The sequence below is a fragment of the Glycine soja genome, chromosome 19 (genome assembly GCF_004193775.1).
Source record: "Glycine soja cultivar W05 chromosome 19, ASM419377v2, whole genome shotgun sequence".
NCBI lineage: Eukaryota > Viridiplantae > Streptophyta > Magnoliopsida > Fabales > Fabaceae > Glycine > Glycine soja.
This window is the reverse complement of record NC_041020.1, coordinates 17,857,710-17,929,798: the sequence shown is the minus strand read 5'-3', so window position 1 is coordinate 17,929,798 and position 72,089 is coordinate 17,857,710. Positions and strand designations below refer to the sequence as shown.

The window sequence follows — 72,089 nt, the reverse complement described above, 5'->3', positions numbered from 1 at the left end:
ACCCTAGCCTGGCTGTGAAAGGTATACATTGATTGTCTGGAGAGACCAATACTGCTCCAATGCCATGGCCTAGAACGTTTGACGCTCCGTCAAACCACACGGTCCACTTGTCCCGAACCTCGTCTAGTTTTTCCTCAAACAAGGCCATGATATCCTCGTCCGGGAATTCGGGATGCATGGGCTAATAGTCGTTGAGAGGCTGCTGAGCCAAATAATCTGCTAAGGCGTTTCCTTTTATCGCCTTTTGGGTGACGTAAACTATATCAAACTCGGATAGCAAGACTTTCCACCGGGCGATCCGTCCTGTGAGAGTAGGCTTTTCAAAGATGTACTTAACCGGTCCCATCTTGGACATCAACCAGGTGGTATGGCTCAACATGTATTGTCTTAGACGGTGGGACGCCCAGACTAAAGCACAACACGTTCTTTCGAGTAGGGAGTAATTCATTTCACAGGCCGTGAACTTCTTACTCAAGTAATAGACAATGCGCTCTCTCTTCCCGGACTCGTCATGTTGCCCCAGCATACATCCCATCGACTCATCCAAAATCGTCATATACAAGATGAGAGGCCTTCCAGGTACCGACAACATATGCACAGGAGGGTTCATGAGACACTATTTGATCCTTCCAAACGCCTCTTGACAATCCTCGTTCCAGTGGACGGTTTGGTTTTTGTGTAAGAGTTTGAACAACGGCTCACAAATAGCAGTGAGCTGTGATATGAATCTGGCAATATAATTCAAACGTCCCAGGAAACCTTGAACTTGCCTCTCAGTATGGGGTTCCGGCATCTCAAGGATGGCCTTCACCTTTTTAGGGTCCACTTCTATCCTTTTCTGGCTTACGATGAAACCTAGCAATTTCCCTGATTTGACCCCGAAAGTGCACTTAGCGGGGTTTAACCTCAATTGATACTTCCTAAGCCTTTCGAACAACTTCCACAGGTTGACAAGGTGTTCCTCCTCAGTCTTAGATTTGGCAATTATGTCATCCACATAGACCTCGATTTCTTGGTGCATCATATCGTGGAACAAAGCTACCATAGCCCGTTGATAAGTTGCCCCGACATTCTTGAGTCCAAAGGACATCACCTTATAACAGAACGTTCCCCACAGGGTGACGAAGGTAGTCTTTTCCATATCCTCCGGCGCCATTTTTATCTGATTGTAACCGGAGAAACCATCCATGAAGGAAAACAAAGCGAAATTGGTCGTATTATCCATGAGGATATCGATGTGCGGCAAAGGAAAATTGTCTTTGGGACTGGCTCGATTCAGGTCCCGATAATCCACACACATTCGCACCTTTCCATCCTTCTTAGGGACTGGTACAATGTTGGCAACCCATTCTGGGTACCGAGCGACAGCCAAAAAACCAGCGTCAAATTGCTTCTTTACCTCTTCTTTTATTTTCAAGGATGTCTCGGGCTTCATCCTCCTCAGTTTTTGTTTTACCGGGGAACACTCAGGATTTAGAGGTAATCGGTGCTGTACAATGTCAGAACTCAAACCGGGCCTATCTTGGTATGACCAAGCAAAGATGTCTTGGTTGTCTTTTAGCAGGGCTGTCAATTCTTCACGGATGGGTGTGGTCATACCCGTGCCTATCTTTACTTCTTTTTTCCCATTGCCGGTTCCTAAGTCCACTAGTTCTGTCTCTTCTTGATGAGGCCCCATCTCTTGGTCCTCATGGGCGACTATCTTCTCCAACTCCGGGGGAAGTCCCACATCCTCGTCCTCTTCATCCTCCGTCTGATTCGTTTCTTGCTCAAAATCGATGGTCGGGTCCCAGGTATTAGTACCTTCGAGGGACTCGTTGTCGGATCTGGCATTTTAAACGTAAAGAAATAAACATGCAAATGGATGAGAATGGGTAGAGATGTAGGAACCGATGAAGAAAGATCTTTGTATTATAAATTTAGGAACAAAAGACATAAAGCCTTAACAAAAGGAAACTTTAAAGCCTAGGCCCAACTGTAGAGTTTAAAATCCACAAAGGGTTACATTATGCTTGTTGCGTAAATGTCCGAGCGCTCCTCCACTCGCCAATTTCCTAGTCGGAAACCAGGAGGGCATGGTTGTACCAAATCCGATCCACTCAGAGAATCATCTTCGCATATTGCAACGACTTGGCCTTCGTGTCCTAGACTCGCGCTTATAAAGCTCCTACTTATGTGGCAGGGCGGGCCCCCTTCATCTTCTTGTCTTAATCGCGAGCCTTGATTTCTACTCTTCCTTCCCACAACGCTTTTCCTTATGTCCGCTTGTGTGGGTTTATAGCCTAACCCAAACTTCCCACGGTTTCCTCTGGCGCTTATCAGGCTGGTTCTGCCACCATTGTCTTTGCCTAAACCCATTCCGGGCTCGTAACCATTCCCCAACATCTCTCGGGCCACCATTACTGCCGTATCGGATAGGCAAGGTTGCCCAGGGAAGGAATCTACAGAGGCAATGCTTACCACCTCAAAAGACTGGAAGGCTGTTTCTAATGACTCCTCCGCGGCTTCCACATATGGCATAAAGGACGGGAAACTCACCAAGATGTCTTCCTCGCCCGGTACGATAACCAAATGCCCCTCTACTACGAATTTCAATTTCTGGTGGAGTGTAGAGGGAACGACTCCCACCGAGTGGATCCACGGGCACCCCAAAAGGCAACTGTAATCGAGGTTAATGTCCATTATTTGGAAGGTAACCTGACACGTATGGGGGCCTATCTGTACAGGGAGGTCGATCTCTCCCCTAACCTCTCGGCGGGTGCCGTCGAAGGCATAAACTACCATGGAACTTGGCTTTAGATGGGAAGCATTAAATGGTAATTTCTCTAAAGTGCTTTTGGGCATTACGTTTAAACTAGAACCATTATTGATAAGCACCTTGGCTATGACGTGGTCCATGCACTTGACTGATACATGCAAAGCCCTGTTATGCCCTCTCCCCTCGGTAGGGATTTCTTCTTCGGTGAAGGCGAGATAGTTGTTGGCGGTGATATTATTGACGAGTTCTCCAAAGCCCTCTACAGAAATATCTTGGGCCACATGAGCTTTGTTCAAGACCTTTACTAGCAAAGCCCGATGAGGCTCAGAGCTCATGAGTAATTCCAAAAGAGAGACTCTGGCCGAGGTTTTGTTGAGCTGCTCAATCACTTTGAACTCACTCTGCTGAATAATGCGGAGAAACTCGCTTGCCTCCTCTAGCGACACTTCCTTCTTGCCACAACCATCCCTTTTCTCTGGAAGACCTTTCACTGGAATATCCTCGTTTGGAGTGAGGGTCGTTTTGTCATTTTGTTCTTCCACCATCTTTGCCTTCCCTTTAACGTTTGCGGGCTGTGTCGGCAGGTCGGGGGGGTGTAAACATGCGACCGCTGCAGGTCACGCCGCTCAGCCCCGTGATATTGGTCACCTTGGCTGACAACGAGCTGATGTCGGTGGCCTCTTCTTTCCTTTCACTTGGAGGTGCATACCTCCATGGGACCACGTGGCTGTTTCGGTATGGGAAAGGAACAGGTTTAGCTACTGAGGGGTGTCGGGGCTTTTGTGAAGCTGCGTCCTTGGTGAAATATATCACCAAAGGTTTAGGCCTCCCAAAACTTCTCTCATATGCGGACTGCATACATATATGTTGCTCTTCCCTCCCCTCATTGCCGACTTCCAGTCGGCCTTGATCTATCATCTGTTGCAAAAGGTCCTCCACTGCTAAACATGTTTCCATGCTTTGTAGCTCACTGGGATGCAACAAACAAGAATCCTTTTCATGCCCACCGTGGGGAATTACAACCCCCTTTTGTAGGGCCTCATAGATAAACCTCCTAGGGGTCACCACGTCCTTTAAAGGCTTAGACCTGTGCGGCCTATCTGACTCAATGGCATTAACTGCTCCCCCTCCATGATTGGCGAGCGGGTTTGTTTTCACATTGGGCCGATCCTCTTGAAACGTCAGCCATCCGACGTCTATCAAATGTTGGACCTTGTATTTAAGGGCCAGGAATTTTTCGGTGGAGTGGCCCGGGGTTTTCCCATGGTACGTGCAAGTTGCGTCAAGGTCATACCACTTTGGGAAAGGATGTTGGTAGATCTTCCTGGGAGTTATTATGGCCATTTGGTTGGCGACGAGAGATGGAAAGAGGTCTTTGTACGTCATTGGGATCAGGGTGAATTCTGGAATCGGCCTCGGGGGAAAGTTCCTCATCATGTTGGAACCGACACCAAAGTGGGCATTGTCGGCCGGGCGAGTTGTGGTTGGAGCCGAAGCTTGGGGGGCCTCCCTCTGGATGGGGGTGGGCACTCTAGGCTGTACGGGTGCTGAATTGGAGGAGTTCCCGACGCGAGCTGAGAAGCTCAGATGATGTTGCACGTACTGATGGGTACCATGAGAGGTCTGCGGGGGCTTGACCCATGCGGGCACCGAAGTGACGACATGGGTATCTCCTTCCTTCCTTTTTGCCCCAGTTGCTATGATTCTCCTAGCATTGGTACTTGTGGAGGAGACGTAATCGAACTTCCCTCTCTTCAACCCTACTTCGATTCTTTCCCCGGCGAATACCAAGTCCGCGAACCTGGAAGGCATGTAGCCTACCAACTTCTCATTGTAAAACACTGGCAAGGTGTCTACCATCATGGTAATCATCTCCCTTTCGACCATGGAAGGGGCCACTTGTGTTGCCAAGTCTCTCCACCGTTGTGCATATTCTTTAAAGGTCTCACTTTCCTTCTTAACCATGTTCTGTAGCTGAGTGCAATCGGGAGCCATATCGGAGTTATACTGATATTGCCTCAGGAAGGCAGTAATCAGATCCTTCCAAGTACGGATGCGGGAAGCTTCTAGATTAGTGTACCAAATAACCGCGGTTCCAGCCAAGCTATCTTGGAAAAGGTGCATTAACAACTTTTCATCCCTAGAATGCGGCCCTATCTTGCGACAATAAATCTTGAGATGGTTCTTAGGACAAGTCGTCCCTTTGTACTTGTTGAAATCAGGTACCGGGAATTTTGGGGGGATGACGACATCCGGTACCAAGCAAAGATCTGTCATATCCACGAACGGGTAGTCACCAAAGCCTTCAACAACTCTCAATCTCTCCTCGAGGAGATCGAGTTTCCTTCTTTCTTCCGCCGCCGGGGGTGGTCCTTCTATGGACAAGAATATTGGCTGTGCTGTGAGGTCGTGCTGAGGCAATGTGTTGGGTGTCGGCCCCTCGACAGGGATCGGGGGGTAGAAATCGACATCCCCTTGGGCATACTCTCGATGATCTTCATGGACCTCGTCGGGCTATCGAGGAGGCTCCCCTTCAGGGATGGGGGAAGAGACATGACCCGCGTCATCATGCATGACTGTTAGCGTGTAATTAGGCGACAATCCATAAGGGTAAGCCTCCCGGTTGTATCCCAAATGGGGGTTGCTGCTGTGCCCCAGTGTGCTCTTTTCTCGTCCTACCGCGTTTGGGGGAGGATGGTGCGCGGTAGCTAGGAGAGTTGGATCTGCTTCGGCAGCCAAACTAACAACGGCAGTAGTGGCCACGTTTTTCTGCATGAGTTGCCTCATTCCTAACATGGCCTCCATCCTGGAAGCCATTTGCTCTCATGTCGGCTTTCATCTGTTCCTGTGGCTCCTCTTGATCACCCATCGTTCTAGATTTGGATCTGGTGCGATAGGGATGCTTGGGACGTGTTTAGTTATGGTGCTTTTTCCTAAAAAACCAAACGTGAGGAGTAGGTAAAGAAAAATGAATGCATGCTAGAGATAAAATGCAGGAGTGATTTGATTCGCACCGATCTTTGGAGTAAAAACATGGGATAAACTCATTTTATTCAGGAAGTTTATAACTAGTCAAGATCTGAGTGACAATACAAGCTTCCTAGCGGTTTCTAATTATATGGGCCATTAAATCTATCATATGCTGACAATAGCCGAGAAGTCCGTGGATTTCCTCGGGGGCGGAGTAGGTGTCCGCCATCACTTTGGCCTTGGCTAGCAATCAGGGAAGTTCTTGACTCTCGTTCAAGGTAAGAGCAAATCGGTCCATCCACATCGTTGCCTCTTGATGTAACGAGTCGATCACCCTTCCTCTAGCCTCCTTTTCCGCATACACATGGGCATACTCGTCTGCCACTCTATGCTCATGGGCCGTGGCAAGATTTAGTTCTTCTTGGCACTTGCTGATGATGGCTAACATGTTGGTCTCTGTCTCGCATAACTGCTGAGACAGGTTTCTTTTAGACCTCAAGCAAACCTTCAACTCATCTTTCAAGATCAAACTGTCTACTCGTGATTGGTCCCTTTCCTCTCTCCGGAGCTTAAGCTCGCTGTTGCTGCCCCACAGAGCCCCTCGGAACTTGTTCCGGCCATGCTCTTCCCTACAAGCCCTCTTAGTTTCTTGTTCCAAGGCTTTGGTGGTAGCTACATTTATATCTCTCAGTTTGGCATTCTCCTTTCGGATCATCAGAGTTGTTGATTTGAATCTTTCTTTGACTGTTTGGGCTTGCTCGAGTTCTGCCCTAAGGGCCTGCACCTCTTCGTCTTCCTCCGGTGCCTCCACTTCCTCCCTTTTAGCGGTTCTCAATCTCGGGAGCCAATCCAAACCTTGCACGTGGGCTTTCAACCACTTACGGTAGCCACCGATGGGCCCATTGTTACTGCCCCTGAGTTTTTTGTCCTTCTTTTGCAACACCTCCCATGCCTTGCGGACCTTCTGAAATGTCTCCACGTTGGTCTTATTGAAACCTCGTGAAATGACAGGCGCGAGCTCTTCCTCTAGTGGTGCCCCTCTCATAGGGTAGCCAAGTTTCCTTATAGCAAGAACGGGATTGTAACTGATGCAATCCCTTGTCCCCATCAAGGGAACATTCGGAAATCCTCCGCACGAAATAAGAACCCCGGTTCTTCCTTTTTTCCCTTGAGGGAACCAGTTGACAGACGCTCCTTCTTTGTTTGCTAAGAGTCGGTCCCAATTTGCCCCTCCTTTCTCTGTGCATGAATGGTGGCTTTCTAACGGGCAAGCATGCCTCACCTCTTGGTGAAAAAGGTGTGAAACCAACCATACATAAAGAGTTGGAGTACAGCAAACAATCCTCGTACTGCTCTTCACACATCTTCGATCAAAGGTGTCATATAGGTCGGCTAGCATAGCGACAATTGGGCTTTCCTTGTGGTCATGATAGGCGAGAAAAGCGTCAATCGCTGCTAGATCCACCAACCCATCCACATTTGGAAAGAGGACTCCTCTGAAGATCAACAGTGCGAGAATGTCTATGAACGGGGCCCATTCGCCTCTACTTGCCAAGATTCTTGCTTTTGCCTCCAAACATTTTCTCGGTATTCCAACCACCCCATTTTTTACTTGCTTTCCATGGTCTAATTCCTGCGTCGAGATTTGGACTATCTTTGAAATTCTAGCTAATGAGGGATAGAACCCTGAGAAGAGGTATGGTCTCCTTCCCCCTAGAGGACATCCTAGGATCTCTTCAAATTCTTCCACCATGGGTGACAGCTGGAAGTCCCCAAAGGTAAAGCACCTCAACGGCTGATCATAATACTGGGCGAGGGAGGCAATGGCCTCTATGGAGACTTCTACCATGGCTAGGTCCCAGATTTTACCGTAAGCTTTGCAAAAAGCTTGCCGCTAGAGCTGACCCATCAACTGCCCTAACTCTTTTAGACTGGTGATCCCTAGGCTCTTGACCTTGACTTGATAGAACCTCTTTTTAAGCGAAGGTTTTTGACTTGATCCCATGTTTTACTAAAGTGAAACAAAATCTAGTGCGAATCAAAACTCCAACATCTATCATGGGTGGAATGGATGAATGCATGAAGAAATGCATATGATACCGATGCAATTTATGAATATGGGAGCCTGGGAAATTGTCTCCTTCTTAGATACAACGTCTTGGGGTAGCACAGTGCCCGACGTATGTATTTAAGAAGGTGACACGAACCTTCCGTTGGTTTGCCAAAGAGAGGGGGATCAAGACAGAACCTGTGCATGATGCATGTGCGAAAGGCACAATACGTGGATGTACATAGTACAACAATATTCACAAACAAATATAAGAAAAAGGGTACATGACACTTATGCATGGCAATGTGAAAAATGGAATGTAGCATGTTTGCTCCGTGCCCCTATTTAAGGAACCTATATGGGAGGGAGCTAAAAGGGCTTTTAGTGATAATTCCCAAGATGGTCATATCTCTCTTGATGGTCTCTAGAGGTATCATCCCCTTCGAAGAACATATTGCAGCAGTAGGGACTACTAGCAACAATATGTTATCAAAGAGAAAAACTCTAGATGAGGGTTCACTGTAATCAAGCAAGTCGGAGACCTAGCATGATCAAAGATTCACCTCCACTCCTTATGTTCCCACGAATCCAGGTATAGGGCCCTTTTTCAACTCACCGTGTGTGCAAATAGTGTTGGTGTTTGTGTGCATAAAAAAAAATATTTACCTCATGCATACATTTTAAAACACACTAAAAGCGTCAAAGAGTTATATACAAAGAACATAAGAAAAATAAAGGGAAACCAACAAAGGAGAAAGTCAAGATAGAACATTGCACAAGATTAAATGACCTAACTTTCTAAAACAATCCCCAGTGGAGTCGCCAACTGTTGCAACCTACCCTTCGGCGGGAGGGCGACGCGTGACTCGTGGGTGCGTCTTTCAAGAAAGGAATACGCGCGGAGTCGCCACCAATGTATATTTGACGAAAACGTCGGAAAAATCGGAAAAGACGTCATCTACGAACTTTAAGTGAAAGGTTTGGGAGTTGTATTTACGCACGAGGAAGGTATTAGCACCCCACACGTCTGTCACAAGAGACGGCAACCTTTAATCAAATATGCAAATATGACTTCAATTTATGTTATTTCCCCTTTTTACGTTCTTATGTCTTTTTATGCCTTTTTATATTTTTGTCTTTTTGGGGTTGATCGAGGCCGTACCCGAATCAAATAAACATGAAAATGCAGTAACTAGGAAGTGATCCTAGGTCGTTTCCCAACGAGCAGTGACAAGCCAAATGTTCATAATATACTTGCAGTAACAGTAACGATGAGGGGGGGGGGGGGGTTGGTTGTTTGGTAATTAAAGAGCAGAACAAATAAAATGGAATACGAAACTACTAATATTAAAAACGGGTTGTTTCCTCTGATTCAGAAGCCACTCTCTTATCCTGGGTTATGGAGAATTCGTCCGTAACAGTCAACCACTTAATCCAACCCTATTTCAATTTACTAAGCGAAAATCAACTTAGGGTTTTCAATACGTGATTAGGCACCACATACACCAGTTAGCCCTTCGTCCATTAAGCATGAACACAAGTTAGGCTCAGAGGCAATTAATCGAACACGAAGCGTGCACTGATTAATATTCACGAAATTGGGATAACTGGTGAAGGGAAAACTGCCAGGAAACCACATTACAAACGAAACCTCAAAGAGAGTTGGGCTTCGTCCTCAAAAGGAAACAACACCAGAAAATCTAGCCTTCCATGGATTCAAACAGAAAACGCAAATGAAACATAAAGCAGAAACGTAAATGAACAAGAACGTAAATGAAAGTAGAAGAAGAAGCAAGAATGAACTCGTAATTTGAAGCAGAAAACGGAAATTTGCATTAAGAACGAAAACTGTAACAAGGGAACAGAAAAATGTGAAAACCTAAAACCAAAGCTCTGAATAATGAAAATAGCATAACAGAATGCCTTCACAAATCCCAAGGCAGCTATTTAAAAAGAGTCACTCAAAGTCACTGGGCCCTATTACAATACTCTGGCCCAAAACGAAATAAACACTGAACAACATAAAATAAAATTGCGAAATTTCCTAATTAGAAATTAACTAAGGTAAGCGCTGCTTTATTTGCCCTCTTCAAGTCCACAACCAAAATCCGGATTAAGCCCAATGTTTCATTAATTCCTGAAATTAGATTAAAAACATCAAATTAGCTAAATGAGCCCAAATAATAAAACTGCCTAATTAATTGATAATTAAGATCAATCAATGATTAAAATGGTGCAAAAAGGGTTTAGAAAATAGAAGAAAATGATGGCACATCAAAACCCCCCATACTTAGCCTTTTGCACTCCTGGGCAAAATGAAACAAAGAACAAAATCCAATGATATCAAAGAGAGACAAACAAAAACATTCATATATTTCTCAATGAACATCAAGGAATGAAAGGAATGGGTAACATCTAACATAAGGAGATCCAAAAAGTCAAGACATTCATGAAAATCATCCAAGCAACCCAATCATGGCAAAATAGTTAATCAGCTCAAGAATGAAAAGTGATAAAGCCTCACAAGATATACACTCTATCTCGCAAGTGTCTAGGCTACTATTTACCCTCAAAGCACCCATGAAAGCAAACACCACATAGACTTGGCAAGATTCTAAAATTGACAATCAACCCACAAACACAAGCACATGAGGATCAAAAGGTCTTTTAAGATTGTAATGGGGCCAAGGACAAGGTATGGAGAAATATGGAATAAGTGGCTAAATCCCAAAGGAATAGAGGAGCAATGGGGAATAAGTGCATATTAAGAAAAAAATAAGAAAATAAAAAGAAGTAAAGATAAAATTTAAACATGAAGAGTAGAACCAAGAGTTTCATCATTCTTGTGCCATTTAAGATCTTATTCACTCAACTTTATTGCTTTTCTTTTTCTTTTTTCGATTTTTTTTTTTCGAAATTTTTTTTATTTTTAGAACCCTATAGCCTTTGAGAAACAACATTTCATTCAGCATGTCCAACATTTAACCAATATACAATGTACATCAAGTATGGCCCAGAATACATCATGAAGCATAGCCAACAAAACAAGTTGTCCAATGAAACAAAAACCCCCCACACTTATTCCCAAAACAATTCCAAAGCTCCAAAATTCCTTAAGGATATGGTGATATCATGGTTTTTCACTTAAGGCTAGTAGTGAGCTTCAAAACAAGGAAAGGGAAACAAGGCTCAAAAAGGGCTATCAAAGGAATTAATTCAAGGTAAGTCCATTTGGCTAGAAGCTTATAAGAACAAAATTGCCTCAATCATTTCCAAATATGCATGTGAATTAGGACGCATCAACAAGAATCAAGCCAAGGATATTGTGCAAGCAATCAATGGGGCAAAACACACCAAATGATTATGATGATGGATGGCTCAAATTCTCACAAAGGTAAACTCATCACTTTCAAATTGAGCTTTCAAAACTATTATGACATGTAGAGAAGAACATTAGTAACATAAGGAAAAACATTAGTAACAACAAAAGGACCAATCCACTTAGATCTCAACTTACCACTCATGAGTCCAAGCCTAGAATTATACAATAACACTTTTTGCCCAACCACGAAGTCTTTTTTAACTATCATGCTATCATGGAACTTCTTGGTCTTTTCTTTGTAGAACTTGGCATTCTCGTAGGCTTCTAGGCGGATTTCATCTAACACACTCAGTTGCAACTTTCTTTCCTCACCAGCTTGATCCATAGAGAAGTTGCAAATCTTCACTGCCCAGTAAGCTTTGTGCTCAATTTCTACTGGAAGATGACATGCCTTTCCAAAGACAACCCGAGAAGGAGACATTCCTATGGGTGCTTTGTAGGCAGTCCGATGTGCCCAGAGAGCATCATCAAGCCTGGTACTCCAATCTTTCCTGCTTGGCTGCACAATCTTCTCTAAAAATCGCTTGATTTCTCGGTTAGAAATTTCTGCCTGACCATTGGTCTGGGGGTGGTATAGTGTGGATACCCTGTGTACCACCCCGTACTTTTTAAGCAGGGAATGCATTGTCCTGTTGCAAAAATGGGTTCCTTGATCACTAACAATTGCTTTAGGTACTCCAAACCTGCAAAACAGATTAGACCTGACAAAGTCTGCGACAACTTTAGCATCATTAGTTCTAGTGGGCTTGGCTTCCACCCATTTTGAAACATAGTCAACTGCAAGGAGAATGTAAACATAACCAAAAGAGACAGGAAAAGGACCCATGAAATCTATACCCCAGACATCAAACACCTCACAGAACAGCATAGGTTGCTGAGGCATTTGTTGTCGCCATGTAAGTGTATTTCCTGCTCTCTGACACTGCTCACAAGTGTTGCAGATCTTCCACGCATCTTTAAAGATGGTGGGCCAATAAAAACCACAATCAAGCACTTTGCGAGCTGTCCTTTAAACACCCAGATGACCTCCCGGTGCGGAAGAATGACATAACTGCAGGACTGAGTCAGTCTCATGATCTAGAATGCACCGTCTAATGACCTGATCACTGCACAATTTCCACAAGTAGGGGTCATCCCAGATAAAATGCTTAACATCACTTTTAATTTTATCTTTTTGGGCCTTAGATGCTAAGGGAGGAAAAACAGAGGCAACTAAATAATTGACAATGTTAGCAAACCAGGGAGTAGAAAGAGAGTCAGAAATACTATACAATATATACAAATGATCATCCGGGAAATCATCCCGAATAGGTGAATCTGCATCAGATACACGTTCGATCCGACTCAAATGATCAGCAACTAGATTTTGTGCTACGCTCCTATCTCGGATCTCCAAGTCAAACTCTTGGAGCCAGAGCATCCATCGGATCAACCTAGGCTTAGAATCAGCCTTCTTCAACAAGTACTTTAAAGATGCGTGGTCAGTATAAACAATAATGCGGGTACCAAGAAAATAAGATCGAAATTTTTCAAGAGCAAAAACTATGGCTAGAAGCTCCTTCTCAGTAGTAGTATAATTTGCTTGGGCAGCATCTAAAGTCCTAGAAGCATAGTATATCACCCTGGGCAATTTATCAATTTTTTGAGCAAGGACAACCCCCAATGCATAATTTGATGCATCACACATAAGCTCAAAAGGGGTTGTCCAGTCGGGTGCCTGGATGATGGGGGTGGTAGTCAGCGCTCTTTTGAGGCAATCAAAAGCCTCTTTGCATCTGTCATTAAAGTCAAACTCCACCTCCTTTTGCAACAAATTGGACAATGGAAGGGCTACTTTGCTAAAATCCCTTATAAAGCGCCTGTAGAATCCTGCATGACCAAGAAAAGATCGCACCTCTCGCACACAAGAGGGGTAAGGCAATTGTGAAATAACAGAAATTTTTGCAGGATCTACTTCAATACCCTTATTGGAAATAATGTGGCCTAAAACTATACCTTGCTCAACCATAAAATGACATTTTTCAAAATTTAGAACAAGGTTAGTTTCAATGCATCTATTCAAAACTTTTTCCAAACTATTCAAACAACCATCAAAAGAGGATCCATATACAGTGAAATCATCCATAAACACCTCTATGCAATTTTCTAAAAAATCACTAAAAATACTAATCATGCACCGCTGGAAGGTACCAGGGGCATTGCACAGGCTGAAAGGCATCCTCCTATAGGCAAAAGTGCCGAAGGGGCAGGTGAATGTGGTCTTTTCCTGATCCTCAGGAGCAATAGTAATTTGCATATAACCAGAAAAACCTTCAAGGAAACATTAGTGGGATTTACCTGCCAGGCGTTCAAGCATCTAGTCAATGAATGGCAGGGGAAAATGGTCCTTTTTGGTAACCTGGTTCAGCCTCCTATAGTCAATGCAGACTCTCCAACTGTTCTGCACCCGAGTAGGAATTAGCTCCTCCTTCTCATTTTTTATCACTGTGAGGCCGGTCTTCTTCGGGACTACCTGGACGGGACTCACCCATTGGCTGTCGGAGATAGGATAAATGATTCCAGCTTGCAAAAGCTTGGTTATCTCTTTCTTCACTACATCAATAATCACCGGGTTGAGTCTTCTCTGTGGCTGTCTTACTGGTTTAGCTCCATCCTCTAAATTTATTCGATGCATACATGTGGATGGGCTAATACCAGGAATGTCCGCCAGGGTCCAGCCTATAGCCTTCTTATGCTTCTTGAGAACTGACAACAACTTCTCCTCTTGCTCATCAGCAAGGGAGGCAGATATAATCACTGGAAAACTCTTGCTATCATCCAAGTAAGCGTATTTTAAATTTGATGGCAGAGGCTTCAATTCTGGTGTGGTCGGCTGGACAGTGGTAGAAGGAGATGGTTTCTCAGCCTTTACCTCATAAAGAAAATCAGAGGTATGTGTACTTCCTGAAACATGGTTAGTCCTATCTGACTCTATAAAATCAATCTCAAGAGGTAAAACACCACCACCAGACATGCAATCAATATCACTCTCAAATTCACTCTCAGCATCAAATTCAGACATATGATCAAGTACAATTTCAGACTCAATGCATGAAGAGTGAGAGGCATGCAGATTAGAATAAAGATCAGTCATGTATTCATCAACAACATGGTCAATTATTTCAGCATGAAATACAGAAAGATCATCAGATGGGTATTTCATAGCATCCAGAATATTAAAATGAACAGTTATATCACCAAACTCCATGGATAGTGTGCCTGCATAAACATCTATCTTAGTTCTAGCAATTTTCATAAAGGGTCTGCCTAGAATGATGGGAACTGATCCTTGAGAGAATCCATCTTCCATATTCAAAATATAAAAATCAACAGGGAAAATCAGTTCACCAACTCTAACTAAGACATCTTCTATGAAACCAATAGGGTAGGCAACACTTCTATTAGCTAAATGAATTACCACATCAGTTGACTGCAAGGGACCTAGAGATAGAGAATTAAAAATAGACAAAGGCATAACACTAACAGAAGCTCCTAAATCTAGCATGGCATTGTCAAACTTACTATTCCCTATAATACAAGGTATGCTGAATGTACCTGGATCTTTGCATTTTTCAGGAATTTGAGGAACAGATTTACCAATCAATGCGAAGACATTTCTGCCCATGCTAATCCGTTCACTTCCTTTAAGCTTCCGCTTATTTGTGCACAACTCCTTCAAGAATTTGGCATATCTTGGAATTTGCTTTATTGCATCCAACACAGGTATGTTTACCTCTACTTTTCTAAACGTTTCCAAGATCTCTTTCTCTGCCTCTTCCATTTTTTTGTTGGAAACTGCTCTTGGAGGGAATGGAAGAGGGGGAATGTGCTGCTTCTGCAAATCAGAATTACCTGTGAAAGAAGATTCACCTGCACAGAAATTGTTAGGTAAATTTTTGTCATCACCTTTTTCTAAAGTAGAGTGAAGTTTGGCAGGTTCATTTGCAGATGAGGAAGGTGCTACAGGTTGAGGTCCTTGACACTGCTTTCCCGACCTCAATGAAATGGCACTGACATTTTTGGGATTTTGGACAGCTTGAGAAGGCAGCTTGTCAGAATTCTGGGACTGTTGTTGATTCAATTGGGTAGCCAATTGTCCCATCTGATTGGTTAAGCTCTGAATGGAGGCTTTGGTCTCTTGCTGAAACTGCATGTTTTGCATAGTCATTTGCCTCACAAGTTCTTCGAGGGAAGGTTGTGGAGGGCCTCAACTGTTGGTTGTTTCTGGGGTTGTTGCTGTTGTTGGATTGGTGGAGGAATGTATGGTCTGCTTGGGCCAGCAGCATTTTGGAAGGAAGGAGCAGGCTACTGTTGTTGTTGTTGAGGGCTGGACCATCTGAGGTTAGGGTGATTCCTCCATCCAGGGTTGTATCTGTTGCTGGAGAGGTCATAATTGTTCTGCTGTGGTTGATTTTGCTGCTGAGGTTGAGGAGGTCTATTGTAAATATTTGCAGCATAAGCTTCAGGCTGCTCGATTGCTCCAGGTTGCTGCATGGAAGGGCAAAGGTCTGTATGGTGGTCAGCAGAGGAGCACAAACCACAAACCCTTGCAACAGGTACAGATTTCTGATTCAAGGCCAGCTGGGTTACCAAGTTAACCAATGCATCCAGTTTGCCTTCAAGCTTCTTAGTCTCAGATGATGCAGCTGAGTTTGTAGCTACCTCATGCACTCCTCTAATGACTATGACATCATTTCTGGCGCTAAACTGCTGAGAGTTGGAAGCCATCTTCTCAATTAAATTTCTGGCTTCAGCAGGAGTCATGTCTCCAAGGGCTCCACCACTGGCAGCATCTATCATACTTCTGTCCATATTACTGAGTCCTTCATAAAAATATTGGAGAAGAAGTTGTTCTGAAATATGATGGTGGGGGCAACTGGCACATAGTTTCTTAAATCTCTCCCAGTACTCATACAGGCTCTCTCCACTGAGTTGTCTAATACCTGAGATATCCTTCCTGATGGCTGTGGTCTTGGAAGCAGGGAAATGTTTTTCTAAGAATACTCTCTTAAGGTCATCCCAACTCGTGATGGACCTTGGAGCAAGGTAATACAGCCAGTCCTTTGCCACTCCCTCTAATGAATGAGGAAAAGCCTTCAGAAATATGTGATCCTCTTGGACATCTGGGGGTTTCATGGTGGAGCAGACAATGTGAAATTCTTTCAAATGTTTGTGCGGGTCTTCACCTGCAAGGCCATGAAACTTTGGAAGCAAATGAATCAGTCCAGTTTTAAGAACATATGGGACATCCTCATCAGGGTATTGGATGCACAAGCTTTCGTAGGTGAAATCAGGTGCAGCCATTTCCCTTAGAGTCCTCTCACGGGGTGGAGGTTGTGCCATGTTCTCAGAATGTGCAAAATCAGAATGCTCAGAATCAGAATGCTCAAAATTATAATGCTCAAGATCAGGATGTTCAAAATCACCAATAACAGAATGCACAGATTCACCAGTAATGGAATGCTCAGAATGATCAAAAGGTATAAAATGATGCCTAACTAATCTATGAAATAGTCAGATGGATTGTCTCTAGTCATACACTACATTCAGCATGCACACAACTAGTTGCCTTGTCATGTAAATAAAGGTGTAGGTTTGAACTACAGCTACCCTCAAATGATATCCAAATGACTTGAAATTTTGTGAGCAACCTTATAAAATGATGAGAAGATAGCACAAAAATTTTCAGACAAAAATTCAAAGTCTAACTATGAAAGCTAAAATTGGTAGGTTAAGAAAAATAAGTGAATAAAACTTGAAAAATAAAAAACTTTTGACAGAATCGCTTTTTTTTTTACGATGGAGACCTCAGCCGGCCTACGGTGGGCTGCCACGGCGTAGGAAATTTTTTTCTACCCCAAATGCATATATAATAATTGCGATTCTGATAACCGGAGCAAAAGTTATGACCGTTTGAAGTTTTGACAAACACAAAATTTGCTAGTTTTTTGGAACTTTCAAATCTGACCAAACTAAAGGCTCTAGCTATTTTTCCCACAAAATATGGATTAAAAGAAGTTACCACAAAAAAATTCAGCCAAAAATAACAACCCTAGCTACTAAAACAAAAAATCCCAAATAATTCAGCATGGGTGGTCGCTAAAATCCGTCTCTAATTGATTTCTACTACTACTCTGTTTTTCCGCAAGCTGATTTCTACTACTACTCTGTTTTCAAGCACAATCTTCACAGCAAAACACCCAAGACTGAAACAGGGGAAACGCTTTATGGGAAAACTGAAACAGAACACACATTAAACAAAATACCGAGACACTAAACACTAACACACATACTAACACAATACTAACAATTAAACATAAAACACGAAAGGATTAAACACACAACACTAGCTAGCTATTATGAACCTTTGGACACTGCTCCCCGGCAACGGCGCCAAATTTGATCGAGGCCGTACCCGAATCAAATAAACATGAAAATGCAGTAACTAGGAAGTGATCCTAGGTCGTTTCCCAACGAGCAGTGACAAGCCAAATGTTCATAATATACTTGCAGTAACAGTAACAATGGGGGGGGGGGTTGGTTGTTTGGTAATTAAAGAGCAGAACAAATAAAATGGAATACGAAACTACTAATATTAAAAACGGGTTGTTTCCTCTGATTTAGAAGCCACTCTCTTATCCTGGGTTATGGAGAATTCGTCCCTAACAGTCAACCACTTAATCCAACCCTATTTCAATTTACTAAGCGAAAATCAACTTAGGGTTTTCAATACGTGATTAGGCACCACATGCACCAGTTAGCCCTTCGTCCATTAAGCATGAACGCAAGTTAGGCTCAGAGGCAATTAATCGAACACGAAGCGTGCACTGATTAATATTCACAAAATTGGGATAACTGGTGAAGGGAAAACTGCCAGGAAACCACATTACAAACGAAACCTAAAAGAGAGTTGGGCTTCGTCCTCAAAAGGAAACAACACCAGAAAATCTAGCCTTCCATGGATTCAAACAGAAAACGCAAATGAAACATGAAGCAGAAACGTAAATGAACAAGAACGTAAATGAACAGAAACGTAAATGAACAGAAACGTAAATGAAAGTAGAAGAAGAAGCAAGAATGAACTCGTAATTAGAAGCAGAAAACGGAAATTTGCATTAAGAACGAAAACTGTAACAAGGGAACAGAAAAATGTGAAAACCTAAAACCAAAGCTCTGAATAATGAAAATAGCATAACAGAATGCCTTCACGAATCCCAAGGCAGCTATTTAAAAAGAGTCACTCAAAGTCACTGGGCCCTATTACAATACTCTGGCCCAAAACGAAATAAACACTGAACAACATAAAATAAAATTGCGAAATTTCCTAATTAGAAATTAACTAAGGTAAGCGCTGCTTTATTTGCCCTCTTCAAGTCCACAACCAAAATCCGGATTAAGCCCAATGTTTCATTAATTCCTGAAATTAGATTAAAAACATCAAATTAGCTAAATGAGCCCAAATAATAAAACTGCCTAATTAATTGACAATTAAGATCAATCAATGATTAAAATGGTGCAAAAAGGGTTTAGAAAATAGAAGAAAATGATGGCACATCAGTGGTCGACAAGGGTGTTTCCCATTGCTCCTACGTATTCCTCAATTTTGATAAGGAAATCAGACCTACGTAGTTCTTCAAGAGCTAAGCATTGGTTAAGTTGTTTTTTTTCCCTTTTTTTGCAAGATATATTTTTATTGAATGAAAGGTCATTTAAGGTGTTGGACCATTAAATAATCTTTCGATTCTTTTAAAAGGAGAGAAAACATTAAGGCATTGGACCATTAATGATCTCTTATTATTTTTTGCAAGAGGTAATAAAGCTACGTATTGATTTTAGGCCTTTAGAAAATCTATGTTTAACTAGTAAAAGCGGAAAAGACCATTTCAAGGCGTTGGACCTTAAAAAATGGCTTTTTTAGGTGATGACAAAAGTTTGATTTATGAATTGATTTTAGCCTTAGTTTCACTTTGGTTATTAGTCAATTCGACTAAGAAAGAAAAATCCTAAAGAAAAACGTCCGATTGATTTTTTTTTATTATTTTACTAAAAGATATTTTTTGATTATTATATTACTATTTTGCCTCTTTTTGGTTTTAAACGTGGTTACGCCATGACCGAACGGTCAGATTTCATTTTAACAGAAATTAAAGGATGTTATAATACGAATGATCGGTGGAAACTTATTTTATTTTTTATTAGGCGAGAAAATGAAATGAAAATAAAAGCACGCGAAACAAATGAGGACCACTAAGGGTACATAGAATGAATTGAAAAGTTCGATTTCGGGAACTTACCTGTTGAAGACCGAAGAACGACGAAGAACGAACGAAGAACGACGAAGAACGGTTGAAAATCTTCGCGAAATCATCCACGAAAACGTCACAAAAGTGTTACGGAAGCGCCTTGGCTTGGATTTTCTTCAGATAAACAATTTTTCTCACTAATTTTAAGTGATCCTTAGATACCAGGAGGGTTGAACATTTTTGTTCTTCCCTCCTTCCCCTATTTATAGGGAAAAGAAGGAGAAGCTTGCCACCCAGCTCGTCCAAGCGAGCTAGGTTGCTTCCCCCAGAAGGCACCGCCTTCTGGAGAACTTCCTAGAAGGCCCAAGTGGGCCTGGTTGCTATTTGCACCCCATGTTTACTGAATACACCCCTTGCTTTTTTTTGTTGATTCTTTTTCCGTAACGTTACAGAATCTTACGAATTACGTAACGATACTTGTTTTCTTTTCGTATTGTTATGAAACCTTACGGATCACGTAATCATCCCTTTTTTGGCTTCCGGGATGTTACGGAACTTTACGGATTGCGCACTAACACTTCCTTTTGACTTTCGGCATGTCTCGGAACTTCACGAATTGCCTAACAATGGGTGCCAAGTACCTCGAAGTGGTCAAACGAGGGTCGCATCCCAACAACGGATGGTCCTCGAACGAAATTAGGGTATGACAGTCACATTTTAAGACATGGTGATGGGCGTCTTTAAAAAGTGTTGGCCAGAAAAATCCTAACTGTAAGACCTTAGCTGCTGTTTTGTCTCTGCCATAATGCCCGCCACATGGTGAATTGTGACAATGCCACAATATGCCCTTGGCATCCTCACTTGTCACACATCTTCGAAGAAGATTATCTGCACCTACTTTGAACAAGTGTGGATCATTCCAAACATAATGTCGGGCATCATGGAAGAATTTCTTTCTCTGCTGCCAATTGAGGTCTTTAGGAATGACACGTGCTGCCTTGAAATTAGCCATATCAGCAAACCAGGGTTTTCCTGCAATCAAAAATAAAGATTCATTAGGAATTTGATCTTTTATTTCTGCCTCCTTTGAAGTGACATCTTTATTCACCAATCTGGATAGGTGGTTTGCTACCACATTTTTAGAACCTTTCTTGTCCTTAATGACCAAATCAAACTCTTGAAGCAACAGTATCCATCTGATCAATCGTGGCTTGGAATTAGCTTTGCGTAACAGATATTTAATTGCTGCATGATCAATGTAAATCACTATTTTTGATCCCACCAGATAAGATCAAAATTTCTCAAGTGCAAAAACAATTGCCATCAATTCTTTCTTAGTGGTGGCATAGTTAATCTGAGCATCATTAAAAAATTTGCTAGCATAATAGATGGTATGAAACATTCTGCCCTTCCACTGCCCCAGCACAGCACCTACTGCATAATCAGTTGCATCACACATCAATTCAAATTCTTGTCCCCAGTCTGGTGCTGTAATCACAGGAGCAAAAACCTACTTTGCTTTGAGAGTGTTAAAGGCTTCTAAACATTCTTCATTAAACACAAACACAACATCCTTATTTAGCAGATTGCTTAAGGGTTTAGCAATTTTGGAGAAGTCTTTAATGAATCGCAGATAGAATCTAGCATGACCTAAAAAACTCTGTTTGCCTTTCACATTAACTGGGGGTGGAAGTTTATCAATAACATCTAATTTTGCTTTATCCACCTAAATTCCTCTTTTAGAGATCTTGTGTCCCAGCACAATACCTTCTTGGACCATAAAGTGACATTTTGCCCAGTTAAGCACCAAATTAGATTCTTCACAGCGTTGTAACACTTTCTCTAAATTTGCTAGGCAATTTCCAAAAGATGCACCAAAGACCAAAAAATCGTCCATAAAGACTTCAATACATTTCTCTACCATGTCAGCAAAAATTGCCATCATACATCTCTGGAAAGTAGCTGGGGCTTTACATAAACTGAACGACATGCGGCAATAAGCAAATACACCGAAGGGGCATGTGAAAGCTGTCTTTTCTTGGTCTTGAGGATCTACTGCAATCTGATTGTAGCCTAAGTATCCGTCCAAGAAATAGTAGAAAGATTGCCCTGCAAGTCTCTCAAGGATTTGATCCATGAAGGGAAGCGGGTAATGGTCTTTCCTTGTGGCTTCATTGAGCTTCCTATAATCAATACACATTCTCCATCTGGTGACTGTTCTTGTAGGAATTAGCTCATCTCTATCATTTTTTACCACTGTCATACCTCCCTTTTTCGGAAAACTTGAACAAGACTAACCCATGAGCTATCCGAAATTGGATAGATGAGCTCTGCCTCTAATAACTTGAGCACTTCTTTTCTTACTTCTTCTTTCATTATAGGGTTCAATCTTCTTTGAGGTTGTCTCACGGGCTTGTAACTAGCTTCCAAATTGATCTTGTGCATACAATATGATGGACTGATTCCTTTTAAATCAGAGATGTGCCAACCAATAGCCGCTTTATGATGTTTTAGAATCTGCACCAATTGATCTTCTTCTTCCTTCTGCAAGGAGCTGCTAATTATAACGGGTTTAGTCTCGTTATCTTCCAAAAATACATACTCTAAATGTGCTGGAAGGGTCTTCAATTCTACTTTGGGCTTTTCTATTGGTCTAGTTTTTTCTAATTCTTCAAGAACCACATGACCAGCAGAGCTGTCTTTTGGGTCATCAAACTCTTCATCACAAACTAGGCCGTTTATCACATAATTAGGTTCTTTTTCCAAAGGGAACTGCAGTACCATGGTTGAAGTTGATAATGATATCTCCTGCTCCACCTCTTCTTCTTCAAAACAAGCATCACCCATATCTGGGTGTTTCATTGCTTCAAAGAGGTCAAAGGAGATTTTCTTATCCTCTACACTAAGTTCCAATCGACTTTCATCTTTGCCTACAACATATCCAGGAGTTTCCATGCAGGGGTGTCATACCCTAATATCGTCTGGGGATTATTATTTGATGATATACAACCTTTGATTGGCTGCTTCGAGATACTTGGCACCCTTTGTTGCACAATATGTGAAGTCCCGAGACGTGCCGAAAATCAAAAGGAAGCAGGCTTACGCGATCCGTGAAAATTCCGTAATGTGACGGAAATCGAAAGGAGATGTTTTTCGCAATCCGTGAGTTTTCGTAACTTTTTCGAAAGCTAAAAAAGAGTAAATACATAATCCGTAAGGATTCGTAACCTTGCGGAAGGAAAATAAGTATCGTTACGAAATTCATAAAGTTTCGTAACGTTACGAAATTCGTAAAGTTTCGTAACGTTACGAAATTCGTAAAGTTTCGTAACGTTACGAAAAAAGAATTAACAAAAAAAGGTAAAGGGGGATGCATTTAGTAAAAAGGGGGGTACAAATAGCAATTAGGCCTTGCTTGCCTGGGCGAGCTGGGTGGCAAGCTCCTCCCCTATTTTGCTATAAATAGGGGGAGGAATGAAGGGAGAAGGGGTTCAGCCTTCTTGGCACTTCTTATTCTCTCGAAGTCTTCAAATCAAGACCTCATTTCTACACGGAATTTTTGTAAACGGTGCATTTGAATGGCTATATATATATATATATATATATATATATATATATATATATATATATATATATATAAGTATTATTCAGTGTATGTATATATGTATATATATATTCCTGGTAGGAGTAGGTATTTTGGGGGAAAGATATGTGGATTAGGCTAATTAAGGAAGAGAAATCCATAATTGGATGGTTATAGGTTAATTCTCCATTAATTAGTCTAAAAATCATCGTTTTGCGTGCAACTTCAAATTTAACAAAACCAACCTCTGAACCATGCTCGGGGTTTCATTCTGAGCGTTTTGATATATATATTGTCTACTTTCGAAAACGGGCCCCGACGGGTGCAGAGAAACGCGAGGGACTGGAACCAGAGAAATGACACGCAAACCGAGGCAGGATTTTAGCGTTCCAAAAGGTTAGATTTTTCTCTTCTTCTTGTGACTATGCATGAGTCACATCAAGAGAAAAAGGTGGGCCCTTTTTGTTCCACTCAAAATGGGACAAGTGGCAAGTGCTTTTGAAAAATAAAATAATAGAAAAGAGAAAAGTCTTTTTAAACCAAAAAGCAACACTCTCTCTCTCCTCACTCAGCCCCAAAATTTCAGAAAGCTCTTTCCTCTCTCTTTCACGTTTCCATTCTCTTCTTCTTCCTCCACCATTGAAGCTCCAACAAAGCTCCAACCTTTGGTAGCCATTTCTGCTCCAAATCGCGAAAGGAAGGCATTTTCGGAGTCGTGAAGCGCATCTCTACGTGTGGGACTTCGAAATTTCAGGTTTGGGTAGACTTCTTTCTCACTTGATTTTCGTGGGTATTGGGTTTTGGGAGATATGATGGGTAGTTTTGCTAGGTTTCTGCTTCATGATAGTTATTTGTGAAGAAATTTGTTGAAAGCATGTTGAACTTGCCATGTTTGGTGTGAGTCAAGCTTACCCATTCTGTTTTAGGGTTTATATGATGATGCTTGTGATGTTTATGTGCTGAAATTGCTGATGGAAAATTGCTAGGGATGAAGGGTAGAGTTAACCTAGGGTTAGAAAGTGAGAATGTAGTGTTATGAGTAGAAAAAGAGTGAGGCTTTGAGAGTTGGAAGGCTAAAACGGGATTCAGGGGTAAATGGAGGTTAAAGTGAGTAAATCCTAGTTTGAAATGTCATCTAGGACTTATGAGAAAGCTTGGGCTGTGCAAGAGAGAAAAACAAATGACCAAAGTGAAGGCAAGAGCCATTTCTAGGGTAAAATTGGGTGTTGAGGAGTCAAATTTTGATTCGGTAGAGTTTTCGTCGTAAAACCAGTTTGAGCAAGTTTAGATTAAGGTTATAGACTTGTGTGAGGTGAGAGTTTGCTCTAAATTTACCCCATTCTCATTTTCACTTCTCAAACCTTGAAAATCCAGTAAATTGAGGGGTTTTGAATACCTAGAATTTTGAGTTGCTTTGGTCTGAAGTTTGTACTTGGTTTAGACATGATTGATACATGATTTGGGACTTGTAGGATTCAATTTAGGCAAAATTGGATGAGGGAGAGTGTGATTTCGAAAATCTGCACTTATGCAGAATTTTGCTGTCAAATAGGTGCAGCAGAATTTGGCTTTGTGCAGAAAATGTTACGAAATTGCTGGTTGTGGAAGGAGTAGCACCGATTGGGTTCTGGACGTTTTCTAGCAGATCCCAACGGTCAAAATGTAGACTTATGTAATAGAGACTTCCAGTAAACTTTTTGAGTCGATCCAACGGTTAACGAATTGGAACGAAGAGAATGTTACTGGGGTATTTGAATGTGAAAAGCTGTGATATTGGTTTGTGTTTAGGGCAGAGTTTTCTGCCTTTGCCCTGTTTTCTTGGCTGTGTTAGTTTGTGATGATTGGATGTTGAATTACTTGAATGTTGTGGAAGCTTGGGAGGATTGATGGGGACCCGGCGTTGAGAGGAACGAGGATAAGGGCTACGTGGGAGTACGCGAGCTCAGTTGGAGGTGGGCAACAGGGGATGGTGGGTTTATACGTGATTTGTGGATGTGGAGAATTGTCTTGCACCATCGCCCGACCGCCACCTAGTACCACATGTGATGGGTACCCCATAATCCTACAAGTTTGAAATGAGGAAGTGTGGAAGGGTGAGACTTCCTACTTTTATTCGTTGACCACAGAGTGGTACCTGGAGATATGTCGCGGGGGTCAGGAGACCTTGGGGACGTCAGGTGGGGTGATATTGCCCAAAACCAAACTTGACCAATCCCGACCCAACCCGGGCATAGTCAGTCAGTGAGAACCTGTGATGTACCTAAACAGGCAAGCTCCTGGCAGTCAACCGATAAAAGAACAAAGACCACAAAGCAAGGGGGCTTGTGTGGTGGCTGGCCAACTGTGAATCTTGTGTGATATATGGGATATGGCCTCTGGTAATCGATTACCAAGGGTGGGTAATCGATTACAAGGCTTAAAAGTGAAGACAGGAAGCTAAGATGGCTTCTGGTAATCGATTACCAAGGGGTGTAATCGATTACCAGGCTTAAAAACGAGATCAGGAAGGTAAGAGGGCTTCTGGTAATCGATTACCATGGGGTGTAATCGATTACCAGGCTTAGAAATGAAGGCAGCATGTTTTGGAGGCCTCTGGTAATCGATTACCAGGCTGTGTAATCATTACACAGAGGAACATGCCACTGGTAATCGATTACCTATGTGTAATCGATTACACAGTGCATTTTTGCAGGTTTCATGTCCTGAGGCTGTGTAATTCGAGTTTAGCCTCTAGTAATCGATTACCAAGGCTGTGTAATCGATTACCAGAGATGAAAAGCCTTGAGATACCCCTTTTACTTACATGTAGTGGTTATGAGACGCATTGTGTTGCTCCGTAGTTAGATATCACGTGAAAGAGTCTACCCCTTTCTTTTATTTCTTGTAGATCGTGATGGCGGCGCAACTAATCCATGACCGAGTGGAGATGGAGTGCCTAGAAGGAGCTTGGGAGACCCTCAAAGGAAATGTGAGGTGCCGATTTCGGGGCACGATTCGATTCACGGCTACTTCATTGGTGCATCCAGGGGAACCCGCACGTACGCTTCAGCGCACTGTGGAGTGGATATTACCCACGCCTACACCATATCGTCTAGCGGAGTCAGTCCAAGTGATCGAGGTGACGCCATCTGAGGAAGACCCTGAGGAATACCCAGAGGAGCTACCCCCTGAGCCTGCTGTGGATGCTCTTGACTTTCTAGAGGGTGATGAGGACCCACCCCTTGAGGTGGATTCTCCCGAGGACGTCATGTCGGCATCTGAGGCAGACTCTACGGAGGATAGCGGCCTTGGAGAGATGGCGACTAGTGGAGGCTCTTCATCATAGTAGACAGCTCCTTAGACTAGTTTTATATACTTTTTGAGGGTGGGTGTATCTAGTACTGACTGTTAGGTTTACTCTTTTGTTTTTGTTTGGGTAGACCTATTGTATAGGAATTTGATGATTGTATACATGTGGCTGAGGCTACTACAGTGGATACTTTTGCTCGGGATGACACTATGTATTTTGCAAAACTCCCATATTTTGGATAGCTTTAAATGATGAATGTACTTATGTTTAATCTTGTTATTTGAAAAGAAAGCATTAGCAAACTTTATTTGCAAAAGAGTTTATCGACCGTATTTTATTCTATTATTTTCACATGACGACCTAAAGTAATGGCTGGTACACTCTTCTTTTTGAAACAGCAAGATATTTAGAGGTTATGAGTGATCAGAAAGAAATGACTCCGAATAGAGTTGTGAACTGGCCATTCAGGACTCTATAGTGATGATTTTCCTTCTGAACTTGATTATTGTGAAAAGTGAAAGAAACGAATAAGAAAAAGAAAAAAAAAATTTCCCACGGTTTTTGTTGTTTAAATTATTACTATTAAACCAGTCATTATTTTGGGGACGCCACACCACCTTCTGAACAAACTCCTCCAGGCTCATAACTACCCGCTACTAGACCACATCCTGCAAGCTCTGCATAATCAGGAGCTGGCCCTGGTGTAGGCTCTGGAGCATAGACATGAAAGGCTCTAAGCTTTGAGTGGAGGGACCTGGAAGAACTGGAGCTGCTGGTGGTGAAGGGAGAGTAGAAGTAGAGGGAGCAGAAGTAGGGGGAGCAGGGGCAGCTAAAGGAGATGGGGCCTCAGATCTTCTAGCCCTGGATTTTTGGGTCCCTGGAAAAGTGACTGAAAGGTCATCCAGGTTCCAGTAATTCTTCTTAATATAAGCCAAATTAATGGCTGGGCCGAGTGACTCATAAGTGAGAGAATCTGAGGTGACTCCTCGGGCCTTGCACAAGGCAATAATCATGGCTGGAAATCCAAGCCACGAAGAGTTGGACTGAGCAATGAGTGAAATCTGACCAGGAATAAGTGATCCTAAGTTCATGTTCATCTTCATTACAAGCCCATAGACTAACCTGGCCCTATCCAGATTAAGATCAGAAGTATGGGATGTCAGGGCCAAGTTAGAATAAGATAGAACACTCCAGGTTTGGGCCAGAGTGGAAAGATCTTTCCTCAAGAGCTTCCATGGCAGACCTTCGGCATTAAGTACAAATCCCCTCCTTGGGATACACAGCCGGGCTGCAAGCTCCTAAGGACTAGGCCTCAGTCTAGCAAACCTGGAGTAAGATGGCAAGCTCTCCCCTTGCTCCATGACCACTGGAGTCTCTAAAAAGGTGTTGAGGGAATCAATATCAAATTTTATCAGGTGCCCTCTAACCCTAACTTGCTTTGGTTCTTTGTCCTCAGGGACATATAGGTTTGCATAAAATTCTTTAACAATTGCCACATCAATGCTTCCCTCAGTCAAGTTGGTCAGTTTTTTATGCCAGTTTCTTCTAATTAATTCTCTTTTGAGATCATCAAACTCAGTGATATACAACTTGACATTTCTTTCGGGTAGAATGTTCCTAGCAAGCACATTATCTGAGTAACGGTCCCAGGCCTCCTGTGATATAAATCTTGATCTATCATAACTGACCTGAGACACTGAAGCTATGGCTTTTTCTCTTACGGGAAGACATCTGCAATGCAAAAGAATCAAAACACAAAATTAGATAGGAATTTATTCAAATTAAAAAGCAGAAAATAAAACTGAAAATCAAATTGGGTGATTAGCGCAAGTGACTCACTTAGCACGCCTTAGGAAAAACTACTCATGCGCTAAGCGCGATAGCCACACGCTTAGCGAGTGAACACAGATCTAATTTTTTCTACAAAATTGGCTTAGCGAGCAAGCTAGCTAAGCCCAATTCCACAAATTATCAAACAGATAAGGATTTGCGCTTAGCGCACAACAAAACATAAAAATTTCTAAGTGTCTAAGAACACATTACTCGGTTAGCGAGTTCATAAGCAATTGAACTTTCAACCAGAGAAGATGAACGAGCTTAGTGGGACAGGGCCGCACTTAGCGAGTTCATCTGGAAATCCAAATGTTCAATAGAAATGATGAACTCGCTTAGCGCAGCAAGGGGCTTAGTGCACTCATCGCGATTTCCAGAAAAAGAAGGGGCTTCTCACCCGTCCACTTAGGCCCCTATTAGGTCGTCTAACCCCAATCAAAACAAGCACATTGTATCCACAAGAAATCCCTAATTCTATTCTAATGAACAACTAACCTAACAGGACTAAGTATTAATAGAAATTCAACCTAACACTACTAAGTTAACTAGCCTAAAGTTTGAAATTTGGAAATAAAATGAACAAAGTTAAGAAGCTTACTTGTGCTATTGAATATGAGTGCAAAGAGGGAGCAAAAATGCAGGCAATGCAGGGAGATTGAAGTACTGTTGTTAGTCGGTTAATACGACTAACTTTTGTGTAAGAAACTATTATAAATTGTATACAACTCAGTACTCAGTATCCCAATTTTGTGTATTTAATGATCCTTCCATCTCGATTTCAGGTGAAATAGGCAAGATTGGTGAAGTGTAGAAATTGTCAACTCGCTAAGCTAATTCATCCGCTGAGTGAGCAACCCACTAAGCGCGACCACCATTGGTTGAGCATAGAGAAGAATTTGGAAGAAGGATGAGTTGTACAGACACGTTGAGTGAGTGTCAACTTGCTAAGCGCACCGCTTGCATCCTCCGCACTGAGTGAGAAGACTGGCGCTAAGCCAAAAGCCATTTATGTGCGCTAAGCGAGTCATCTCGCGCTAAGCACGCGACCACCAATAGGATTTCCTATTTAAAGCTGAAATCTCAAAATTGGAAGGGAGGTGAGCTTTTTAGAAAGTTAGCTTTTGGTATTGGTTGTGGAGAGACTGAGAGATAGCTGAGCTTGACGAGGAAGCCATCTTGTAGAACTTTGGATGAGATTTTGAGTGATTGTACATTGTTGTAAAATAAGCTTCCCTGCTATGGAGAGCTAAATCCTCAGTTGGTTCTTCCTATGGGGTACTTGATGTAAATACTTTCATATTTATCTAATGATGTTTTATGTGTTCACTGTGCTATCAGTATTTAATTCTAGTGGGCCTTTGCCTTGATCACGCAACTGCATGCTTAGTCAGGGTCACTCAACATTGGGAAATGGTTTGATCCTTAGAACCTGATAGGACGGGGCTAGCTTATCGTACATGCGCGAGACATCGGGGTACGGTAACTAAGTTTAGTCCAACAAGAGACATTTGAGGATGACGCTTGATTAGGATTAGGCTAAACATGCATGAGACATCGGGGTTTAGTAGTCCAGGAGACAACATAGAACACAGGAACATTGTTAGGTAGAGAGCATCCTTAATAACATCAGTCCACCCTGTAGGAAGACCAACAAGTTGTCTATCTATCTTTACACACTGTTACTCACCTCTACTTGCTTTTGAATAGTTTAGTTTACATACTTGTCCATACCACACACCAAACTTTTATCACAAGACACCTATTTATTGAACCACTGCTTTACCAAGTAAAACAAGTTCCTCGAGAGTTCAATACTCGGTATTCACTTACCATTTTATACTACTTGAGCGATTCGGTGCACTTGCCGGCTCTCGAACAAGTTTATGGCGCTGTTGCCGGGGAATTTCTTTCTATTTGGAAAGTTTAGTTCAGTTCTTTAAGTGTCTAATTGTTATTCTTTTATTACTTGTGAATATTTGTTTTTGTTTATATTTGTTTTCTTCTTGAATTGGATAACCACTGTTTCTGTCAGTGTTTTGTATGCATAGATCTCCTACAGGTAATCTAGTTCCTCTCGACTTGGAAATTGAAGCCACTTCAAGAAGGAACCGAGCCAAAAGGAGAAGGAAATTGGTGCAAGACAAGGCAGTAGCGTCCATTTTAGAGGAAGAAGCTCAATCCTCTGATTCTGTATCATCTTATTCATCTTCATCAAGGGAATCCACTACAGATTTACCAGAAGCCTCTGTCATGGCTGAAGAACATCAACACAGGGTTACCCTTGAAGATTACTCCAGTAGTTCTGTGCCACAATTCTTTACAAGTATTGCGCGACCAGAAGTCCAAGCACACAATATAAACTATCCTCATTCTTTGATTCATCTAATACAGGGGAACCTATTTCATGGATTACCAAACTAGGACCCCTACTCACACTTAGCAACATACATAGAGATTTGTAACACTGTCAAGATTGCAGGAGTACCGGATGATGCCATCAAACTCAACTTATTTTCATTTTTGTTGGTAGGAGAAGCTAAGAGGTGGCTCCATTCATTCAAAGGCAATAGTTTGAAGACATGGGAGGAAGTTGTTGAGAAATTTCTGAAGAAATACTTCCCCGAGTCAAAGACTGCAGAGGGGAAGGCTTCTATTTCATCATTCCACCAGTTCCCTGATGAGTCCTAGAGTGAGGCATTGGAGAGATTTCGTGGTTTGTTACGAAAGACTCACACTCATGGATTCTCTGAGCCAATTCAATTGAACATGTTTATAGATGGGCTGAGACCACAAACCAAGTAATTGTTAGATGCTTCAGCAGGAGGGAAGATAAAGCTAAAAACCCCTGAAGAGGCAACTGAATTGATTGAGAATATGTCTCCTAGTGATCATGCTATCCTGTGTGATAGAGTGCACCAACCCACCAAGAATATCTTATTGAAGTTATCATCACAAGATGCTTTATTGGCACAAAATAAGTTTCTCTCTAAGCAACTTGAAGTCTTAACAGAAACACTTAGTAAGTTGCCAACTAAACTGTCTACTGGTCAACCTTCACATTCTTTTGCTTTGCAGGTTACAGGTTGTACCATTTATGGTGGTGTTCATCTATCAGACCATTGCATTTCCATGGAAGAGCATAATCAGGAAGTTAATTACATGGGAAATCAGCAGAGGCAAGGGTACAACCAAGAAGGATTTTCAGGTTTCCAATGAGGTCCCTACAATCAGCAAGGGCAATGGAGATCACACCCTGGCAATCAATTCAATAAGGACCAGGGTGGACCTTCGAACATACCATCACAACAAGGGCCAAATCTTTATGAGAGGACTACCAAACTGGAGGAGACCCTGGCTCAGTTCATGCAAGTGACCATGTCCAATCACAAGAGCACTGAGTCAGCCTTGAAAAATCTTGAGATCTAGGTGGGCCAACTAGCTAAGCAGATAGCTGAGAAGTCATCCAGCAGCTTTGGAGCAAATACTGAGAAGAATCCCAAAGAAGAGTGCAAAGTTGTTATGACAAGAAGCAGGAAGCTTGTGGCGGCTGAGGATGAGGATATTGTTGCTTTAAAGGAACAAGTTGCGTTAAAGGACACTACTAATAAAAAGAATGATGAGATAAAACATAAGAGAAGTCAGTGGAGAGAAGAACAAATAATTGTCAATGAAAAATAAATAGAGGGAGAAAAATAAAAAGAAAAAGAAGGAAAAGAAAATTTTGAAAAAAATAAAGAGGAAAAAAGTAAGAGTTAAAAAGCAAGAGAAAAAAAGAAAAGAAACAGCTTCAGATGAGGGAAATGAAGTGCCATACCCTTTGATACCTTCCAAGAAAGATAAGGAACGCCACTTGGCGAGATTCCTAGACATTTTCAGGAAATTGGAGATAACAATGCCCTTTGGAGAAGCTCTACAACAAATGCCACTCTACTCCAAGTTTTTAAAAGACATGTTGACAAAGAAGCACAAGTACATTCACCAGGAAAATATAGTTGTGGAGGGTAATTGTAGTGCTGTGATCCAGAAAATCCTTCCACCAAAGCACAAAGACGCTGGGAGTGTGACCATTCCTTGCTCAATAGGTGAAGTTGTTCGGCTTCCGGAAAGTGCACTGGATCGCACAAGTAGTATAAAACGGTAAGAACCGAGTATCGAAATCTCGGGGAACTTGTGTTATTTGGTAAGCTATTTCAGCAAATTAGTGTCGGATGTGTAAAAATAAGTTTGAATATGAACAAGTATATAAACTGTCACTGCAAAAAGAAAAAAAATCACGCGAGAGAAATGATGTGTAAAAACAAGTAGAAACACGTTGGTCTTCCTAATAGGTGCCTGATGCTGAAAAGATATTCTCTATCTAACAATGCTCATGTGTTCTTATGGTGTCTCCTGAGATACTAAACCCCGATTCCTCATGATAGTTTAGCCAAATCCTAATCAAGCATCGTCCGCAGATTCCTCTTGTAGGACTAAGCTCAAACCAGGACCGCATTAAGACACACATACACAACTAACTTATCGTACCCCGATTCCTCGTGAAAGTACGACAACTTAACCATACACTATCAAGGACTTTAGAGTCAGACCAGTTTCCACTAATGAATGACCCTAACAAAGCATGCATCTACGTGATCAAGGTAAAGGAATACTGGAGTGAAAAATATATAGCATAGAGAACACACAAAACATCATTAAATAGATAGAAATATATTTACATTAGGTACCTACAGGGAAGATCCAACAGAGGATTTAGCTTTCCATACAAGGAAGCCTTCTTTACAACAAAGAGAAGAACAAGATGAAAGATTGCAAAAATAAAAGTGGTGAGGATGTCTCCTTCACCTCTAGGATCTCACAATCACTTATAAACTCATCACAACTCAAACGGCTCCTGCTTCAAGCTCTGGTCTCTGCAGATCTTCACACAACAAAATCTCTCAAAACTCTCTGGAACTTGGACCTTTCTCTCTCTAGAAACTCTAGACATGCAAAGATTTGAATCCCAGTCCAAACTCTCCCTCTAAAATCTGATTTCAGGATTAAATAGGTGGCTTTGTTCGTGCTCGTGCGCTTAGCGCAATTATGGACCGCTTAGCCCACATTAGTGAATTTTGGCTTAGCGCGTGCCTTTCTCGCTTAGTGGACGAACTGAAGTGGTGTGCTTAGTGAGATGAAGCGGTGCGCTTAGCGAACCTGTACATCTCATCTTCTTCCAGAGTCTTCCTCGCCCTTAGCCCATGAGTGGTGCGCTTAGCGGATGTTCACTAAGCCAACGGATTGGCTTAGCGAGAAGGTGAAAAACAACACTTTTCAAAGCTTGCCTAATTAACCTGAAATTGAGAGAAAATGATTATTAAACACACAAAATGGAAGTACTAAGTATTTATTACCTATACTTAACAAAAAATACTTATAACACTACAAATTAACTATAAATTGAAAGAGTTTGATACAATTTACACAAGTTTTATACACAAAAGTTAGTCGTATTCACCGACTAACAACTCCCCCAAATTTATAGTTTTGCTTGTCCTCAAGCAAAAAGAGAATAGTTCACTTGTCCTCAAGTGACAATAACATGCAGTGACTATGTACAAAGGTGTATGCAGCAAAAGTTATTGATTGCATGATAAGAGAATGGAGTAAAATGCCCTCATCACTTGTCTTTCACAAGGTATGCAATTATCCAAAGAGAAGAATAAAATGTAACCTGAATAATTAGATGGAGCTAATCATAAGACAGATATTAAAGAAAGTAGCTTAAACCACAGTTTGACGGCTACTGTTTCACTCAAGCACAAGTGTTTAAGCTATTCATTAATAACAACTAGCAAGAGGTCCAATCTTTGAATTTCATCTCATGTCATAAACTCAGAAATGTATAAACAGAATCAGGACTTTCTCAGGCTTGTAGTGAGGCTTGGCTACAAACATTCATTGGTTTTTTTTCTAGGATTCAAAGGTTTAAATTATAAGAGAGCACAAATCCTAGACTATCCCAATGGTCTTTTTAATACAATTGGCTTGCTCACTAGCTTTTCACTTTCATTTGCTTTTGACCTTGTTACATCAGCACACTTTTCTTCTTTCTTCTCTTTTTTTTTTAACATACAACTTATTTTTTGTGTGTGCTGATGCTTTACCTCTTTCTTTGCATTCTAACTGACTTTACTCCCCCAAATTTGGGGTGAATTTTGTCTTGAACCATATGCTCTCTGTGAATCTAAGAAAGGTATCAAGAGATAAAGTTCAGGGTTCAATTTATGACAAAATCACTCAGCTCAAAAAGGGTACAAAGGATATACTTATCATTCAAGGTAAGCTTTTTGGTCAAAAGGCTTGTGTATGTTCAATCATGGCCTTCATCATGTTCTTGTTTATACATTTCATTCTAAAATTCAAAGATTCATGCAAAGATTATTACTCACAGCTAGTCGTTCACTCAGAGAGTAAGGTCACACTCTCACCGGTTTTGATTCAACCTTTTCTTTCACAATCAATTTGTCTACTGACTAACAATTCTAATTGCAAGTTCACATTCTTGTTCTTTCTTTGTCTAACATACACACTTGCTCAAACTCATGAAAAGGAACACAAACTCCATCAAAATCATGCACTCAATTCAAAATAAAGACATACACCCATTTTTCACAAAAAGATAAAAGTGTTTTACTGCCATGTCATAAAAAACAAGTCAAACTGTTCAAAATGCTTCAGAATAAGCAAATCAACTATCTATAAATAAAACTAGACAGAGCTACACACAAAAATAAAATAACTAAACACTATTATGAACCTTTGGCCCACTGCTCCCAGCAACGGTGCCAAATTTGATCTTGGTCGTACCCGAATCAAATAAACATTAAAAATGCAGTATCTAGGAAGTGATCCTAGGTCGTCTCCCAACGAGCAATGGTCAACCAAACGTTCATAACAGATAGTAATAAAGCAGTAACGAATTTGGGGGTTTGTTTGTTTTGTAAATTAAACCGCAAACAAATTTTAATTAGAAAATAACATAATTAAAACATGTTGTTTCCCCTTGATTCACTAGCAAGTCTCTTATCCTAGGTTACGAGGATTTATCCCTAACCAGTTCAACCACTTAATCCAACCCTAAATTAAATTCCTAAGCAAAATTTAACATAAGGTTGTCATTATGTGATTAAGCACAAGCTTTCATAAGTGAAATCAGGTACAACCATTTCCCTAAGAGTCCTCTCACGAGGTGGAGGTTGAGCCATGTTCTCGGTATGGAAATTAGTAGTCGAATGCTCAAAATCAGAATGCTCAAAATGCACAGAATGACCAGGATGCACACTATGACTAACTAATCTATGAAAGGTTCTATCTAATTCAGGATAAAAGGGTTGTAAATCACCTGGATTGCCCCTAGTCATGCACTATATGCAACAAGTCATGTGTTTCTCAAATAAGCAGCAGGGGAGGATTAAAACTACAGCTATAGTCAAATGATATCCAAATGAGATGAAATTTTGTGAGCAACACCCTAAATTTTGCTCTTAACCTCTCTTCAAGCGCCTCAATCTTTCCTTTATCTTCCGCGAAGGGAACAGATTCTTTTACGGGTGCGGGTGAAGCCGGGACATGGCGAACTATGTTTGGTTGGGGTAGTTCATGGGGGGACGGATCTTTGAGGTGGAGCAGGGGGTCGAGATGGTTATCTCCTTCCTCATCGTCTTGCACGGGATAGTCGTCATAAGGTTGGAGTTGCCCCTCGAAGGTAGGGGCTTCGCTTAAATCTTCCAGGGCGGCACGGGGAGCGAAGTCCGGAGGCAAGCCATAGGGGTAAGCTTGCGGGCTATACCTCCGACCAAACACTGCCGTGTTTCTGTCTCGGCCCAGATTTAAGGCGGGCTGCAGCACCGGCTCCGCTTCCCTAACTGTACTGGAGGCGGTTGCCGTGGCTTTATCCTCTATAGTTTTCTAGATTTTTAACATGACCTCCGAGATGGAAGCCATTTGATCTTTTAAGGCCGATAGATCGGCCTTCATCTGTTCCTGCACGCCCTCTTCATTATCCATTTTTCTAGATCGAGTGTTATAGGGGTGCCTTTGTGCTTTCTTAGTTATGATGAAATTCCTAAAGAAATAAACAACGGTGGGTATGCAACCAAAACATGAATATGCAAATGAATGATCGGAGCACTTGGATCCACCCCAAGGTTTTTAGATAACGTGATGAGTTCAGAAATTCTCATTTTATAAAAAGAACAAAGCTTTCATCTAGCCAAGATTATACAAAGGTGTTACAAGAGAACCTAACGGTTTCTAATTATATGGGCCATCAAATCTATCATGTGTTGACAGTAATTGATTAGCCCATGAATCTCCTCGGGGGCCGTACACACTTCGGCCATGGCTTTTGCTTTGGCTAATAGACGCGAGAGGTCTTGACTTCCATTCAAGGTCAAGGCGAACCTATCCATCCACATAGTCACTTCTTGATGCAATGCATCAATCACCCTCCCTCTTGCTTCTTTTTTGGCATACACTTGTGCAAAATCCTCCGCTAGCTTTTGTTCATGGGTCACAGACTGGTTCAACTCTTCCTTGTATTTCCCTATGATAGCTAGCATGCTTTGCTCCATGGCTTCCAAGTGTTGGGCCAAACTCCTCTTGGACCTTGCGCAAGTAGCTAACTCTTCTTTTAAGATCATGCCATGCACCCGTGACCGGTCTCTTTCCTCTCTTCGGAGCTTGAGCTCATTTTTGCTACCCCACAATGCTTCTCGGAATTTCTCTCGGCCATGTTCCTCCTTGCGGGCCCTTTTGGTTTCTTGTTCAAGGGCTCTTGCAGTGGCCGCATTTTCCTCTTGTAACTCGGTGCACTCTTTCCGAATGTGTGTAGCGGCTGATTTGAACTTCTCCTTGGCGAGTCTTGCCTTCCCTAGCTCTAATTTTAGATCTTGGACTTCTTCATCTTCCTCCGGAACTTCGAAGTTCTCCTTATCGATAACTTTCAACTTGGAGAGCCAATCTAACCCTTGTGTGTGAATTCTTAGCCATCCATGATAACCTCCGATGACGCCATTACGGATGCCCCTAAGCTCCTTGTCTTTCCTCAACGGACTCCTCCACGCCTTGTGGATTCTTTGTATAACCTTGAGACCTTGCGCGCCTAAATCTTTCACAAGGAAAGGTGAGAGACTCCCTTCTGCTGGCGCTCCCCTCATGGGGTACCCTAGCTGTCTTATGGCGAGTGCGGGATTATAATTAATACAACCCCTAGTCCCTATCAATGGAACATTAGGGTAGTCCCCACACGAGAAAAGAACTCCCTCCTTGCCTTCCTTCCATCGAGGAAACCAAGTGATTGTGCTGCCTCCTATCCCAGCCAAATGTTGGTCCCAATCGACTCTTCCTTTTTCGGCGCATGAGCGATAACTTTGAAGTGGACACGGGTGTCTTGTGTCTTGTTGGAATAGGTGTGAAACCAACCACACACAGAGAGCGGGTAAACAACAGACAATCCGTGCACTGTTTTTCTCACACCTCCGGTCAAAGGTGTCAAATAAATCTGCCAAGATAGCCACCACTGGACTCTCCTTGCTATGGTGATATGTGAGGAAAGCATCAATGGCGGCTAAGTCCACCAAACCGTCCACGTTCGGAAAGAGGACAACCCCAAAAATCAACAAAGCTAATATATCCGCAAACGGGCCCCACTTCTCTTGGCTCGCCATATCCCTTGCTTTGCCTTCCAAGTATTTCCGTGGCAGGCCTACTACGCCGTTGCGAGTTTGCTTCATGCAATCCAACTCTTTTGTCGAATCCCCGACCACAGCTGCAATCTTGCTCAAGGAGGGAAGAAACCCGGAGAAAAGATACGGTCTTCTTCCTCCAAGAGGGCATCCTAGTATTTCCTCAAACTCTTCAATAGTTGGTACCATTTGGAAGTCCCCAAACGTGAAGCACCTCAACGGCTGGTCATAGTATTGGGCAAGGGATACGACAGCTTCTGTAAATACCTCTGCTGCGGTTAAATCTAGAATCTTCCCGTAAACTTTGCGGAAAGCTTTCCTTTGGAGAGGTCCCATCAATCGTCCCAATTCCTTGAGGCTGGTGACATCTAGACTTTTAACCTTGACTTGATAAAACCTTTTGCCGTTTTGATTTGTCCCCATCATTTACCTAAAAAAAGGGTGGATCAAGACTCCGACATGAATGATGCAATGCGTATGCATGAAACGGAAAGAAAACAAAACAAAAGGGGTAACTCACACATACGAGACTGCAAAGATCCAATTTTAATGCTACGTTTTGGGCATGATGACGCCTCAACGTAGTATTAAAAAGTTACGTATTACTCTAAAGAAACCAAATATCACTAGCAAAACTATAAACTAGTGCTATTCACCAAAAATGCATGAGAACAAAATGGCGCGGAGCGTGTTTGCTCTTTGCCGCTATTTGGGAACCTATAGGACAGCATCTAGGGGTCTCTAATAACTACCCTCAACAATTCATAACTCACATGGCTGTTTTCTAGAGGTATCATCACTCAAGATAATAATATTGTGGCGGTATGGAATACCAGCGACAACACATTATAAAGAGAGAAAGCTCTAGACGAGGTTTCACTATTATCAAGCAAGTCGGAGACCTAGCATGATGATAGATTCACCTCCACTCCTTAAATTCCCATGAACCCGGGTGTAGGGCCCCTTTTTTACTCAAACCCGTGGGTGCTTAGAATGCAGTGTAAAGAATGCGAAATAGACAACAGTTATTTACATTTTACATAGTTCAACAAATGCGCACACAAAGTTTCACAAATATACAATTCCTTAAAATAGGCCTAACTCACAAAAAGATCCCCAGTGGAGTCGCCAACTGTTGCAACGTGCCCTTTCGCGGGCGAGCAAAGGCGAGGCTCACGGGTGCGCTTTCTAAAGGAGGAAAGATGCGCGGAGTCACCACCAACGTTTATTTGTGGAAAACGTCGGAAAAAGCGAAGGAAACCGGTCAAAATGAAAATTCTAAGTTCGGGAGTTGTATTTACGTTTGAGGAAGGTATCAACACCTCTCACGTTTGTCTCAAAGGACAACAGCCTCATTTTTTAGAATTGTGGAAATTATGTTACCTTTACTTTTACTTCTTTTTATTTTTTGAGGTCGACAAAAGCGGGGCTCTTGCTCCTACGTACCCTCCATCGAAGAGGAAATCAGACCTACGTAGTTCTTTTTTAAGAGTGAATCAAGCGATTCTTTTTACTTGAAAGGTGATCATTTTAAGGCGTTGGACCTTAAAAATGATCCATTTACTTGATAAGGAAAATTGAAATGATAAACTTTCAAACCCTTTTTAGTGACTTTTTTGTGGACGAGCTTGACTAGGCGAGTTGATTTTAGCCTTAGTTTCACTTTAGTTATTAGTCAATTCGATTAAGAATGAAAAATCCCAAAGAGAAAACGTCCGATTGATTTTCGCTTCATTTTACTAAAAGACATTTTTTTTATTATTATATTATTATTTTACCTCTTTTTTTATTTCCAACGTAGTTACGGCACGACCGAACGGTCGGAATTCATTTTAACAGAAATTAACGGATGATACAATTTAAATGATCGGTGGAAATTTATTTTATTTTTAGATTAGGCGAGGAACGACTTAAATAAATGACTGAAGCACGCCAAAAGGGGGTACGGAAAGTAAATGAAAACGAGAATAAAAATACATGAAACAAAATGTGGACCACCACGGGTACATAGAATGAATTGAAAAGCTCGGTTTGAGGTACTTACCGGTTGAAGACTGAAGAAAACGAAGAACGAACGATGAATGTCGAAGAAGCAAGGTTGCTTCCTCCAGAAGCAACCGCCTTCTGGAGGAAGAAACTGGAAGGCCCAAGTGGGCTTGATTGCTATTTGTACCCCCTTTTTACTAAATGCACCCACCTTTACTTTTTTTGGTAATTCTTTTTTTGTAACGTTACGAAACTTTACGAATTTCGTAACGATACTTATTTTCCTTCCGCAAGGTTACGAATCCTTACGGATTATGTATTTACTTTTTTTTAGCTTTCGAAGAAGTTACGGAAACTCACGGATTGTGCAAAAACACCTCCTTTAGATTTCCGTCACATTACGGAATTTCACGGATCGCGTAAGCCTGCTTCCTTTTGATTTCCGACACGTCTCGGGACTTCACATATTGTGCAACAAATTACGCCAAGTATCCCAAAGCGGCCAATGAAAGGTTGCATGTCATCAAGTAATAATCCCCGGACGAAATTAGGGTATGACATAATGTTTATTTGATTCGGGTACGACCTCGATCAAATTTGGCATCGTTGTCGGGGAGCAGTGTCCAAAGGTTCATAATAGCTAGTGATTCGTGTTTTATGTTTAGTTGTTTTATGCTTTCGTGTTGTGTTAGTGTTGTGTTAGTATTGTATTAGTGTTGTTTAGTGTCTTGTTATTTTGTTTAGTGTGGTGTTTTGTTTTAGTTTTTCTGTTCAGTGCTTCCCCTGTTTCAGTTTTTGTGTTTTGTTGTGAATAGTGCTTTGCAATGGATTTAGCAACCACTTTTGCTGACCTGGAAAACAGAGTAGTAGTACAATTCCATTAGCGACTGAATTAGTGACTATTGTTGACAATTTATTTGGCGATTTTTGTTTTGATAGTTAGGGTTGTTATTTTTGGCTGAATTTTGGTGTGGTAGGTTCTTTTGACTCATATTTTGTGTGAAAAATACCAAGAACACTTGGTGTGGCCAGATTTGAGAGATTCAAAAAAATTTGAGAACTTGTGTTTAGCAAAACTTCAAACGGCCATAACTTTTGCTCCGGGTATCAGAATGAATATTATTATATATGTATTTGGGGTAGGAAAAAAATTCCCATATTATGGCAGCCTGCCAAAGGCTGGTTTAAGTCTCTAGCTAGCCAAAATCGCCTGTTTACTAGTTCTTTTTATTTTTCAAGTTTTATAGTTTTATTTTTCTAAACTTTCCTTAGGTAGTTTTCATAGTTAGACTTTGAATTTTTGCCTGAAAATTTTTGTGCCATCTTTTCATGATTTTAGGGTGTTTCTCACAAAATTTTAAGTCATTTGGATATCATTTGAGGGTAGTTGTAGTTCAAACCTACACTGTTACTTGCATAAGAAGGCAACTAGTTGTGCATGCTGAATATAGTGTATGACTAGAGGCAATCCATCTGACTTACAACCCTTTGATCATGAGATAGATAGGAAATTTCATAGATTAGTTAGGCATCTTGTGATAGACAGGACATTTCATGAAACTTCTGGTGTGAGCATCTTGATTTTGAGCATTATAATTTTGAACATTCTGATTTTGAACATTCTGAGAACATGGCACAACCTCCACCCTGTGAGAGGACTCTAAGGGAAATGGCTACACCTGATTTCACCTACGAAAGCTTGTGCATCCAATACCCTGATGAGGATGTCCCATATGTTCTTAAAACTGGACTGATCCATTTACTTCCAAAGTTTCATGGCCTTGCAGGTGAAGACCCGCACAAACATCTGAAAGAATTCCATATTGTCTGCTCCACCATGAAACCCCCAGATGTCCAGGAGGATCACATATTTCTGAAGGCTTTTCCTCATTCTTTAGAGGGAGTGGCAAAGGACTGGCTATATTACCTTGCTCCACGGTCCATCACGAGCTGGGATGACCTCAAGAGAGTATTCTTAGAAAAAATTTTCCCTGCTTCTAGGACCACGACCATCAGAAAGGATATTTAAGGCATTAGACAACTCAGTGGAGAGAGCTTATATGAATACTGGGAGAGATTTAAGAAACTATGTGGCAGTTTCCCTCACCACTAGATTTCTAAGCAGCTTTTTCTCCAATATTTTTATGAAGGACTCAGTAACATGGAGAGAAGTATGATAGATGCTGCCAGTGGTGGAGCCCTTGGAGACATGACCCCTGCTAAAGCCAGAAATTTAATTGAGAAGATGGCTTCCAAATCCTAGCAATTTAGTGCCAGAAATGATGCTATTGTCATTAGAGGAGTGCATGAAGTAGCCACAAATTCATCTTCATCAGGTGAGATTAAGAAGCTTGAAGGTAAACTAGATGCCTTGGTTAACCTGGTAACCGAACTGGCCATGAATAAAAAATCTGCACCTGTCACCAGACTCTGTGGTTTATGCTCCTCTGCCGACCACCACACAGACCTTTGCCCTTCTGTGCAACAATCTGAAGCAATTGAACAACCTGAAGCTATTGTTGCAAACATCTACAATAGACCTCCTCAACCTCAGCAGCAAAATCAGCCACAACAGAATAATTATGAACTCTCCAGCAACAGGTACAATCCCGGGTGGAGGAATCATCCCAACCTTAGATGGTCAAATCCTTCACAATAGCAGCAACAACAACAACAACCTTATTTTCAGAATGCTGCTGGCCCAAGCCAACCATACATTCCTCCACCAATCTAACAACAACAACAGCAACAGCCCCAGAAACAACAAACAATTGAGGCCCCTCCGCAACCTTCCCATGAAGAACTTGCGAGGCAAATGACTATGCAAAACATGCAGTTTCAACAAGAGACCAGAGCCTCAATTCAAAGCTTAACTAATCAGATGGGACAATTGGCTACACAGTTAAATCAACAACAGTCCCAGAATTCTAACAGATTACCTTCTCAATCTGTCTAGAATCTCAAAAATGTGAGTGCCATTACATTGAGGTCGGGAAAGCAGTGTCAAGGACCTCAACCAGTAGCATCTTCCTCATCCGCAAATGAACCTGCCCAACCTCACTCTACTCCAGAAAAAGATGATGACAAAAATTTAAAGAGTAAGTTACCTAACAATTTCTATGCAGGTGAATCTTCCACTAGTAATTCTGATTTACAGAAGCAGCATATCCCTCTTCCATTCCCTCCAAGAGAAATTTCCAACAAAAAAAATGGAAGAGGCAGAGAAGGAGATATTGGAAACATTTAGAAAAGTAGAGGTAAACATACCTCTGCTGGATGCAATAAAGCAAATTCCAAGATATGCTAAATTCTTGAAGGAACTGTGCACTAATAAGCGGAAGCTTAAAGGAAGTGAAAGAATTAGTATGGGCAGAAATGTCTTCGCATTGATCGGTAAATCTGTTCCCCAAATCCCTGAAAAATGTAAAGATCCAGGTACATTCTCCATACCTTGTATTATAGGGAACAGTAAGTTTGACAATGCCATGCTTGATTTAGGAGCTTCTGTTAGTGTTATGCCTTTGTCTATTTTTAATTCTCTATCTCTTGGTCCTTTGCAGTCAACTGATATGGTGATTCATTTAGCTAATAGAAGTGTTGCATATACTGTGGGTTTCATAGAGGATGTCTTAGTTAGAGTTGGTGAACTGATTTTCCCTGTTGATTTTTATATTTTGAATATGGAGGAAGGATTTTCTCAAGGATCAGTTCCCATCATTCTAGGCAGACCTTTTATGAAAACTGCTAGAACTAAGATAGATGTTTATGCAGGCACACTATCTATGGAGTTTGGTGATATAACTGTTCATTTTAATATTCTTGATGCTATGAAACACCCATCTGAAGATCTATCTGTATTTCGTGCTGAAATAATTGACCATATTATTGATGAATACATGATTGATCTTCATTCTAATCTGCATGTCTATCACTCTTCATGCATTGAATCTGAATTTGTACTTGATCATATGTCTGAATTTGATATTGAGAGTGAATCTGAAATTGATATTGATTACATGTCTGGTGATGTTTTACCTCTTGAGATTGATTTTCTAGAGTCAGATAGAACTAACCATGTTTCAGGAAGTACACATACCTGTGACTTTCTTTATGAGGTACAGGTTGAGAAACCATCTCTTTCTACCATTATCCAGCCGCCTACACTAGAATTGAAGCCTCTGCCATCAAATTTAAAATATGCTTACTTGGATGATAGCAAAAGTTTTCCAGTAATTATATCTGCCTCCCTTGCTGATGAGCAAGAGGAGAAGCTGTTATCAGTTCTCAAGAAGCATAAGAAGGCTATAGGCTAGACCCTGGCGGGCATTCCTGGTATTAGCCCATCCACATGTATGCATCGGATAAATTTAGAGGATGGGGCTAAACCAGTAAGACAGCCACAGAGAAGACTCAACCCGGTGATTCTTGATGTAGTGAAGAAGGAGGTAACCAAGCTTCTGCAAGCTGGAATCATTTATCCTATCTCTGACAGCCAATGGGTGAGACCCGTCCAGGTAGTCTCGAAGAAAACCGGCCTCACCGTCATAAAAAATGAGAAGGAGGAGCTGATTCCTACTCGGGTGCAGAACAGTTAGAGAGTCTGCATCGACTATAGGAGGCTGAACCAGGTTACCAAAAAGGACAATTTTCCCATGCCATTCATTGACCAGATGCTTGAACGCCTGGCAGGTAAATCTCACTATTGTTTCCTTGATGGTTTTTCTGGTTATATGCAAATCTCTATTGCTCCTGAGGATCAGGAAAAGACCGCATTCACCTGCCCCTTCGGCACTTTTGCCTATAGGAGGATGCCTTTCGGCCTGTGTAATGCCCCTGGTACCTTCCAGCTATGCATGATCAGTATTTTCAGTGATTTTTTAGAAAATTGCATAGAGGTGTTTATGGATGATTTCACTGTATATGGATCCTCTTTTGATGTTTGTTTGGATAGTTTGGAAAAGGTTTTGAATAGATGCATTGACACTAACCTTATTCTAAATTTTGAAAAATGTCATTTTATGGTTGAGCAAGGTATAGTTTTAGGCCACATTATTTCCAATAAGGGCATTGAATTAGATCCTGCAAAAATTTATATTATTTCACAATTGCCTTACCCCTCTTGCATGCGAAAGGTGCGATCTTTTCTTGGTCATGCAGGATTCTACAGGCGCTTTATAAGAGATTTTAGCAAGGTAGCCCTTCCACTATCCAACTTGTTGCAAAAGGAGGTGGAGTTTGACTTTAATGATAAATGCAAAGAGGTTTTTGATTCCCTCAAAAGAGCACTGACTACCACCCCCATCATCCAGGCACCCGACTAGACAACCCCTTTTGAGCTTATGTGTGATGCATCAAATTATGCATTGGGGGCTGTCCTTGCTCATGAAATTGATAAATTGCCTAGGGTGATATATTATGCTTCTAGGACTTTAGATGTTGCCCAAGCGAATTATACTACTACTAAGAAAGAGCTACTAGCCATAGTTTTTGCTCTTGAAAAATTTTGTTCTTATTTGCTTGGTACTCGCATTATTGTTTATCCAAACGAATTGTACCTGTTGAAGAAGGCTGATTCAAAGCCTAGGTTGATCCGATGGATGCTCTGGCTCCAAGAGTTTGACTTGGAGATCTATGATAGGAGCGGAGCACAAAATTTAGTTGTTGATCATTTGAGTCGGATTGAACGTGTGGCTGATGAGGATTCACCCATTTGGGATGATTTCCCGGATGATCATTTGTATATACTGTATAGTATTTCTGATTCTCTTTCTACTTCATGGTTTGCTAACATTGTCAATTATTTAGTTGCTTCTATTTTTCCTCCCTTAGCATCTAAAGCTCAAAAGGATAAAATTAAAAGTGAAGCTACGCATTTTATTTGGGATGACCCCTACTTGTGGAAATTGTGCAGTGATCAGGTCATTAGACGATGCATTCCAGATCATGAGACTAACTCAGTCCTGCGGTTCTATCATTCTTCCGCACCGGGAGGTCATCTGGGTGTTCAAAGCACAGCTCACAAAGTACTTGACCATGGCTTTTATTGGCCCACCATCTTTAAAGATGCGTGGAAGATTTGTAGCACTTGTGAGCAGTGTCAGAGAGCAGGAAGTGCACTTACATGGCGACAACAAATGCCTCAGTAACCTATGCTATTCTGTGAGGTGTTTGATGTCTGGGGCATAGATTTCATGGGCCCTTTTCCTGTCTCTTTTGGTTATGTTTACATTCTCCTTGCAGTTGATTATGTTTCAAAATGGGTGGAAGCCAAGCCCACTAGAACTAATGATGCTAAGGTTGTTGCAGATTTTGTCAGATCTAATCTGTTTTGCAGGTTTGGAGTACCTAAAGAAATTGTTAGTGATCAAGGAACCCATTTTTGCAACAAATCAATGCATGCCTTGCTTTAAAAGTACGGGGTTGTACATAAGGTATCCACACCATACCACCCCCAAGCCAATGGACAAGCAGAAATTTCTAACAGGGAGATCAAGAGAATTTTAGAGAAGATTGTGCAGCCAAGCAGGAAAGAGTGAAGTTCCAGGCTAGATGATGCTCTTTGGGCACATCGGACTGCCTACAAAGCACCCATAGGAATGTCTCCTTATCGGGTTGTCTTTGGAAAGGCATGTCATCTTCCAGTGGAGATTGAGCACAAAGCATACTGGGCAGTGAAGACCTACAACTTCTCTATGGATCAAGCTGGTGAGGAAAGAAAGTTGCAACTGAGTGTGTTAGATGAGATCCCCCTAGAAGCGTATGAGAATGCCAAGTTCTACAAAGAAAAGACCAAGAAGTTCCATGATAGCATGATAATTAAGAAGGACTTCATGGTTGGGCAAAAAGTGTTATTGTATAATTCTAAGCTTGGACTCATGAGTGGTAAGTTGAGGTCTAAGTGGATTGGTCCTTTTTTTGTTACTAATGTTTTTCCTTATGGTACAGTTGAGATAAAAAACGACTCCACAAACAAGAGCTTCAAGGTCAATGGACACCGACTTAAGCCATTCCTCACAAACCCTTCTTTAGTGGACGTAGTGGTGGAAGAGACTTCCTAAATCCACCCTACTCTTCCTCCACCATGACTTAGGGAGTTTTTCTTTTCCTATCTCCTTCTTTACTTTTATTACATTTTTCCGATTCTATTTGATGGTTTAATTGCTTTTAATCCTTTACTTGTGCTACATTAAGGACAATGTGTTGTTTAAGTATGGGGGGAGAGTGTTCTTTGGTTTTGCTAGTTTTGTTAAATATGTTAATTTTGTTAGTTTTGTTGGGTTTCTAGTTTAATATTTTAGGTCAATTCTGTTTGCATGTACAACTTTGCATATTTTTCTTTGAATTATAGGATATGTTCAAGAAATGGGTAATTGGTCTGAAAATAAAAGTCTCTTGACATTTTGTGATTTGAAATCCATGTTTTTCCTCTACATGTCATGATTGTTTTGAAAGCTCAATTTGAAAGTGCTAAGTTTACCTTTGTGAGAATTTGAGCCATCCATCATCATAATATTTTGGTGTGTTTTGCCCCATTGATTGTTTGCACAATAGCCCTGGCTTGATTCTTGTTGATGCTTCCTAATTCACATGCATATTTGGAAATGATTTAGGCAATTTTGTTCTTATAAGCCTCTAGCCAAATGGACTTACCTTGAATTAATTCCTTTGATAGCCCTTTTGAGCCTTGTTTCCCTTTCCTTGTTTTGAAGCTCACTACAAGCCTTAAGTGAAAAACCATGATATTACCTTATCCTTAAGGAATTTTGGAGCTTTGGAATTGTTTTGGGAATAAGTGTGGGGGGTTTTGTTGGATAACATGTTTTGTTGGCTATGCTTCATGATGTATTTTTGGGCCATATTGATGTACATTGTATATGGGTTAAATGTTGGACATGCTGCTGAATGATATGCTAGTTCTCAAATGCTACTGATTAAAAAAAATTGCAAAAAAAAAATTAAGTTGAATCAATTCGAAAAAAAAAGAAAAAAAGAAAAGCAATGAAATTGAGTGAATAAGATCTTAAATGGAAAAAGAATGATGAGACTCTTGGCTCTAGTCTTTGCGTTTAAAATTTTATCTTTAGGTTCTCTTATTTTTTTTTCTTAATATGCACTTATTCCCCATTGCTCCTCTATTCCTTTGGGATTTAGCTACTTATTCCATATTTTTCCCTACCTTGTCCTTGGCCCCATTACAACCTTAAAAGACCTTTTGATCCTCATGTGCTTGAGTTTATGGGTTGACTGTCAATTTTAGAATCTTGCCTAGTTTATGTGGTGTTGGTTTTCATGGGTGCTTTGAGGGTAAATAGTAGCCTAGACACTTGAGAGATAGAGTGTATATCTTGTGAGGCTTTATCACTTTTTATTCTTGAGCTGATTAACTATTTTGCCATGATTGGGTTGCTTGGATGATTTCCACGAATGTCTTGACTCTTTGGATCTCTTCATGTTAAATGTTACCCATTCCTTTCATTCCTTGATGTTCATTGAGAAATATGTAAATGTTTTTGTTTGTCTCTCTTTGATATCCTTGGATTTTGTTCTTTGTTTCATTTTGCCCAAAAGTGCAAAAGGCTAAGTATGGGGGGTTTTGATGTGCCATTATTTTCTCCTATTTCTTAACCCTTTTTGCACCATTTTAATTACTGATTAGTCTTAATTGTCAAATTAATTATGCTGTTTTATCATTTGGGCCTATTGGACTAATTTTGTGTTTTTAATTTAATTTCAGGAGAATTATAAGCAATTGGGCTTGAATCCAAAATTGGGCTTGGACTTGAAGAGAGCAGACAATTTTATCAAATCTTATCTTATCTAGATTTTATCTAATCTAGATATTATTTCATCTAGATCTTATCTTATCTTATTTAGATTTTATTTCATCTAGATTTTATTTTATCTTATCTTATCTTGTCTAGATTTTATTTTATTTATGGGCCTGGACTTAAAACAGATTTGTAAGCTTTGGGGCTGAAAACTATATAACAGCACCAAGGTTCTAGTTTAGGCTCTCTCCTCTCTCTCTCCTCTCCTCTCTCTCTTTTTCGTTTTAGTTTTAGAGTGCTACTCTCTCTTTCGTTTTAGTCACTTTTCGTTTTAGCAATAAAATTTCATTCTTGCTTCAATCTACAATTTCGTTCTCTATTGATTAATGGAAGGCTAAGTCTCCAGCGTTGTTTTCTCTTGAGGATCAAGCACAGTTCTCTTTGAGGTTCTATTATTACTATTAAATTCTGATTAGTTTTTCCTCTTCACCAATTACTTTGTATTTGTTGCTATTAATCCATGCATGCTTAGTGTCTGATTAATTGTCTCTTCGCTTAATTTACGCTCATGCTTAATGATCGTTCATGATTAATTGGTGTATGTGTTGCTTAATCACATAATGAATGCCTTATGTTAAATTTCGCTTAGTAATTTAATTTTGGGTTGGATTAAGTGGTTGAACTAATAAAGGATAAACTCTCATAACCTAGGATAAGAGACTTGCTTGTGAATCAAGGGGAAGCAACGTGTTTTAATTCTGATATTTTCTAATTCACATCTATTCACTGTTTAATTTACAAAAGCAAACAATACCCCCCCCCCCAATTGGTTACTATTTTCCTACTATCTGTTATGAACATTTGGTTGACCATTGCTCGTTGGGAGATGACCTAGGATCACTTCCTAGATATTGCATTTTTAATGTTTATTTGATTCGGGTATAGACTCGATCACTCCTTCACCTCTAGGATCTCACAATCACTCACAAACTCATCTCAAGCTCTCAAACTGGCTCCTGCTTCAAGCACTGGTCTCTGCAGATCTTCACACAGCAAAATCTCTCAAAACTCTCTGGAACATGGACCTTTCTCTCTCTAGAAACTCTAGACATGCAAAGCTTTGAATCCTAGTCCAAACTCTCCCTCTAAAATCTGATTTTAGGCTTAAATAGGTGGCCTTGTTCATGCTCGTGCGCTTAGCGCAATTATGGACCGCTTAACGCACATTAGTGAATTTTGGCTTAGCGCGTGCCTTTCTCACTTAGCGGATGAACTGAAGCGGTGTGCTTAGCGAACCCATACAGCTCATCTTCTTCCAGAGTCTTCCTCGCGCTTAGACCATGAGTGGTGCGCTTAGAGGATGCTCGCTAAGCCAGCGGATTGGCTTAGCGAGAAGGTGAAAAACAACACTTTTCAAAGCTTTCCTAATTAACCTGAAATTGAGAGAAAATGATTATTAAACACACAAAATGGAATTACTAAGTATTTATTACCTATACCTAACAGAAAATACTTATAACACTACAAAATAACCATAAATTGAAAGAGTTTGATACAATTTACAAAAGTTTTATACACAAAAGTTAGTCATATTCACCGACTAATAGTCGTCTGCACCCTTTGTCGAAGACTCAATGTCTATCAATTGAGACTACTTTAGTCTCCCCCTTTCGTCATCCAAAGACAGTCAAGTCCGATGACACGCAGAGACCAACATGGCATCTGCACCCTTTGTCGTGGACTCAATGTCTATCGACCGAGACTACTTTAGTCTCCCCTTCGTCATCCAGAGACGATCAGGTCCGATGAAACGCAGAGACCAATATGGTCATCTACTTGTTTTGTCGAAGGCTCAATGTTTGTCGACAGAGGATGCTTTAGTCTCCTTTCCGCCATCCAGAGACAAGCAAGTCCGATGGCACGCGAAGACAAATTGTGGTCATCCGCCGCCTTTGCTATCCAGAGACAATCAAGTCCGATAGCATGCAAAGACGAATATGGTCATCTACCCTCTTTGGTCGAAGACTTAATGTCTTTCGACCAAGACTGTTACAGTCTACCCTTTGCTATCCAAAGACAACCGAGTCTGATGGCATGCAGAGACCGTAATGGTCACTCGCTTTCGTTGTTCCGAGACTATCAAAGTCCCCTTATCATCCAGAGACAAGCAAGTCTGATGGTATGCGGGGACGATGATGGTCATCCGTTTCTAATTGTTTTTGAGATTGTTGTAGTTCCCTATGCTATCCGGAGACAATCAAGTCCGATAGCATGCAGAGACAAACATATTCGTCTGCTTCCCTTGTCGAAAGACTTAATGTCTATCGACCAAAGCTACTGAAGTCTCCCCTGTTATCCCGAGACAAGCAAGTCCGATAGCATGTGAAGACCATCACGGTTATCCATTTTTATCAATTTCAAAGCACTAAGGCTTTTGCTGATGCGCCTAATGTCTTTTATGCTCTTTCTTTTGACAGGTTTCAATGATTGAGCTAGTGGTCGGTCGGGTGGAAATTCAGCTCGAACGAAATTAGTGTCTTATCTTTACTTCCCTTTTATCTCCAATAAAAGATAAGTAAAGGGGGACAACTGTCATACCCTAATTTTTTCTGGGGATAATTGTTTGTCAACATGCAGATTTTTGCTGGTCACGTTGAGCTGCTTAAAGCCAATTGCCGCACAATCTGTAAGATTTCACAACATTTCGGAAGGAGAATTAGCAAAAACTCAAAATGGGGGTGAAAAGATCAATTTAGGGGATGTTCTTTAGCCCTGGGCCCATCTAGGCCCATTAGGAAGCTTCAACATGAAGCAACCAGCTCACCTGGGTGAGAATGTTTCTTCTAAACTAATCCACCAGCTCGCCTGGGCGAGCTGGGCAGCAACCTCCTCCCCCATTTTTTCTATAAATAGGCGTGGGGGGTTGAGGGGAAGGGGTTTAGCACCCTTGGTATTCATATTTCACTTAAAATTAGTGAGGAGAAGAAGAAAGAAGGAGAAAATCAAGGCCGAGGTGATTCTGTAACGCTTCTGTGACGTTTTCGTGACCAATCAAGTGAATGTTCTTCGTTGTTCTTTGTCTGTTCTTCATCGTTCATCGATCTTCAACCAGTTAGTTATCAATTTCGAAGCTTTGAATTCATTCTATGCACCCCCAAGGGTCTATTCTTGCTTTGTATGTTTTCATCTTCATCTTGTCTACTTTCGGTATTCTTTGTATTTGTTTTAAGCGAATTTCGACCGATCATTTGTGTTGTAATCTCATTTAATCGCCTTTAAAATAAAATTCAACGGATCGTTTATGCCGTAACCTCGGTTAATCATCAAAAAGGTGAGTTTCAACCGGACATTTACTTTGAAAATTCTCTTTTAATGAGTTGAGAAATAACCAAGTGAAACTAAAGCTAAAATCAACTCACAAATCAAGTTTTTGCCCGCAAAAAAGGTCATTTGAAACCGTTTCAAGGTCCAACGCCTTAAACAGTCCTTTTACTTTTATTGGTTAAAAAGAATGATTTAAAAGTCTAAAATCAGCACCTCGTGTAATTTTCTTGCTTTCTCAAAGAACTACATAGGTCTGAGTTCCTCATCGCAATTGAGGATACGTAGGAGCAAAAGCCCCACCTTTGTTGACCCTTGTTAGTCATCGTTTACGACTAACTTTTGTATAGAAAAGTTTTCCAAAATGTATATAAATCTCAAAATTTATGGTTCTTTTGGTAGGATTGTAAATAAAATTGCTTTGTTTTGGTCTCTACTCAGTAGAAGCCTCTTTACATGGAATTAATGTTAAATTTTCTTTAATTTCAGGCAAAAAAAAGAGCCATTTTGAAGAAGTGCCAAAGGATTCAATGCGCTTAGCGTGCATCAACGGCTAAGCCCAGCACCAGCATGCTTAGCGAGTAAAGGGGAATCTGGAAAGACATCTGCTACGCAAGCATGCGCTTAGCGCGTTATCAGCTCGCTAAGCGAGTCATCTGTCGCTTTCCAGGCTTAACGTGAGATTGGCGCTAAGCTCAAATTCACTTACTCGCGCTAAGCATGACATCAAGATCAGGAAGCCCTTTTTAGGCCTGATTTGCACATAATTGAGAGGAGCAAAGAGAACTATTCACTACTCAGAGGCCTAAAGAGGGTGAATTTCAGAGAGAGCATAGAGCAGAGCAAGGGGCCAAGTTTTCATCTTTTAGGGAGATTAGTGAGTTTTTGAGTGGTTGTGAGATTCCTACAGGTGGAGGAGACATCCCCACTCCTTTGTAAGCAAGCAATTTCTCTTGATTCCTCTTCTTCAGTGTAAAAGGAGCTTCCTTGCCATGAAAGGCTAAAACCCTTAGTTGGGGATTCTTATTGAGTAGTTGATGTAAACTCTTTTTCATATCTAATTAAGGTTGTTTTATGTGTTCACTGCTTCTATCTATGCTTATTGTATGCATGCTTGTGGCTTGATCACCCATTTGTGTGTGCTGTTAGGGACTTTAGCATTGGGAAATGTACTGTTTCCTTAGAACTTGATAGAGCAGGGACTGAATAACTGCATTGCTAGGGATAATGTGCAAGTTTTTATTTTTCTTTATTATGCTGTGAGTATAATGCTGTTTAAATTAGGCTAAGTTCAACAAGAGGGATTTGTGAACGAAGTTTGATTTAAATTAGTCCAAACTCTAGAGGAATCGGTGTTTGGTATTTTTGTCCTCAGCATAGAACACAGGAACATCTTTAATTAGAAAAACATCTTTAATTGCATCAACTTACTCAGTAGGAGGACCCAACACCTTTAGATATTTGTTTTCACACTTACTTGTTCTCATTTATTGCTTTTACTTAGGATAGAACATACTTTTGCTTTAATTCACAATCATTAATTTCTGTTTGCAAATGCCTGCTTACTTAAGAAAACTTTGCTAAATGAACAAGTTCCCTGTGTTCGATACTCGGTTCATTCTATTTTAATCATTTTACTTGGTGACCCGGTGCGCTTGCCGGTAAGACCACTCCCATATAAAAACAAGTAATACCAATTTGGAAGAGGGAGTAAACAAGTATTTTGGTTGAACAAGTAATTTTGGCGTCATTGCCGGGGAACTTTTTCCATTTAGAAAGTTTAGTTCAATTTGTAAGCATTAATTCTTTATTCTTTGATTAATTTTATTTGTTATTCTGTATTTTTATATTAATTGGTACTCTTGCTTGGTGACTGCTGCTCTTGTTAGTGCTTTGTATGTGTAGTAAATCTTCTGTAGATGATTTAGCCTAATGGGATTTGGAGATTTAAGCCAATTGTAGGAGGAAAAACGTAGAGTGAAGAAGAAAAAAATCTTGCAGTACAGGATAGCACAACTAAGTCCGAGGGAACTCATTAGATCTTAAAGCAATAAGTTTTGTCTTTTAACTAGTATTTTTATTTTTCTTACTTATTTTGTTTAACTCTTTCTTTCTTGAGAACTATCCTTGCAGTGTGGAAATCCATAAGAACTTATTCCATGACTAAACTTTAGAAATGGAAGACCTTTTTAAGAGGTGGAATGAGCATCTTGACAGCACACGTTTAAGGGTCAGCCAACCACCACTGATAAATTGTGATTTTTGTGGAGGAGAACATTACAATGACAATTGTCATCTCTACTCCATGAATAACTTTGGGTGGGGACGAGAGTTAAGTCCTTATAATCAATATGAAGAAGAAAGAAATCCTAGTCTTGAAAGTGTGTTTGAAGAATTCATGGCATACCATGCTAGCTCTAAAGCCGATCAAACTTCAATGAAAAATCAGGAACTTCAATTTGGGAAGAGCTACTTCATAGAAGATTACCAAGGGGGACCCGAGTTACAACCCTACAATCAAAATGAAGCAGAAAGAGGTTCGAATCTCGATTATTTGTTGATGCAATTCAAGGAAGCAACTGAATCAACTCAACAAGCATTCAAAAGTGAAGAAATTCAGGTTGGTAAGCTGGCAGAAGAAGTGACTCAATTTGTGGCCAGAAGAGAAGAAGATTTTGTAGAGGTTGAAGATCAAGAGGAAAGCCCTGTAAAAGAGTATGAATCAAGAGAAAAAGATGAAGAGAAAGGTGAGGAAAAAGTGCAACAATGGGAGGAGTACTCAACATTAGAAAATCAACAAGAAAGTATTCTCCAAGTTAATACCTTTCCTCGTCAACCGATTGTTAAGGAAGAAAGGCATGGAGAACATGAGAAAACCTTAAGTGTCATTCCTTCCTTGATCACCAACACCTCTCCTACAATGAATTGGAATATACTTCCAAAATACATGAAGTTCATGGAATTTCTAGCTAAAAGGAGAAACAACAAGGAAGAAAAGCTTGTTCAAGCTAATGACTTTAAAGAAGTGCTTACTGGGAGGCAACCCAGCTTTTCCTTTAGTTTTTTTAAATTATTGTTTTTCTGTTTACTTTTTCATTTAGTTAGGATCATCTTGCTTGTGATTGCTTGGATTCATCAGCTTGTTTTGCATAGCATAAAAGGGTTGACAAGCTTCTAAGAAGCAGTGGATGAAAAATAGTTTAGAAAATTTTTTGTGGTCCACACGCTAAGCGCATCCCTTGTGCTAAACGCCATTTCCTTCACACGCTAAGCAAGCTGTTGTTCGCGCTAAGTGCCTTGACCCCTGCTCATTGGTTGGATGGTCCCACTAATCGAGTGCTTAGCGCTAAGCCCAAAAACCTCTCTGGATTTTAATTCTTTCGAATTGGGCTTAGTGCAAATGCTCGCTAAGCGCAATTCCTTCTCTGGAATTGCAATTATTAGAATTGCACTAAGCACGAATGACACGCTAAGTGTGGGCCACTACTGCATTTAATGAGCATTAATTCGCTAAGCGTAGCCTTTGGCGGCTAAGCGCAAGTTGCATGACCAATCAAAGCTGCAGTACCCGCTAAGCGCAACCTTGCGTACTAAGCCCAAAAGCTTCTCTGGAATTTTAACATTTTGAATTGGGCTTAGCGAGCAGACGCGCTAAGCGTATGGGCCTTTAAAACTCAAACATCATATGGACTCACTAAGCGCAACTGTGCACTAAGCGAGCCATACGAAATTGCTAAAAATAATAAGGCACAATTGCCTTAGGCAGTTACCATTTCACCCTTGTTCTGCATTAAGGCCATTCACTGCATCTGCCCTCACCTTGCTTCATCTCCCTGCATTCCTGCACCTTTGCTATTCTTTCCATTCATCTACACAATCCAAGTAAGTTTCTTTACTTTACTTCATTTTAGTTCTAAGTTTTCAACCTTATGATAGATAGCTTAGTGATTATTAGGTAGAATTTCTTTTTATGCTTAGTGTTAGGTTAGTTGTTAGTTAGAATAGCTTTAGGGTTGTACTGTAGTCACAATGTGCTTGTTTTGATTAGGGTTTGATGGCCTAATAGGAGCCTATGAGAAGGGGTGAGAAGCCCCTAGTTTTCTGGAAATCACGATGAGCGCGCTAAATGCCTTGTTGCGCTAAGCGAGTTCATCACTTCTGTTGAAGATTCGGGATTTCCAAATGAACCCGCTAAGTGCAGCTGTCTCGCTAAGCGCGTTCATCTTCTCTATTGAGTTATATGTTGAACTCGCTAAGCGCGGCTATGTACTAAGTGAGTACTGTGTATCAGACACTTAGGATTTTTGTGTTTTTGTTGGGCACTAAGTGTGCGTGTCATGCTAAGTGTTATTACGTCTCTGTTTTTTTTTTAATTTCTTAGAATTGGACTTAGCGAGCCTGCTCGCTAAGCCTGTGCTGTCTAGTTTAGTAGTTGCGCTAAGTACGCCTCGCTGTGTTAAGCGCTAATCTTTCTCTATTTTAAAAATTTGTGGAATTGTGCTTAGCGAGCCTGCTCGCTAAGCCCATTCTGCAGAAAAAAAATATTTTGTGTTCACAAGCTAAGCGCGTGTCTATCGCCCTTAGCGCATGAGTAAATTTCATAAGGCACGCTAAGCGCATATGTCGCACTAAGCGCCCAACCTTAATTTCAGTTTTATTTTCTGTTTTTCAATTTGAATAATTCCTATCTAATCTTGTGATTTGATTCTTTTGTTTTGCAGATGGCTTCTCGTAAAAGGAAGGCACCAACTTCAGTGTCCCAGGCATGATATGACAGATCAAAATTCACATCACAAGATGCCTGGGACAGATATGCAGACAATATTCTTGGCCAGAAAATCCTTCCGGAAAGGAATGTGAAGCTATTCTATGCCGAATTTGATGAATTTAGAAGGGAAGTTAAGAGAAGGAACTGGCATAAGGAGCTCACTAACTTCTCAGAGGGAAGCATTGATGTTGCTATTGTTAAAGAATTTTGTGCTAACCTCTATGACCCTGAAGACAAATCACCTAAGCAGGTGAGGGTGCGAGGGCACCTAATTAAATTTGATATTAACCCCCTCAACACCTTCTTGAAGATACCAGTGGTCATAGAGGAAGGGGAGAGCTTGCCCGCCTACTCCAGGTTTGCTAATCTACCTGTTCCTCAAGAGCTTGCAGCCCGTCTATGTCTCCCTGGGAGAGGATTTGAGTTGAATGCAGATGGCCTGCCTCTAAGGATCTTGAGGAAGAATCTGACTACTTTGGTCCAGACCTAGAGTGTTCTATCCTTTTCAAACTTAGCCCTGACATCCCACACTTTTGACTTTACTCTGGATAGGGCTAAGTTGATATACGGGCTCGTCATAAAGATGGATATGAACTTGGGGTTCCTCATCTCAGGTTAGATCTCTCTTATAGCACAGCATGACTCCTCGAGGCTTGGTTTTCCAGCCTTGATTACTGCTTTATGCAAGGCCCGAGGAGTCACCTCTGATTCTATGACCTTTGAATCCCTGAGCCTAGCCATTAATTTGGCTTATATTAAACAGAATTGTTGGAACCTGGATGACCCTTTGGTCACTTTTCAGGGAACCTGCAAATCTAGGGCCAGAAGATCTGAGGCACCATCTACTTCAACTCCCCCTACCTCAGCTCCTTCTACATCAGCTCCTTCTACCTATCCTCTCCCTCCACCACCAACAGCTCCGATTCTTCCAGGTCCCTCCGCTCAGAGCTCAGAGGTTTCCTTGTCTATGCTGCAGAGCCTGCATCAGGGCAAGCTCCTAATCATGTAGAGTCTGCAGGATATGGTCCACCAACGGCCAGTTATGAGCATCAAGGATTTTCTACAGAAGGTGGCTTGGCCAAGAGTCCAGCCTTCACCTTTGGGAGGGGGTGAGGCCTCTGCATCCCAGGAGCCTCAGTAGGATCAGCAGGAGGACATTCCAGAGGCCGCAGAGCCTACACCTCCTGAGCCATTCATTTTTTAGATTGATCCATGTTGGATCAAGTGGCCTCGAAATAATTAATAAGGGGGGTTGAATTAATTATTAATGTACCTTGACTAATTAAAAAATTATCCTTCTTAATGTTACTAGATTCAATTAGGCTTTTACTACAAAGTTAAGAAAGTAAAGGAAAGTAATTGAAACTTAACCAAAAGTAAAAGCGATAATTAAAAGTGCACAATGGAAATTAAAGAGTGTAGGGAAGAAGAAGACAAACACAAGAGTTTTATACTGGTTCAGCAACAACCCGTGCCTACATCCAGTCCCCAAGGGACCAGCGGTCCTTGAGATTTCTTTTCAACCTTGTAAAAGCCTTTACTAGCAAAGATCCACAAGGGATGTACCCTTCCTTGTTCTCTTTGAACAACCAAGTTGATGTACCCTCCACTTGAACTGATCCACAGGAGATGTACCCTCTCTTGTTCTCAGTTACAACAACCGAAGTAGATGTACCCTCTACTAGTACCACAACGGATGTACCCTCAAATGTGTTAAGACAAAGTTCTCAGGCGATTATTCCTTTGAAACTTTGTGAATGGGAAACAAAAGATATCTCAGGCAGTTAGTCCTTTGAAATCTTTTGTTTAAGGGAAAGGGAAGAATCAAAAGAATTCTCAGACTGTGTCGTTTTGAATTCTTTGAAAAGGGAGAAGGGAGAAACAAAAGAATTCAAGCGGTTAGCCCTTTGTTCTTTCGGAAAAAGGAGAAGAGAGACACAAAAAGAATTCAGGCGGTTAGTCCTTGTCGAATTCTTTTTGGCAAAGGGAGAAAAGAATGAAAAAGATGAATAGCACACTTTTGTTTTCTGTGAAAGAACAAGGTTTGAAAACTAGAAAACTTAGAAAGCATTTTGGCAAAGGAAGAAGAAGAAGAAGAAGTTCAAAGAGATGTTGAAAAGTTATGAAAAAGTTATATCAAGTACTTAAAATGCAAGTCAAGGTCTTGCTTTTATAGACTCTTGTCGCAACATGCCCTTTTGCGAGCGAGCGAGGTGAGGCTCACGGGTGCGCTTTCCAAAGGAGGAAAGATGCGCGGAGTCGCCACCAACGTTTATTTATGGAAAACGTCGGAAAAACCGAAGGAAACCGGTCAAAAGAAAATTCTAAGTTCGGGAGTTGTATTTCCGTTTGAGGAAGGTATTAGCACCTCTCACGTTTGTCTCAAAGGACAGCAGCCTATTTTTTAGAATTGTGTGAAATTGTGTTACCTTAACTTTATTTCCTTTTTTTATTTTTTTTTTATTTTTGAGGTCGACAAAAGCGGGGCTTTTGCTCCTACGTACCCTCCATCGAGGAGGAAATCAGACCTACGTAGTTCTTTCTTAAGAGTGAATCAAGAGATTCTTTTTACTTGAAAGGTGATCATTTTAAGGCGTTGGACCTTAAGAATGATCCATTTACTTGATAAGAAAAATTGAGATATTGAACTTTCAAATCCTTTTTTAGTGGCTTTTTTGTGGACGAGCTTGACTTGGCAGGTTGATTTTAGCCTTAGTTTCACTTTAGTTATTAGTCAGTTCACTTAAGAATGAGAAATCCCAAAGAGAACGTCCGATTGATTTTTTCGCTTCATTTTACTAAAAGGTATTTTTTTATTTTTATATTATTATTTTACCTCTTTTATGATTTCCAACGTGGTTACGGCACGACCGAACGGTCGGAATTCATTTTAACAGAAATTAACGGATATTACAAATCAAATGATCGGTGGAAATTTATTTTATTTTTGATTAGGCGAGAAGTGACTTAAATAAATGACTGAAGCACGTCAAAAAGGGGTACGGAAAGTAAATGAAACGAGAATAAAAGTACACAAAACAAATGGGGACCACCACGTGTACATAGAATGAATTGAAAAACTCGATTTGGAAACTTACCCGTTGAAGAACGAAGAACGGATGAAGAACGGTGAATAACGGAGGAAAACCTTCACGGATTTGCTTACGGAAACATCTCGGAAGCGTTACGGAAGCAACTCGGCTTGGATTTTCTTCACGGAAACAATTTTTTTCACCCAAAACAGCTGAAATACATCACCAGGGGGATCCGGGACCCTTAGAACAACCCCCTTCAACCTATTTATAGGAAAAAGGGGGAGGAGGTTGCCGCCCAGCTCGCCCAGGCGAGCTGGGTTGCTTCCTCCAGAAGCAATCCAGCTTCAAAATATCATTCTGGAAGACCCAATTCAAAATTTCAAAATTTCTATTTGCACCCCCCCTAATTTTGATAAGTTCACCACCCTTCTTTCGTAATTTACGGAAAATTTACGGAAGCATATAGGACTTGATTTTCTTCGTTTTTTTCTCTTCCCTCTCACCCGTATTAAGTGAAATATGCTTATTTAGGGTTATGGGAATTTTACGGAAGCATTACGGGTGTCCCGAAAGCCCCGTAATCCCATTTTTTAACCAAACGGGGGAGGTGGTTGCCACCTAGCTCACCCAGGCGAGCTAGGTTGCTTCCACCTTAAGAAAGAAATTGCCCAGAAAACTCTAGAAGGGCCCAGATTCGAAAATTACTATTTACACCCCCATTTTACTAAATACACCCCCTTTCCCCTTTTTTGCTGATTCTTTTTCCGTAACGTTACGAAACTTTACGAATTTTGTAAAGATACTTATTTTCTTTCCGTAAGGTTACGAATCCTTACGGATCATGTATTTATCTTTTTTAGCTTTCGAAGAAGTTACGGAAATTCACGGATTGCGTAACAATACTTCCTTTTGATTTCCGGTGCGTCTCGGGACTTCGCATATTGTGCAACAAAGGGTGCCAAGTATCTCGAAGCGGCCAATCAAAGGTTGCATGTCATCAAGTAATAATCCCCGGACGAAATTAGGGTATGATAGTTGCCCCTCTTTACTTACCTTTTATCGGAGATAAGAGGAAAGCAAAGATAAGACACTGATTTCGTCCGTCTTCGCCCTTTCCGCAATTAGTCCATGACGAACCTCGTCTCTACTCCTTCTTTTTTCTGCACAAAACAAAATACAAACAACAACAAAAACAATAATAATATAATATACATATATACACGTTTGGCAAAGGAATCAATCAGGAAAATAACAAAGATCACATTTCCCAGTCAAGAGGGTCCGCACTTGACGGTGAAGAACACATTGGAGAATGGAGGATTGCACTAGAGGGTCCGCACAACGCAATCATGAAGCATGGCTCCAAACTCTTTGGTGGAGGATGAATGAACGAAAACGCAATTCATGGGGCTCTGAATAAAAGACGAGGATGGAGAATTGCACTAGAGGGTCCGCACTAGGCAATCATGAAGCATGGCTCCAAACTCTTTGGTGGAGGATGCATGAACGAAAACACAATTCATGGGGCTCCGAAGAAAAGGCGAGGATGGAGAATTGCACTAGAGGGTCCGCACTAGGCAATCATGAAGCATGGCTCCAAACTCTTTGGTGGAGGATGCATGAACGAAAACGCAATTCATGGGGCTCCGAATAAAAGACGAGGATGGAGAATTGCACTAGAGGGTCCTCACTAGGCAATCATGAAGCATGGCTCCAAACTCTGTGGTGGAGGATGCATGAACGAAAACGCAATTCATGGGGCTCCGAATAAAATACGAGGATGGAGAATTGCACTAGAGGGTCCTCACTAGGCAATCATGAAGCATGGCTCCAAACTCTTTGATGGAGGATGCATGAACGAAAACGCAATTCATGGGGCTCCGAATAAAAGGCAAGGATGGAGGATTGCACTAGAGGGTCCTCACTAGTCAATCATGAAGCCTAGATCCAAACTCTTTGGTGGAGGATGCATGAACGAAAACGAAATTCATGGGTCTTCGAATAAAAGGCGAGGATGGAGGATTGCACTAGAGGGTCCTCACTAGTCAATCATGAAGCATGGCTCCAAACTCTTTGGTGGAGGATGCATGAACGAAAACGCAATTCATGGGGCTCCGAATAAAAGGCGAGGATGGAGGATTGCACTAGAGGGTCCTCACTAATCAATCATGAAGCATGGCTCCAAACTCTTTGGTGGAGGATGCATGAATGAAAACACAATTCATGGGGCTCCGAATAAAAGGCGAGGATGGAGGATTGCACTAGAGAGTCCTCACTAGTCAATCATGAAGCCTATCTCCAAACTCTTTGGTGGAGGATGCATGAACGAAAACGCAATTCATGGGGCTCTGAATAAAAGGCGAGGATGGAGGATTGCACTAGAGGGTCCTCACTAGTCAATCATGAAGCATGGCTCCAAACTCTTTGGTGGAGGATGCATTAACGAAAACACAATTCATGGGGCTCCGAATAAAAGGCGGGACCGAATGGTCCACCGTTTTGTTTTCTCACCTAAAAAGGCAAACATGCTTTTTGCAAAGATAAATAAATCATTCGCGAGAGCACCATATCTTAGAAAAAAATATACTTATGCCAAGGGTAATCTTCCTTGTACCCGAAAATGAAAGGCAGGTTGTCAACTTTTAGCTTTTGAATGAACATTCAGGGGAAACATCGGGTTAAGCTGAAACTGGGAATAAATCACTCATAGTGTATAAAAACTCACACAGGCAAGTGTTTTACCCTAATCCCAAACCATAAATGCACCACGACTTTATTTTGCACACGATTTCCTATCGAATCAAAGATCACACGTACGATCACGGATCAATAGGATTTTCTCGAGGGTAGTGTTTTTTGAGAGGAAGTTGGGTGTTCCGATCTTTTCTTCTTTGTTTACGTGGGGCGGGATATCGCCAGTCGAGAATGATTTTGAGTGGCAATCTGAAAGGAAGAACCACCAAAAATGGGTTTTCCTTTGTCGGCAGTCACCTACCTTGCCGAAAATTTATCTGGCTTGAAGAATTTCTATTTTCTTTCTTTCGTTGATCGGGAATTACTCTGTTTTCCTCCGATCTTTTCCTTTTTCACTTCCTTTCGATCTTCGATCGGGAATCCTTCTTTTTCTTTCTTTTTTATTGTTCTTTTCTTTGTTTTCATCTTTTTCTTTTTTCTTTCTTTCCATTTCTTCCTTTTCTTTTTTTTCACTTCTCTTTCTCCATTCCTTTCTTTGGGAAATCGGGTTTTAGCATTCTATTCGCTCTCCCTCGAGGAGATGAGATTCTGCTATCCTTTGCTTTGGGGGAAAGGATGAGGATTCTTTTGATAGGCCAAGGTTCAAAAAATTCTAAGGTTGTGTCTCAATGGGGGCTTTTATCGTGGGAGCCCGATCTTGATATTTGGGGTAAAACAAATTTGGGTGTCAAGGTGTCGGCCTCGGGCCGAACTTCCATATTATTCCACAAGGCACACGCGACAATGATGATTTGGAAACAACGTGCAAAATTAGTCATGGCCACAGCCTGGTGGGCACTCAAGCATCCCGTTTACGGCATTGTGATACTACGGTCAGGAATTTACACAAACAGACCCAACATTTCCCAATTATGTTCTTCCATCAGTTCAATGAATTCATCAATTCTTATCTTGGTTATTCAAGAAAATAAACTCTTAGCGTCAGTCCCTTGTTTCCAAAAGATACGTTTGCTCCCTACGAATGATTTATTCTTCCTAACTATAACATGTCAACCTTCGAGGTCTTCCTTTCTTTTTCTTTTCTTGCTCGCTCTCTTTTTGCTCTCTTTTTTTCATGAGGTATTTTGCTACCTAAACATACGTATATTTTTGTGAGGTATTTTGCTATATACATGCGTGTCCAAGGTATCCTGCTACCTAAACATACATATATATGTTTTGTGAGATATTTTTGCTATATACATGCATATCCAAGGTATCTTGCTACCTAAACATACATATATATATATATATATTTTGTGAAGTATTTTTGCTACATTCATGCATATTCAAGGTATCTTTCTACCTAAACATACATATATATATTTTGTGAAGTATTTTTTGCTACATACATGCATATCCATGGTATCTTTCTACCTAAACATACACACACACACACACACACACACACACACACACACACACACATATATATATATATATTTATATATTGTGAGGTATGACTACCTTCCGAGCTTGTGCTTGTTTTATTTAAATTCCTAGGATCATGAGCGACTAGGTGTGTCCTGCTATGACTTGAGAAACAAAAGTGATCAAATAACAAGCACAGATTTAAAAGGTACTAGGTTACCTCCTAGTAGCGCTTCTTTAACGTCTTGAGCTGGACGCTTGATGGCTTGTCGGTTACGGACCTAGTACTTTGCTTACCTTTGGCTTTGGACTTGGTCGCATATTGGTCGGCCATGGGTCGTAAGCAACGCTCTAACCTTTTTGTGGATGAGCTGAGGTGAACTCTAGAGGTGATGGCGGTGCGTCTGTTGCCCGCTGCTGGCCATCCCCAGGCTGCTGTGGTGTTTTGCCCTGCGCTTGCCTGGGGACGCAGTACTTCTTGATGAAAGCTCGATTAGTAGGGGGCCTGATGCCCTTGCTTGAGGTGACAGGCACTCCGTAGAACTGACAAAGACCCGTAATTAGAGCTTGACAACTCCAAGACCCTGCTGGACTTCTTCGGGTCCACTGGGTGTCTTGCAGGCGCGATCCCTGCAAACAATAGATGAAATCAGAAATCAGTTTAGCGATGTGCATACTTACCTATGTCATGATGACGTGACCTTGCCGGGGGGAACGGGCACCCTGTAGGACTACAGAGGTCCGTAACCAGAGCTGGAAACCCCAGGGCTCTATTGGACTTCTCCAGGTCCACTGGGTGTCTTTGTGGGTACGATTCCTGCCAACAATAGATGACATCAGAAATCAATTGAGTCACGTGCATACTTACCTATGTCACGATGGCATGACCTCGCTGGGGGGACGGGCACCCTATAGGACTGACAGAGGCCCGTAACCAGAGCTGGAAACCCCAGGGCCCTGTTGGACTTCTTCGGGTCCACTGGGCATCTTGTGGGCGCGATCCCTGCAAACAAAGATGACATCAGAAATCAATTGAGCCATGTGCATACTTACCTATGTCATGACGGCACAGACCAACTGATACATCTGCAGGGGGAGATTGGCATTGTGGTCGCTGGGCAGAATGTTGCTAAATAGCAACGTCATCCATATCCATGTAAGAGTGGTCATGTTGGTGCGCATGATCCGCACTCGTCTTTTTGCAGTGGCACGGGTGAAATCTTGCCCCGGTATGCATAGTAGATGCGTGATAGCCTCCCTCTCTGGATGTGCTCGCACAGTTGGTCGCCCTCCAATATCAGGGGGTGGCCCAAGAACTGATAAAAGGAAACTACTGGCCCCTTAACCGGGGGCACAAGTCTCGGTGAAGCCTCTAAGGGCAAAGGACCTTATATTCTCCTAAGGTGTGGATATGGAGCACACTGAAAATGAGGACGCGTAGCCCTCTAATGGTGAGGGCGTGCAACCCTCTGCAGGCGAGGATGTGCAGTCCTCTGATGGCGAGGACATATAGTCCTCTAAAGGTGATAGGTACTAGTACCCAAGGGTCCACCTTTATGAGAAAGCAAGAGATCGACTCATCGAGAGGGCCGGTCATCCAACAAGATTGGACACGAGATGTAGGAAATCTATGCAGTTAACATGATTTTTAGGGATGCAGACGCATGCAACCTTTGTCGTAAAATTTGGTAATGCTGGCCTCATATGAAACAATGCAATGCAATGGAAACTTGTACAATGTTCATGACATTCTTTCCCTATTTTGTGATTTTGATTTTGATTTAATTTTTTTTGGAAAACACAGATTGACTGTCCTTTTGAAAAATGTGATAATTCATGCAACCTTATCCTATCTTTTGCAAATCTCTCCGGGAACTCCCTCAGAGTGTATATTCTGTTTGATTTAGTCACTTGACCATTTTGGAGTAACGGCAATGGAGGCGTTTGACGTTTAATCAATCTATTGAAATTCCAGGGCTTGTCTCCCTTTTTTTTCTTGTTTAAAAACATCGACGGGTGAGAACTTTTGATCTGCTCCTATGTTCACTTGAGGCTCATGCACGATGCCCATCATTGCCCCAGTGTAAGGCTTTGAGGTACAATCGTTATCTTTCGTCATGACCTTGTAGCTAGGAACCTATTGGGTGAAAACTTCTAATCTGCCCCTAGGTTCGCTTGAGGTTTTTTTGCATGGTGCCTTTCGTTGCCCCAGTGTAGGGCTTAGAGGTACCGATTGTTGTCTTGTTTTCACAACCTCGTAGTGAGGACAAATGAAAGAAGCAGTTGATTCTTGCAAAAAAAAATTTCCAAGGACGAGAAATAGTTGAAGGATTAAGTCAAATGACTCCTATGTAGAAGCAAGATGTTTTGATGTCTTGATGATGCTAAAGGATCAAGTGCTTCTAAGTTTTATTCAAGACAAGAATCCAAGAAAATCAAGATATAGGATCAAGTTGATCTCTAGAATCTTTAGGAAGAAGTTTCCAAATTGATAAAACAAAAGGTTTGACCAAAGAATTCTATCATTTCAAATTGAGATTTGCTCTCTGGTAATCGATTACCAGCACTAGAAATTTGAATTCAAAATTTATAATGTGTAATTGATTACACATGGATGGTAATTGATTACCAGCAGTTTATTGAACGTTTGAATTCAAATTTTTAAAACCTGTAATCGATTACACAAGTCTTGTAATTGATTACAAGAGGGGATTTTCAGAAAATAATTGCCAAGAGTCACACCTATTCAAATGTTTTATGAATGACCATCAAAGGTGACTTGGAAACACGAACTTAAAGGGAGTTTTCATTGGCCAAAAAGTTTTATCCTCTCAAAAGATTAAGAGTTTTTCTAAACTGAAATGTCTTTATCCTCTCAAAAGATTCCTTGGTCAACCACTTGCATATTCAATAAGGAATTTTGATTGATCTTCATTATACAATCTATCTCTTTTAAGAGAGATTTATTCTTCTCTTCTTCTTATTTCTAAAAAGGGATTAAGGGACCATGGGTCTCTTGTTGTAGAGGATTCCTGAACACAAGGGAAGGGTTGTCCCTGTGTGGTTCAGACTTTGTAAAAAGAGTTTTACAAAGAGAATGGAAAATCTCAAGTGGGTTGCTTGAGGACTGGACGTAGGCACGGGAAGTGGCTGAACCAGTATAAATCAAGTTTGCATTCCTCTCTTCCCTTAAACTTCTTTTATTTATTGCTATTTATCTTTTTCTTTAAAGAAGTTTATTTTGAATTGTCTTCTGAGTAATTCATGTTAAGGGTGCATTGTTAATCCGAAAAGAGAGAGTGAAAGTTTAATTGGGGAATAGTCTTTGTATCTTAATTCAACCCCCCTTTTTCTTAAGGTAACTGAGGCCATTTGTCCAACATCCTATTCTTGATAACTCATTTCTCTCTAAAAGACAAACTTTCCGGAATGATAAAATGAGGTCACATGAACGTCTTGAAAACACAGTCAATCAAATGCCTTTTTTTTCTTTTTGAACTCTTTTTTTTTTTTGAAACTTATTTGTTTTGAACTTTACTCGTTGTTTTACGGCACCCCCACCAACGTGCAGGACGAGTAATCTCTGATTGAACGGTCTTGGAAGTCCAAACTCAGGAGCACAGGTCGCTTGAGCAAACAGACCAATGGCTTGCACCCACATTCCGCTGAAAGTTGAATAAGCAAAGATGCGTTTGTGAGAGGATGAGGGACAAAGATATCAACTTTATCCATTTCATTTAACATTGTAACTGTGGTTTACAATAATGGTACAAACTTGAAAATCCTGATGAGTCATTTAGAGACATGTAACAACAACTTTCAAAATTGCCCCATGTGTGGCATCTCTTGTCAATGTCAGGATTTACACACGATTCTCCTCAAATTTCAGCCAGCATCAATTAGACCTTGCACCTTACGCTTCAGAGCCCTACAATGCTCAATGGAACGCCCCGAGGCTTCTCCGTGACAAGCACACGCTGCGTTCGAGTCGTATTCTCGAAGAAATGGAGGTTGATGAACCTTGGCTAGGGTTATGGCTACCATTGAATTATCAAGTAGATATGGGAGCAAGTCAGCATAGGACACTGGAATTGGGGTGAATTCTATAGGCTTTCTCGCTACAAAATTCATTTCTTGGTTGGTGTTCTTGGTTTGTGCTAAAGGTGGTGTTCGTCATTGGAAGTGCGGTAGACAGACTTTGTGGCTGATTTAGGGATTGCCTTTGTGGATAACTGGGCGGTGGGTAAGGAGAAGGTTTGTTATTGGCTGAGTAATGACATTGTTGGGTTGGTGGGAAACTTGGCTGTATAGGAATGGCAGTCACAGCACGGGCTTCTCCTTCATCCTCACCCTCTTCATTTGCCCCAGTTTTCTCATTCGTCCAAGCAGGATGACTAAATTTGCCTATTTTCAGACCCACATCGATCCTTTCACTGGCAAAGACCAAATCCGCAAAGCTTTGAAGGTGCGTAGCCCACCATTTTCCATAGTAGAATACTGGTAATGTGTCTACTATCATTGTCATCATTTTTTCATCATTGAGGTGCCACTTGAGCTGCCAGGTTCTCCACCTTTGGGCGTATTCTTTGAAAGATCCGTGCCCCCTTTTTTTCACATGTTTTGTAGTTGCATCCTATCCGAAGCCATTATACCGACACTGCCTAACGAAGGCAACCATTAGGTCCTCCCAGGAATGGACTCGGGTAGGTTCCAAGTTAGTGTACCAGGCAACAACTACCCCAGTAAGACTTTCTTGGAAGGAATGTATCGACAATTCCTCATCTTTTGCGTATACCCCCATCTTCCGACAATACATCTTTAGACGGTTCTTGGGGAAAGTAATCCCCTTGTACTTGTCAAAGTCCAGCACCTTGAACTTGGGAGGGGTGATGATATTGGGTACTAGGAACAACTCTTCTAGGTTAGCAAAGGCATAATCTTCACCTCCTTCAATGGCCTTGAGCCTTTCCTCTAGATGATCCAACTTTCCCATTTCTGCCATAGCATGAGGGTTTTTACTTGTCGTGGAATGCAAGAGGTGTAGTTGTGGGTGATACTGAGGGCCCTCCAAAGGGTTTTGTAAGGGTATACCACCAACTGCTTGGCCTTCAGTGGCATATCCGAGGCAAGGCTCGAAGTCGGCTAGATTGTGGTTGGGAATTTCATGTGTCTCCCCCACGGTTTAAGAGACATGTGCATGATCAGTTTGGGGTTGTTGGCTCTCAATGGGTATAGGAGTGGAGTTATTGACATTCTTATTGGGAGTGTACGCCACATTGGGTGGCGTATAGTTGGGAGGCAAGCCATATGGTGGGAAGGCATGCTTGTTTTAAATTTGCGCATAATGGGGGCTGCCCCTACTTCCTAAATCTTTGCCTACCATATCTAAGGTTGGATGATTCATTTGGTTGAGGCCAGATGGGGGCATCGGGTTCACCTTAGCAACAGTGCTGCTAGCGACAACTGCAACCGCACTGGCTTCCATTATCTTCTTCATGATCATCATGGCTTCCATCATCGTGGCCATTTGCTCTGTCATGGCCTCCATGTCGGCCTTCATCTTCTGTTGTACCTCCTCTACTTCACCCATTACTCTAGCTCTAGCACAGGTTCGATGAGGGCACCGTAAAGCATGTTTTTTTATTTTTTTTTATAACAATGATTAAGTTCATTTTATTTTATTTTAATTTTCAAGGAAAGAATGTAATGAGCAATGCAACCAATGAAAAGCATGGACGTCTGCGAATGATGCATAGTTGAAGTATTGCGAATTTTTACGCAGGACATGGGGTTGAATCAATTTAGATTTTCAACATGGTCCATGACATCTTTGTCAAGGTGAAGCTAGAAGTAACAAGGATATCAACAATCTTAAACGTGTTTGGCAGTAGACGAAGCAATGATGTAACACGATCCATATTTTGCCCCAATTTTGCAAGATGGTTACTTTCTTACTTCAACTTGACTCGATGAACCCTTTCGTAAAAGCACGAGCTTGGTCCAACCCCATAACCCAGGGAATGGCAATTTTGATCGCCAATACTTCACCAACATTTCATAGGGATGAAAGACTCGGGAATACGCATGCTATGTGTCGCAACCTATCCTTCGGCGGGAGGGCGACGCGTGACTCGCGGGATGCGTGTTCCACGAAAGGAATACGCGCGGAGTCGCCACCAACGTTTATTTGAGGAAAACGTCGGAAAAACCGAAAAAGACGTGATCTACAAACTTTTAAGTGAAAGGTTCGGGAGTTGTATTTACGCGCGGGGAAGGTATTGGCACCCCACACGTCCGTCACAAGGGACGGCAACCTTTGATCGAATGTGCAAACATGACTTTGATTTGTACGTTCCCTTTTATGTCCTTATATCCTTTATACCCTTTTTATATTTTTTCTCTTTTTGTGGTCGACAAGGGTGTTTCCCTTTGCTCCTACGTATTCCTCAATTGGGATGAGAAAATCAGACCTACGTAGTTCTTTCTTTATCAAGTGGTTCCTTTTTTACTTAAAAGGTGATCATTTTAAGGCGTTGGACCTTGAAAATGATCCATTTTACTTAGTGAGAAATTGAAATGACAAACTTCAAAAACCTATTTTTGTGGACGAGCTTGAATAGGCGAGTTGATTTTAGCCTTAGTTTCACCTTAGTTATTAGTCAATTCAATTAAGAATGAGAAATCCCAAAGAGAAAATGTCCGATTGATTTTCCGCTTTATTTTACTAAAAGGTATATTTTTTTGTTATTATATTATTATTTTATCTCTTTTTGATTTCCAACGTGGTTACGGCACGACCGAACGGTCGGAATTCATTTTAAACGAAGTTAACGGATAATAAAATTCAAACGTTCGGTGGAAATTTATTTTATTTTTAGGTTAAGCGAGAAATGACTTAAATAAAATGGCTTAAGCACGTCAAGAGGGGGTATAAAAAGTAAATGAAACGAGAATAAAAATACACGAAACACAATGTGGGCCACCACGGGTACATAGAATGAATCGAAAAGCTTGGTTCGAGGTACTTACCCGTTGAAGATCGAAAAACGATGAAGAACGAATGAAGAACGTCGAAGAACGGTCAAAACCTTTGCGAAATTCCTCACGGAAAACGTTACGGAAACGTTTCGGAAGCGCCTCGGCTTAGATTTTCTTCACGGAAACAATTTTTCCAAGCAAATTCGAAAGAGAGAGAAGTGCCTAAGGGGCTAAACCCTTTTCTTCTTCACTTCCTCCCCTATTTATAGCAAAATAGGGGAGATGGTTGCCGCCCAGCTCGCCCAGGCGAGCTCAGCTCGCCCAGGCGAGCCAGGTTGCTTCCTCCAGAAGCAACAGCCTTCTGGAGGAATCTTCTGGAGTGCCCAAGTGGTCCTGGTTGCTATTTGTACCCCCATTTTTACTAAGTACACCCCCCTGCCTTTTTTTTGGTGATTCTTTTTTCGTAAAGTTACGGAAACTTACGAATTTCGTAACGATACTTGTTTTCTTTCCGTAATGTTACGGAACCTTGCGGATTACATAATCATCCCCTTTTTTACCTACGGAATGTTACGGAACCTCACTAATTATGCAACGATGCTTCCATTTGATTTCCGGGGTGTCACGGAAACTTACGGATTGTGCATCAATATTTTTTGTTTTCCGGCATGTCCTGGAATTTCACAAATTGCCTAATGATGGGTGTCAAGCACCTTACAAGGGCCAAACAAAAGGTCGCATGTCATCAAGCAAAGGTCCCCGGACGAAATTAGGGTATGACAGTTGCCCCTCTTTACTTGTCTTCTATTGGAGATAAAAGGAAAGTAAAGATAAGACACTAATTTCGTTCCTCTCGATTGACGAGAGTCGTGGGTGACCATAAAATTTCCGCATGCAAATGACTTGTTGTTCCCGAGGGAACAAAAGGTGCAGAAGACGATGTCAGTCTCTGCATGCTATCAAGCGTTCTATCTTACAGATAGCAAAGGAATGTTTATACGGATAACCACTCGGGTATTTCCGCCCGTCAGCGTGACTCAAAAGTCAGTATGACAGATCTTGTGAGTGCGGAAGATGATGTAAATCTCCGCGTGTCATCGGGCCCGCCGCCTCTGGATGACAAAGGGTGCAGAATGACCAAATTTTGTCTCTGCGCGCCATCGGACACGACTGTGTCTGAATGGCAAAGGGGTGCGGAATGACCAAATTTTGTCTCCGCATGTCATCGGGCCCGCCGCCTCTGGATGACAAAGGGTG

General features: G+C 41.3%; 2 non-coding genes across 2 annotated transcripts; one reads left to right on the top strand and one right to left on the bottom strand.

Moving 5' to 3' along the window:
- The first annotated feature begins 16,056 nt into the window (after positions 1-16,056).
- LOC114401058 lies at positions 16,057-16,164 on the top strand. The gene has a single exon (XR_003664174.1). It is a non-coding gene; the product is annotated as a small nucleolar RNA R71 (small nucleolar RNA).
- A 25,702-nt stretch (positions 16,165-41,866) lies between these two features.
- On the bottom strand, positions 41,867-41,973 carry LOC114401056. Its single transcript, XR_003664172.1, has one exon. It is a non-coding gene; the product is annotated as a small nucleolar RNA R71 (small nucleolar RNA).
- Between the last annotated feature and the right edge of the window lie 30,116 nt (positions 41,974-72,089).